Consider the following 64,175-nt stretch of genomic DNA (forward strand, 5'->3'; position numbering starts at 1 on the left):
TTATGAGATGTTAAATAGAACTATTTTAGATATTTGTTACATGGTCATGCCCCAGAAATATGCTATAGAATTCAAAGCCATGAAAATCTTGATTTCTACTTAGATGGAGATTTATCATTATTTGTGAGATATGTCCAGTATGTTTTCACTTTCAAATCACAAATAAAGTTTTAACAATGGATATTTTCCTCATTGAGAGGTCTGTGGTCAAACTAAACATCTCTCAGAAACTGATTAGGTCCTGAGGTTTTCAAATTCAATATTCGGCAAATACAGAGCATTTGTTTGACCATAAGAAATAATTAAGAACTTCAGAGTTAATGCAACTCTCCTGAGCCTGCTCCTCTTTTCTGATGACATGATAATTGGACATAACCTCTTCTGGTCTTGGGCCTCACCTTATTTATATAAGACTGTGGCAGAATAAATCACATACAATCTATCTTTTGAGGATCTAGGTGACATTGCTTTAGGTTTTTACATCAGCAAGTCCTTTGTTTGCTAGTAGTCAAGTACTGTGAGGAAAAATTTCTTATGTTATTTAATGCTTTATTTATTCTTCCTCACTCCCAGCTATCCTGAATCCAGAAAAATAGACACATGGTCATTCTGTGAAGACAAAGGAACATTGAATAGCTAAGTATACAACAGATAGAGCTGTCCACTGTGTATTCATTCTTGCAATGAGTTGCTAAAGGGTAAATTAGAATATTTAGTTCAAAATCTTATAAAATAGAAATGGGATGGATTGTCTTAGCAGTTTCACAGTTTGTGTAGTAACCATCATACTTCATCGAAGATCTGACTCAAAATAACACAAGGCTCTGAATAATGGGAAAGGGGAATGTTCCACAAATATCCACATGAGCCAGGGATCTCCACTAACGAGATGTAGTTAATAATACCTCAAATCCACTTTTCCTGTATGAATACAATATCACTGTAATCCTAGGGGCTGCATTTGCTTTCTCAGAACTGAACTCTCTTTCTCCCAATGACAGGCCTAAAATAAAATTGGCAGAAGTCGTTGAGTTGTTTCTGTAACATTTTCATTGCTGGAAGAGACCTCCAGAGGTCACCTAGTTTGTCCCAATCTCCAGCCAGGACTCTCCCTAATACTGAATATAGCTGTTTAGCAATCTGCATTAAGAAAGCTTTTAAAGATCCCTGGGGCTGGTCAAAAAATAGCTAATATTGGCCTGATTCATAGAACAGCATTATAGGTATGTCAAAATAGCCACCTTCATCAGGGAACACACCCATCAGGGCTAAGTGCTAGTAGTAGCTTCAAAAGGAAAAGCTTTATTTTCTCAGAGAAAAGGGTGGTAGATTAAGGAAATGACCAAGTGTGGTGGTATTTTTGTGTTTAGGTGTACATTTGAATGCTTATCAAAAAAGAAACATTGTCTTGTCAAAGGCCACTGCAGGGGAAGCCCGGAGGTAGCTGTGAGCCAGCAGATTGCAACTTTTTAACAAGTCCTTTCAAATAGCTACAGAGCTCAGAGGGGAGGCTGTTGTCTCAAACAAGATCTGATTAGCATCAGTTAGTGAAAGGCAGATGGTGAAACATAAGAATAATATTGACAGACCAGCTTTTTAAATGGTATGTTTTCCCCCTAATCAGCCGAGTTTGTTAGAGCTGATAATTTTATTTCTTCAACTCCATTAACTGTGGCTACAGTGGACAGGAATTTAAGTGTAATTTCAATCTTCTAAGACAATCACATGAGGGTTTTACAGGGAAAGTATTCCTCCACAGTTATTACACTTCTGAATTATCAGGTTGAAGTACCATACTAGAATCTAGAAATTCAGCTAAGAGGAGAGCTGAGACTCTTAGCTGGACTATTTTGGGCCTTTAAGCCTTTCAGTTGAACTATACAGAGAATTTAAAGATATAGCTATAGCAATCTATAAAGTGAGGAAAATGACCTGCCCCCCACCCCGGACAGTTGTCCCAAGTATCCACATGATTTTATGTATTAGCACCACAGTTTTTCAAATAATATTTGTGTAGGGTTACATAAAAGCCTGTTCAACCATGGATGCCTTCAGGGTTGGGAACTGAGGGGCTGGGTGGAAACAAGGTTAGAGGTTTTCTATCATGTCCCCTCTTGCCAACTTTAAAATTTTGTGCCTGTACTTCTTCCAAAGAATTCATTTGAAAATACATCATTTTTTAAAAACAGAAAGGCACCTCTGTGCTCTTATAAGGCTAGACATGCAGCCTGGGTTACAGGAAGTGGAAAACTGTAACTACTGGCCTCTCCTAGCCTCCTTTGTAATTCTTGACTTTGGAAATAGGAAGTCAGCCATTGAGACTTTTTGATGTGCAGCTGCCTTCCTCGGAGAACACTAACCAACTAACAAAGTTTTCAAGTTGTCTTTCCTCTTCCTTTTGTGAGAACAGGAGACAGAAGGATTAGGAGATCTCTCTGCAGTGTCTCCTTGGCTATACAACATTATGCGTAGTCTGCATATTTACCATAAAACTAGGGCACTTAAAGATAAGGAAATACTTCCATAATTATTTGCATAGTGGGCAAAGTAGGTTTTTTTCTCCCTTAAATGGCTCAGATAATTGTCCCTAACTAGTTTGCATACACAGCCTTTGAGAAGTGCTGTTTTTTAAAGTTATCAACCTAACAAATTCCCATAGCAGAATCAAGAAATTCCATGTAGAAGAAACTGAATCAGCTTTAAAGAAAGGTAATCAAAATAGCTGTAAGGACAAGCAGAGGGTAGCACATTCTGTAATTTTTATTACAGAAAAAAACTTCAAACCCTTTACATGCTATGACATTAAATGTCATATATAAGTTCATTACAAGCAAACCTCTTAAAAATATACATACTGTATATATTTACATTCAAGTTTGAGTAACTGGTGTCAAGGTATATAGTTCAGGATCTTTACCCACCCTGTGGATTTGTTCAGCTACTAACTAAACAGCGATTGTATCTTCACTCAGGCACATGGAGAGGTAGAAACTGCTTTCTAAAGAAAAGAAAAAAAAAAGCAAAAGCTGTAGTGCAAACATGAAGATCATTGTTGAAGCAGCTTATACATCAAGGAGGCCCTAACTATAACTAGCTTTGGTCATCTCTAGAAACTGAATACATGTAGGCTTGTCTTTTAAACTTAAATCAAGTAAAACTTTGGGTAGATGCTCTTCTGAGCACATCAAGGGGTTGACAGAGCTCAGCAAGGAATGCTCTGGCACTCTGCACTGAGAGCTGCATATGAGTAAGTCAGGCAACATAGCAGCAGGTCTGGGCTGGCGGCTAGGCACCTTTTCCCTGATAAGACACAATTAACACACGAATGAGTGGCTTTTGAGACTTCAAATTAACATCTGTACACCCACAGCTCGGAACTCAGAAGCCACCAAGATACTTCCTCTCCCAAGTGAAATCTGTTATTTCCACCATGCCCACCTTCATCCCAGACTGAGCTAATAAGTCCAGATGGGGATGGGGTTGCCTATGAGTTCTACAGGCCACGGTTTCTAAACCTCATGACTAAACCTCATGAAGGTTCTTGGGCCTGAGAAGGGCTCCCCGGGTTCTTGCCAGACTTGGTGGGGCTCGTTCCTGAGAGGGGAAGTTGGAGGGAAGTCACGGGGGTGGCCGGGGGCAGAAGCCCTTCTCGTTCCCTCTTCTTCTGTTTCATCCTGCGGTTCTGAAACCAGATTTTAACTTGGGTGTCATTCAGCTGCAATGAGTTGGCTATCTCGATGCGTCGGGCCCGAGTTAAGTACTTATTGAAATGAAACTCCTTCTCCAGTTCTGTCAGTTGCTTGGTGCTGAAATTCGTGCGGATCGCGCTGGAGGAGCTGGCGGCTCCACACTCGGTGAATTTGCCTGCAACGTAAAGACAGGGCGTCAGCGGGGCGAGAGAACGCCGAGACGAGACTCGGGAGGGCTTTGAGTTAGATTACAAGCAAAGTCCCTGAACGGCCCTCCTGGGTCTCCGAACACAGTTGTGCCAGGAGAAAAGCTTCACGGAGCGCTCCTTCCCGCAATTTTCTCAACGCCTGGCACTCGGGGCTCGCTCAGTGGAATTCGCCTGCTTTAATGATGCCTCGAATCCCCAAGCCGCCATCCAGAGGGACAGATACAGTGCGCCCCCGGAGCAATTCCGCGGGGCAGGCTCCGTCCCCAACCCCAGGTGCGTGCGTCCGTCCAAGGCCCAAGTACTTACTTTTCTTCGGGGCGTTCCTCTTCACTTTCATCCATTCGAACGTGCTGAAGGCGGCGGGGAGGCCGGAGGCCGGGGCCGCGGACTTGGGGTGGACGCCGGGGGCGGGGGACGCGGTCTGGAAAGCCCCGGAGTGGCCGTCGGCCGGCTCTTTGAGACACGCCGGGAAGGGGCCGGGCTCGCCGAAGGCCGCGTAGTCCACCTGGCCGCTGAGGAGGAAGGAGCCGCCGCCCGAGAAGACGGCCGAGGTGGCGTAGTGGACGTGCGCCCCGCCGTCGTCGGCCGGCCGCCCGAGCGCGCACGGGAAATCAAATGCGGGCCCGGGCCCCGAGAGGCCGTAGTCCGCACGCCCAGCCGGGGCAGGTGCGCTGCCCGGTTCGTAGGCCCCCTCCAGGGGGCACGGCCCGTACGCCGGCGCGGCCGGGGACGGCGCGGGAGGCTGCGCCGGGGCGGCCGGGGGCGAGGGCGCCGCTCGGGCGGCGGCCAGGGGCAGGCAGCTCATGAAGGCGCCGTCGCCGCTGCCCAGGGGGAAGGCGGGCTGCAGGACCACGGGCCGGGCGTCGGCGCGGCAGAACTTGGGCGCGAAGCTCAGCACGTCGCCGCCGCACGACACGTAGTCCAGGTAGGAGCTCATGGTTCCGGCCCACCCCCCTGGAGCGCTCCGGCCCGGCCCAGGTGCGGGGCGCGCAGGACCGCCGCGGTCTGCGCCGCTCCGCCTTCCCTCTCTAGCCCAGCTGCCCTCGCCGAGCCATGGCGAGCCAGCCGGGGGTAAATAGTGGCCTAATATAGCGGCGGGGTGGCCACGTGGCGCCGGCCGGCCAATGGGCGCCAGCCCCGCACGGCCCGGGTCCCGACTGGCGCGCCGCTCCAGGCTCCTGCCCCGCCGCCAACTTTGCCAAACCCGCGGGTGGCCGCCGCCGCCCAGCGCCCCACCCCGGCCCGGGAGAGAGCCTCCTGGTCCTAGAGCTGCCTGGGGAAGGGCGGGGCGAGAGCGCGGGACGCCTGCTTCCTGGACAGGTATTGGACCAGGTGGGTAGAAAGGCAGGACTGGCCGCTCGGGTGAGGACGAGAGGATGGAGAGGGTGAGAGCTCGTTCTTCTGCATCGTGGGTGGCTAGTCCCTCGGGTGAGAACGGTGGGCGATGCGGTGTGGAAAGGGTTAAAAGGGCCTCGGGGACCAATCCTAGCCTCTTCCAGGGAAGGTAAAGTTATTCCTCTTCCCCTTTTCTCTGAGCGCTATGCTCTTTCAACGTTCTTGGCATGTCTCCTGATCTCTCTCCTAAACCGGGAGTAGATGTTTAATTTTCCCTTTTTTCCCCCTCTCCCCAACTCTTGGGACTAAAATTTGTGCTGTGACTGCTGTGTAGCTGGGGCGGAACAAATCTTCACTTTTAGGCTAGATTTTCACGTTACTTCGCAGCTTCCTCCGCTGTTTCCATTTGTGGCGGCATTATAAGGGCGAGTATAGGAGTGCCGGGTTTTGATTTGGATTGAAGATAAAGTGTATGCCTTGTGGGACGTTTAGCAGATCACCGCCTCTAACTAGGCTGTAAAGAATCTACCCTTGCAGTGGAACGTTCGTTGAGCTCCTCTCTGGGAGGCTGGCAAACGCACCGGTGCTGCGCACGCTTTCTCCGAGGCGCTTTGGCTCCAGGGCGCAAAGGCTTCCTAGGGACCGGTCAGATCTCAGAGGTTTGGACGGGCTTGTACCTCGAAGCAATTAAAGCTTCTGTTCCATCAGATAAGTGCTGCGTCGTCTCTTGCGAGTGAAATCTGAGGGGCTCACAATGTTAATGGGCTCACGTCTTTCCCTTGATAATACGGTTTTGTTTACTGAGTGTAGAGAGACGGGAAACAAAAGTTCAATTGGCACAGGAAATGAAAAGTAGAAGGGTTACAAAGACAAGCTTTACATTGACAAACTTTCCAACTTCTTGAACATTTTTTTTTTAATGTTTCCCTCTTGGGGGCTCTAGGAAAAATAACAAATTAAATAAATAAATGTTATTTACACACAGCAGTAATGAAAGAGGGTGGTTTCCTAAAGCTCTGTGTGAATAAAGAGTCTACTCTTGGCTTATTCAAGTGCCCTTGAGAACTTGATCTATTACAGCCTCTGAGTTATTGTGACCGAGGTTTTATTATTGTTTTACTGATCCACTTGTCATGAAAGAGTGATTGAGTCCTTGCCTAAAATTCCACTCTGAGGAAGTCTGGAAAATAGGAGCCTTTACAGTCCAGGGAGCCAGTTCCTTACAGGGATGTGAACTTGTGAATAAACAGAGCCACACCAAAAGTGTTACCAGTGTTGAGGCTGAAGTTGACCCAGAATGGGGGAAGGTTGGGCCAGGAGAGGAGGGGGTGGGTAGAGGGTAGACATCTAGGAATGAACACAAAGCTAGAAAGGTCTAGGATTCCTGCACTGCTGAAGTTCTTGGATTTAATTGGGAAATAAAATCCTGGGCTGGAAAATAGCCCTTCAAACTTGATACTACTATTTCAGTTATCTCCTGTAGCCAGCCACAAGACAAAGGTCCTAAATAGTTTTTTTTTCTAAATAGTTTTTAAAAAGAGAAGAAGGGTCTTCTTTAGCACCTTGGTTGGGAAATGATAGAGCTCTTCAGAGCTAGCTCAGGCTTCAAATATAGATGCATTTCTTCACTGTCCTCCTTCTGCGCCCTTAATGCATAAGTATCCGCAGGTAAGATACTGCTGAGTTCACAATGCCCCCTCATCCCCCCACTGGCTAGACTTTAATTTTTACCAGTTTTTACCAGCATAATGTCTTAGCTCTCACACTCCTGTCTCAAAACTATAAGACCCACTCTCAAACAGTACTCATCTGATCACAACTCCTAGGTCCAGAGGCCCCAAGGGGTCAAAAAGGAAGGATGGCCTTGTAAATGTCTCTGGAGAAAGACATCCAGCTGGCTGCAACCCAGATATAGGACAGAAGACAGCCTGATTGTCTGGCAAATCTGAACAAAACCTACCAATTTAAGGGCCTTTTCTCCAAGGTTTCAGGAAAAACAGGCAGCCTAGGTGCCTTGGTAACCTTCACTGCAACAAAGACCAGGTTTTTGATGCTGAGCATTTGGAGCAAAGGTTGGGTCCTTCATGTCACAGTTATGCATTGACTTTGGTGCGCCCATGAGCTGTGCACACTATTTCCCCAAAATGAAATTTTGGAGATTAAGCTTTTGCTGAGGGAAGAAGATGTCCTGAAAGGGACATCTAAAATAAATAACCAAAAAGTTAGATGTTAAAAATTGTGTTATTTTAACAACTGTGGGTGAGAGTGGCCGGGGTGTTCCCTGTTTGTTCAGACCCACTAACAGTTCCCTGATAATCGCAGGCAGAGAACTGCATTCTTCTCACCCTTCTCTGCTCCCTTTACCCTCCCGGCCTTTGGTATATTTTATGCCTTGGGGCTCAGAGTTGCCATCTCCACCCCTGGGCTGGTTCTTCACTTGCTCAGAATGACAGTCAAGACTCTGGTCACCTCAGATTCGGATTCAATAAACATTTGCCAAGGACCTCCTGCGTAAGAACTTTTTGTTAGGGGAGGGTTAGGCTAAGAAAAAAAGATATTCTCAAGCCAGTGGAACAAGGGATTCATTTCTGGCACGTGTTAGCTATGCTATAAATCTACTCTAGGAAAATCCAAATCTATAATTTTCTAAGGAGATATTTAAAGATATTATTGGGGCAATTGTATGTATAAAGATACGAATATAGGATATTTTGAGTAACTTGTAAGTTCGTCTCCTAGAAGTTCACAGAGTATGGAAGAAATGTCTTATTTCTTATTTATTGCCTGTTGGACTCATGGATTCTCCAGGGTCACTTGCCCTGCTGGGTCCTGTGCAGTGAGTTCTCAGCGGGAGGTGACAGCCTAGAGGCCTGATTGCCAGGTTGTGTTTGATGTAGGAATGCTTTGAAATCTCGCCCATCCTACTCACCACCACGGCAGTCACCCCCTAACCACCGCCCAGGACTACCTTTCTCTCCCATTCAAACAACAAGCTTCTTTTCTGCAGACAGATGTGACGGAGGGTGGCAGTCTGGCCTTCTGTGTGTTTACAGTTTTTCCTAAGAAGCCTCTTACAGTCCCTTTCCACAAGCCCCATTGTGTTATCCCTTGGAGATGCTTGACTACATGCAAACTCTTGGCTCCACAGCCCCAAAGGACAGAAAGCCTCTTGCTTATTGGAATAAAAAGGGGGTTCTTTTAAGCAACATGTGCCGTTCTCTGCAGCACTCTTCTGTCCCAAGATAGAGGTAGGGATGAACAGGATCCTGAAGACAGGAATTCAAAACCTGTCAGAAGTCTGCTAACATGACCCTCCCTGAGGAAAGCAGTTCAGTGTGCTGTGCCTTTCCCTAGAGCTTTGTGAAAGACTTGTGGGTCAACCCCGTGCCCGGCACATGGGAGGCATTCAAGAAACGTTTGTTGGGCAGACATAAAAATGGACAGAATAGTGTCTTCACTGTGACCAGTGTCGGCTAAAGGATATCCTTAGATTATTGGCTCCCAGCACCACTTCAGGCAGGTAGGAATCACCAGAGAAGCTTGTTTAAATGTGCAGTTTCCTCAGCCTCTCCCCACCCCCACTGAGCTTCTAATCCAATAGCTCTTACTCAGGAGTCTTTTTAATAAGCCTGTTGGGTGATTCTAAAGCAGTGTTCCCTGGAACCACACTTTGATCATTTCTGCTTTAGGAGCTGGGGTGGGGGGGCAGTGTGGGAAGAGAGGGGTGATTCTTGACCAGCAAGATGGGAGCTCATGGCTAAGTGGAGCAGGGAAAGTGTGCAGAAGCCTGTTGGGTGGTAGGCACAGTGAGGTCAATGTCAAGGTCAAAACTTAACTCTAGCTGGGCTGAAGTTCCTGAAAAATATCTTGAAAAGGTAGTCAGTAGGAGTGTCCCAAGTTTTGCTGACAAAATAGTGCTTTGAAGAGACCCAGCTCACTTCTTGCCAGTTCCCTAACTTGGTTTTGAGAATGACAGTGGGGAAGGAAGTGAAAGAGAGGGATTTGTCTTTTCCAGTCCCTTTAGAGAAAGCTGAGTGGTTCTGAGGCAATGGGAAGAAGGAAGGAGTAGGAATGGAGGTGTAGACTTCTGAGGCCCCACCTTGAGCTGTTCCTGCAAGAAAGGGCAGAACTGAGCCCAGGTCCGCACACCCTCCACCAACACTCATTTCCTTCCACCTCTCCCAAATTGTCTGGAATGAGCATTTGAGCCCTCAGGATCCAGAGGGGGTCAAACGTCCCTTGGCCTAAGGGGTAACTCCTACTCTGGCTAAAGATTGACCTTTCACAGCACAAGATGTCAATGCTAGAAGACCCCTTAGGCATAAGCGACATCAAACCCCTCATTTTAGTGGGGAAGTTACTTTATGTACTCAGAAGTTAAAAGGCAAAGCCATCCTGCAAAAGGTGAGGGAACCAACTTGGGTTTCCTGAATCTCTACTGTCTGCAAAGAGCAGGATGTCAGGCAGCCCCTCCTCTGCGCAGTGGTGGCCTCCATGCTGAGCAGCAGAACAGTGTTCAAGGAGACCACACAGCCAGTGGGGCTGACTGGGAGGCCTGCAGCCCTCACTTTGCCCTTTGTTTGTTAAACTTGTACCTCCAACTTCTGAGGCCCCACCTTGAGCTGTTCCTGTAAGAAAGGACAGAACTGAGCCTGGGTCCCCACACCCTCCACCAAGCAAAAGTAAAGGATCCCCTCATTTCCTGTTTAGTTTGATCAGCATCAGGGCCCTGGAGAAAAAACAAGAGGTGTTCCTAGATTGGAAGATTGGACAGGCAAGTACAAATAAGGACATGTGTGGACACACGCAGGTACACCCAGGTCAATTATACTGATTTTTTTTTCTCCTTTATAGTAGGTATTCAGCTTAAACTTACATGGTTCAAGATTCAAAGGGTACAAAAGGATATGCAGTGAAAGTCTTTCTCCCACCCCTGTCCCCAGCCAACTAGTTCCCTTCACATGGACACCAATTTTATGAGTTTCTTCACCAATTTTATGAGTATATCTTTCCAGAAATACTTTATACCTTTACAATCATAGATGTATATATTTAATTATAGATATATCTCCCCACATTTTTACACGAATGATAACGTATTACAAGACTCTTCTGCACCATGCTTTCCCCCCTATTATATCTTAAAAATCATTTCATACAGAACTTTCTACTTTATTTTTACAACTTTATGCTGGTCTACTGTATACATCTACCACAATTTATTTAGCCAGTCTCTTATTAATGGGCATTTATTTATTTTCATTTTGGTATTACAAACACATGTTCAAGTTTTTGCCTATTAGGAAAATTCCTAGACATGAAATTACTTAATCTAATGTATGTGCACTGGCAATTTTGATATATATTGCTAAGTTGCTCTCTTTAGAAGTGAATTAATTTATACTTCTACCAGCAACATATGAGAATTCATGTTTCCTCACACCCTTGACAAGTCAGTGGGATATTAAAGTTTTTTATTTTTGCCAACCTAAGTGAAAAATAATACCTTTTACTTACCCTTATAGCATCTCCAAAAATGTCATTCTTCCTTATCATACTTGATACTATTATAATTCAACTTTACAAATGCTAATACTGACACAGAAAAAAGATAAACAACTTACTGTAGTCACATCCAATGTAAATGGCCAAGGTCAGATGTTCAGCACTCTTTCCTATATTACACTGTGCCATGAGGAAGCCTAAGGAGGTTCAAAGAGAATGGGTGGCTTCAAGCATTCCCTGAAAGACACATGGTCTAAAAAAAGCACAGAAGCTTTCAGACATCTGCTAAGAGGCCTCCTCTGTAGACCACATTTCTGCATGGTCCCCTGGAGAGTATCTTCCGGAAGCTGAGGGACTCTGATTAGCAATCTGATCTGACCTAGTCCTAAGCATTAGCTTGGATTCAATATCTGGGAAGCAGTAGGGTGTTGTTTTTGATTTCCCTGAGACTTCTTTCTCACTGGCCACCCAGGATCTAAGTATTGATCAGCACGGTGTGGGTAAGAGGATGTTTTCCCTAGGTTTTAGCTTTATATAGGACCCTCGCTTGGAAGTGGTAAAGATAATACCTAAGTGCAGGAGTGCACACTGCTCTAATGATAAACTTATGCGGTAGATACCTTTATTGACTGTTTCATTGATGATGAAACTGAAGGCCAGAAAGATTAAGTGAATTTCTTTGGGTCACACAGTGTATCAGTTAGTAAAGCAGAAGCCAATGTGCAGAGACCTAAACAACTCATTTCCTCTGCAGTCTTCTCTTCCCCCTCCACTGTTCATTTTGGTTGATGACCTGACTACCCCCCTTAGGCGGTCAAAATCAAAACCTAGGGATTAACATCCACAACTCCTTTCACTGATCAGCTGATCACCAAGTCCTGTGACTTCTTCCTCCTAAATGCCTGTCCTCTTCCTTCTTATTAAATTACTTCCTCTCTAGGCTGGATTATGCCAGCAGTCTCTTCCTTTGTTCTTCTTACTTCCTATCTTGCCTTTCTCCCAACAGACACAGTACCCCCAAGAGTCAGCTTTCCAAATATAGATAATAGGTAACCATATGTCCCAGCTTAAAGCCTTCAGTGGCTCTCCCTTGCCTACACGTTACGTCCAGACGCCTTTCCATGGCCCTTACACGACCTCTCTGTCCAGCCAGATGCCCCACTGTGAACTCCTCTCCTTGTTCCAGGTCCACACCTTGCTCTTTCTTCCCTCCCTGCTTTTGTATCTGCTGCTCTCTCCACCTGGTATGTGCCTCCTTCCTGGGCCTAAAAAACTCCTATACTTCAGGGACCCAAAATCACCTCTTCTGAGAAGCCGTTTTTGACGCTATGATACTGTTAGTGGCTCCTTTATTCCAGGACATTTTGGCCACACTTCTGTTATAGCATCTGTCACACTGTTTTAGGATTTAATTCCTTTTCTCCCCCAGTGCATCGAAGGGCATACACCATTAGTGACTCAGTTTTGTATCCCAGAGCCCAGCACAGTACATGCAGGAGCTGTTCAGTAGGTATTGGTGAAGGGAGAGAGGACTCTGAACCAAGGACAAGAGGTCCAGTATTTTAATTGCTCGAGGAGTTCAGGACACTGTTCAAGCCTTAATGCTTCAGCTTATCTCTATCTGAGGAAAATGATAGTAGACCATTTCTCCAGAGCAAGTTATTTCCACCCAAGAGCATGGTGAGAGAGAAGAGGATTGAGGGGAGAGGGAGAAAGCTGGGACTTTCTGTCCAGGGGCTCTTTCCAATGGGCTGAGGCAACACGTCGACTTGAGAAACTTCTCATCGGATGTCACTCAGAACAAAGGTTAAAGACAGGGTAGCCCAGAACGCTCTTAGAATTTATTACAAAGAGGACAACAGGTACCACTCAAGAGAGGGTACAAGAACGCTTCCCCACCGCACTCTCCCGGGCCTTCCTGCTGTGAACAGCTCTAAGGCTGAAGCCTGCACCCCTCCCCCCCTTGTAGTGTATTCCTTTATGGTGTTTCTAAAATGAACCCAACAGAGCAAAAGTAAAAATACTCCAGTCCTTCCTTCACGACATAAAAGAGAGAAGAGGCATATCATTGTGGTTAGTGTTTTAAGTGTATTTTTATGGTTATTCTAAATGGCATTCAAGTTTAGTTCCAAGTTCAATAGAGGCCTCATCCTGCGTCCTCCCGTACAAATCGTCCTGCAGGTAAATGAGAGAACTAAACTAGTTCAGCGTCTCCCCTGAACTCTAACCCCTTGGGACATCTTTTATAACACTCTTTAAAAAAAAGTGTTTGCAAGAACCTTCCAAGCCATTGAGATTTTTCTTGTCCTGCCCACAGAGTTGGATTTGACCCTTTCTGGGGGGCAGCAGCGTTGAGGGCGAGCGGGAGGTGCGTGAGGGGGCGGCGTGGGGTGTGGGCGTCGAGGGGCCTGGGCGCCCCGCGCGGCCCGGGTGCGAGGAGGGGACCGGCCGGCGCTACCGTCGGGCCTCGAGCGCCAGAGCGCGAGGCGGCGGGTCGCGCCCTCCGTTAGCGCTCAGCCTGCGTGCCTGCGTCTCCTCCGCTTGCGGTTTCTGGTCGGATCCCAGCTGGCCCGGACTTGCTACGAAGGAGGAGGAACCGCTGTCGAGCGAAAAGTGCACACCGGTGATTGATGAACTCTTAATAGGACTCACCTCTCCCGCCCCCGCCCCAGACACACACGCAGAGCAGGCCTTCACCCCAGCTCCTCCCCCGGCCTCCCCGCGGGCTAGGGGGACGCGGTCGCCAGCCGGCCGGGGGGTGAACTCACCGTTTGTCTTTCGGAAAGTGTTCCAGGTGGATGAGGAACACCCGCCCGCCCGCCGCTCCGCGCCGCGCCTCCCGTGCCCGCCGCCGCCGCCGCCGCCGCCGCCAGGAGAGCGGATCGAGCGCGCGTCACAGGGCGCGGGCCGTGCCGGCCTTTGTGCCGCGCCACCGCCCCACCGCCCCGGGGAGGCGGCGGCTATTGTTCGCCGCGGGGGTGGGAGGTGCTCGGACTCGGGGTCCACGCCAGCCCCCTCCCCAGTGTGTCCACAGGTTCCAGGATGGGTTGGGGGCCTCCTTTGTGTGTTTGCTGCAGGCGGCGGCGATGATGCCGTTGCTGCCCCAGCGGGTTAGCAGACGCGGGTACGGGAGGTCAGTCCTGGCTCTGCCACCGCCTGGAGCTCAGCGCAACCGACCCAGTTTCCCGCTCGGCCCTTGGGCCCTTGGTGGGGGGGGTGGGATGTGGTATTTGTAGGGCAGCGTTCTGAACAATAGAGCCATCAAAAGGCCTTCTCCCTGCCTCCGCAGAAGTCAGGGACACTCTTCTCCCCTTCTTCAAAAAGGCCCTGGCCCAACAGGCCTTCTTGGCCCTGTTTTAGCCCCGCACCCCCAGCAAAACACACCGCATCTGTTCCAGGGTTCCCCATACATCCTGATTTAAATGAAGATCTCCTCCTTGGACTCTTACTAATGTTAAAATCCTATTCTCACGATTTCCCAGATGTTATTTTTCCATAAAAATGACCTAGGCTAGATATAGGAACCAGTTGAGATATTTTGCCACAAGATCTGGAACAAGACTTATGTAGTATCTCCCATGCTGATCTCCTGGGGACCCTTCACCTGCTTCTGCTGCTGCAAATGACTGGACATCCATTTACCTTGGTTTTTCTTCATGTGTGGAAACCTTTTGTTCACTATGCTTCAGGCTGGACCTGGCCTGAAAGCGGTTCTTTGTACTTTCCCAACTTGCCAAGGTGAGTATGAGACCTGAGGGAAGTATTTAGGCATAGGCTTTGGGCCAGGTATATAAATCCATTATGGCACCAATGTTGGGCCCCCCAAATAAGGGCATTTGTAGCTGGAGTAGAATACAAAGGAGCAATGACAACTAAGAGTTCATCCTCTGTGATGATCCTCTCCACCACCAGCATCACCACTGCAGTGAGTGCAAGAGGATTCATCTACCCCATCTTTTTTCTCTCCATCCAGGCCTTCTGCAAGAGAGATCTAAATGAGCCAGTCCTCAGAGGTGGTGAGGGTGTGTGGCTGGTGACTCAGTCTCAGCTCCTGTGCCCAAAGGGTCTAGGAATAGGTCTGCTCACCCAGGCCATAGCTAAACCCCTCTCTGGGAAGTTGCAGTGCCCTGAAGTAATCAGGCTGGAGGCCTGTGGGGCTGGAGCCTTGTGTCTCTTTTGATTTTTATTTAATATAAACTTCTGTTTATCCTATTCTTTTCTTCCAGTTTCTGCAAGAAGGACCAGAGTAATGCCAAGAGTTGCCAGATGAAGAGGACTTTCTGGATCTGTAACTGGGATTAACTCATTCTTGACTTAAGGAGGAAGTTTCAGCTAATTCTTAGGATAAAGTCAAAACAGGCCTGTGACTGTCCCTTGAATATCTATGGTGTAAACAAGCTTCTGGCTTCCCCAGGTCAAGCTGAGAAACACTTTTTATTAGAATGTTGGGTTTCTTCTTTGTTATTCAAACGTACACCCACACACATCCTCTTCACCCTCCCTAATGAAAAACCTCAACAGATGGGGAGCCTAGGCTCTCAAGCCTGCTGGCTGAGATGATCACTTCACTCAAGGGTCACTTGGCTGGTACAGAATGGGGGAGGGAGAAGGGATGAGTAGCTAGTAGTGTTAATCACTATTTTTTAGTACTCCTTACAGACAGAAATTCAAAAAAATCCTTTTAAGCAAGGTTAGCAGCCTCTGGGGCCTGGGAAACCAATCTGGCTGATGTGCCTGTGATAGGGACTAGGCATGGGTTGCTCCAAGGGGAAAGTACTTGCTCTGTATTCTCTCCCTCTCTCATTTGAAAGCCTATACAAAGAAATGGTACAAATGGATGGTTAACTTAATGATTCCACCAGAGGTGGATTTTTCTCTGTCAGGTCCCTGGATAAGGGTGAGGTCTGAAAGCCAGGAGGTAGGATGTGTAATCGCCCTTTCTTGCCACCTTTCCAGGGGCCAGGACTACTCTCTAAGTCTTTCCTCTGCAACTTCCTCATGCCCCTGGCCAGCTCACTTGGGTCCTCTCAACTGCACTCCAGGCTGGGCCCTGAGTTTCTCCTCTTGGTAGGGCCGGCTCTCCCTCTGCCTAAATCTTTTCCCACCCCCGCCTCCCATTTTGCAGCTGGCCATTGCAGCTATCTCACCTGCTTTCATTCACGTTTGATTGTTTCGACCGAACAACCAAGGGCTCCCAAATGACTGCCCTCCCCCCCCGCCCCCCGCTCCCATCCGTGGGCCTGGGCTTCAGGCCCTTGACCCCCCTTTCTTCAGGTCCCAGGAGAATCCCCCATAACCTCCCTGATTCCACCTCCCTCAAAGCGGCCTCTGTAGGAAAAAGGCAGAGCTGGTCACGGCCAGAGCCAAAGAGCCATTTCCTCCCCTCGGGCAAACGAGGTGAACCTCCTGGAGCCCAAAGCCCGCAGCGAGGCCGGCCCCTCCCCACCTGCGGGGGTCGGCCCCCGCGCCGCCTTTGTGCGGCCTCCCCGCCGCGGGGCCCGAGGGAAGCGGCGCGCACAATGGCGCCGCCGCTCCCGGAAGACGCGCTGCTCCGGGCACCCTCGACCCAGCGCCCCGTGGCGAGGGGCCAGCAGCCTCGAGGCCGTGGTGAGCTCCCCACGGCACGGCCCCCCGCGCGCCACTCCCGGGAAGCAGCCTCGGTCCGGGGTGGTGGTTTCCTTCCGCTGCCAACTTGCCCCTTGCCGCTGCAGGTCCTCCCGGGGAGAGGGAGAGAGAGAGGCCTGGGCCCGGGGCGCCCCTCCCCCACGCTCCTTTCTCTGCTGCTCCGAGAGCCGGGAGGGAGGAGGCGGGCGCCTTCGCAGATAGAGCAGCTATTGTGACCTTCCCTCGTAGAGCGGGAACCCAGCCGGCTGTGTACCGGCGGGGGAGGAGGCGACCGTGTGCAAACCTCGGGGTTTGCGGGGGTGGCACTGGGAAATAAAGGTTTGCAACCTCGGGCAGTTGGGCCCTTCAGAGGGTGTGTGGTTGTGCTTCGACTCCGGTGCTTCCTAACACTAATTGCAGGCTCAAAAGGAGCAGAATTTATGGCGGAGGCCAAGGCGGCTTGTTTATAATTTATGAAGTTTTAAATGGCTGTGTGCGGGCTCCAGCTCTCGCCCTGGCCGGCGGCCGCGCGGGAAGCGCCCTCCCCGGACTCGCCGCCGCCCCCACTAGCGCCGGGAGCCACCGAGTGTGGTCATGACGACGCTCACGCCAGGGGCAGGAACGGGGCCATCCCAGCTGCTCTCAGAAGCCTCGGGGAACCTTTCTCCAGAGGTGAGAGAGGACCGCAGGTTTGTCCCAAGAGAACTCCCACCCCACTAGCGAGAGGTGCTTCGGGGCGGCTGCGGCTGCTGGAGAAGGAGCCCCCAACCCCGTGCTTCTTTGGAGCCTGAATGAGAGAGGAGGCTGATGTCAGCCGGGCTAGACACCGTTTAAAATCTAATCCATGAAACCCTAAGCCGCAGATGACACTTTGGGGCCTTGCAGACACCCGCAGACTCAGCAGAAACTCCTGCGGTAACACACCGCGCTGGAAAACGCCTGCAGCCGTGATGCATTATGTATTTTTATTATTATTTATGGTAGGAAGAGGAGATGAGGGAAAACCGGGCTGAATCTAAACAGCCTGACAATTCATCTATTTAATATTTAGCCAGTTAAGAAAGGTTGTTGTAATCCCTGCAAGGCAGCAAGCTCTTCTTTGATTTCCCTAATAGCTTTAAAAAATAATTTCTTACAAGACAATTAGAAATTCTGCCTATGGATGCAAATTTCATAGAAAAACAATTTTAAGCCTTGAAAGTGGGTAAAATATCCCTTCGGTTGAAGTCATTTATTCGGTTGAAGTCACTTCTACAACATGTATACTTTAAACCTGCTCGGATAAAATGAAATTTAGCAAAAAGGATAATCCCCTCCCGCCCCCAATCTAACATGCCATTTTAAAAACAGCACAAAGGAACAAGGAAACAAAATATTATTTTGAGCCATCATTATTTAGCGAAACACAAACATCCAAATAGAAACGATTGTTGTTCCACCAGAAGATTAGAAGTTAAATTATTTCCACACAATAAGAATTTCACCTTGTGTCACCGGGGATGTAGTAGGAGCTGCATTATTTGTCAAACCAAATAGAGATGCGTGGGCCCACTCTGCTGAAATACAAAAGAATTGAACCTTATCTGAAGGCGTTTTCTGCGTGCCTCCTCCTAGAGAAGTGGGTGTAAGTAGTCCGCCCCAGCTAAAACCACGCTAATATTTACAAAATGGTTATAAATCCTCAAAGACATTTTGCCCATTTTGTACAAAGAAACAGGAGTAAACAAAGTGTTTATACTTGTTATGTTCCATTAATGAAACTTTTATTACTTTACATTGTGGGGAACGTTTGTTTTCTTTAGAAATGAACCACTGACTTATATATAAGGAAAATGTGACAGCACTTCCTAGAGAAAAAGCTTAGGTGCATGGCTTCAAAAGATCATTTCTTTTCTTGCATCTTAGCTTTTTCACAGCTCAATTCTTCTTATGACTTCTCTTGTGTCTTTTCTTTGATTGTCAGTTTTCTTTCAAAGTTTACTTTTTACTACTTAATGCAAAAAAGTGAGCTCTGGCCTCCCCACTGTAAGTGCAATCTAAAAAAGTGGATTTGTGTCTAGAAAGAGGGCAATAGAAACAGCAAAACAGGCAGCAGTGAAACACCCTACCCAGATCATCCCACTCAGAACATTTCTAGGTTTGCATCCTCAGATATCCGCCCCCCCAACCTAAAATCAATAGCTAGAATGTAATCAACTATCCCCGGAATCAATTTGTGTACTGGACTCCAAATAAGTGGGAAAAATATTTCAAAGGGTCAGGCTATTGGGGGGCCTTCCACTGGGATTGTGCACAAGATAAAGGCAGAGTGATCTACTTGCAAGTGTGCGTGATTAACACAGATGCACTTCCGACTGAGAAATTTTTTTATTCTAAATATTTGTTCAGATAGTACCAGACAATTTGAAATCAATAAACTGTGTCGAGTGGCGAGGGCTGTGGCTGTTGGGAAAAGAAAAACGGGTGTCGTGCCACGCCATGGGGCCGCCGGACTCTACCCGTGAAGGATAATTTGCGGTCTTAATCCTTTACATCAACTACAAACACCAGCCACGGTTACAACTGTTCAAAACTACTCTCTCAACTAATTCAGACCAAGGGGACTAAAGAGGTGAAATGTGGCCCCCAGGGCCTGGGAGCGCGTTCCTAAACTCGGCTGGAGAATTCTACAAATATACACATAAATACATTAAGACGAGGATAAATAATCAGCAAAACGAAATGACTCGCTTCAAATAATAAATACAGATCGTTGAGTCCGATGCAATCCTTATGGGACGGGAAGAAGCATATAAATTAGGGTCTCCGCAACTAAACTAGACGCGGGCCATGCCCGGACTCCCCGGGTTATGGCCCCTCTGCAGGGCGCGCCGCCGATGGATCTCAGACTTACCTTCAGGACACCACTGCCAGATTAGAGTCCCTCGGTCTGCAGTACGTGGCACTGTCAGGCTTACAGAGGAGAATCCTGGCGGCTGATTCATGGCGAGTCACCCAAAGCAGGGCGCACGTGGAGAAGAGGCCCAGGCGCCTGCGCCTCGGCCGCTGTTGGCCCGAGACCGGGAGGCAGCGACCGAGCCAGAGCGGGGGGGGGGGGGTCACCGAGCTGCCCCGCGGGCCCCGCCCGCCACCCCCGCCACCAAAGCAAAAGAGGTAATCGCGCCGCGAGTTCGGGCCGGTGGCGGCCGCTACAGATGCGTCAGTTTGGGGGCCTCGGGCAGGCGTCCCTGAGACGAGTGGTGGGCCGAGAGATCTGTGTAGGTGGGATGAGGGTCACACGGTCCGTGGTGGTGGTTGCCGGGAATCTGCGCGGCGCAACTGTAGTCCACGCTGGCTGAAGATGGGTGCGAGAGGTGGCCCAGGTTGAAGACGGGCCCGGACGCGGGCGCCATGGAGTCGACGAAGTTGCCGCCCACGTACACCGGGCTGCCCTGCAGGTTGGCGCTGGCAAAGCCGCCGCCGTTGCTCGCCATGGGGTGGGGCTCGAACTCGGGCGCCGCGTAGCGCTTCTGCTGCGGCAGGCAGCTGCTGAGCGGCGCCGTGTAGGCGGCCAGGCCGTACATGTTGGGCTGAGATTTGGCGAAGGCGGGCGGCGAGGGCGCGTCGTAGGCCAGGCCGGGCACGGGTGGCAGCTGGCCTGAGTAGGCCACGTGGCCCGCGGCACCGCCGAGCGGCGGGCTGCGCTCCGGGGACTGACCGGCCGGCGAGTGCAGGATGCCTTTGGCCTTCTGGTCCTTCTTGTACTTCATGCGCCGGTTCTGGAACCAGATCTTGATCTGCCGCTCGGTGAGGTTCAGCAGGTTGGCCATCTCCACGCGGCGTGGCCGGCACAAGTAGCGGTTGAAGTGGAATTCCTTCTCCAGCTCCACCAGCTGTGCACTTGTGTACGCCGTGCGCACCCGCTTGGACGCTGGGCCCGGCGGGCTCTTGTCCTCGCAGCTCTCTCCTGGGCAAGGAGGGAGAGAGAGGGGACGCTGAGCGGGAGAAGTGGGGACACCCTGGGCCGGAGAGGGGTGCTTCCCTGGCTCCTTCCTCTTCCTCCACCCCTCCTCCCACCTTAATCCCGCTGGAGCGGGGGAGGGGCGTTTGAGAGGTGAGCTTCCAAGAACTCACAGGCCCCAGGCCTACCTATCAGTGGCACCTGAAACTCCCATCTGCCTTCTGAAGAAGTGCAACTCATTCTGCCCCACCCCCTCCCCTTCAGCCTAGTCCATCATCCCGTCCCAAAGGCTGAGGAGTTTAATGAGAGACTAGTAGCAGCTGGTAAGTCCTCTCCCCCTGTCAAAGAAGGGCCAGACTTCTTTGAACACTCCTTCCAGCCTCTGCTGCTGGGAAGGGGGGTGGGAGGGGTGGCTGGAGGCAGCCCCAAACTGCCTGGCTCCTGGGCAAAGCACCCCAAGCGCAGAATGAGGGTGGAGATCTTGGCACCTCACTCCAGCTCAGCTGTACCATGGGCTCAGTACGCAAATGCAGGGAGGTGACAGACGATAAAAATACAACCCCAGAGTTTTAGGGGATCCAAGGCCAGGCTAGGCATATTTTGAGTATTGCAATGCTAGGAGTGGCAGCCTCAGCACTGGCTTCCACTACCCCTGCCACCTCTCAGCAGCTTGTCTACTCCCTCCCTGGGAAGACAAATGGATTTCTCCTGGGAGGGAGGGCCTGGGTGTGCAGCTGGGAAGGAGGGGTAGGTGAAGGAGCTTACAGACTTGAAGACACTCTAGGAGCAGCAGCCCCAGAGAGCAGGAGGCAAATCAGATATCTGATAACAAGCTAAGGACATCCCAGGCCTCAAGCTAGCCCTGGACCTGGGAGCTAGTTCATCTACCTGAAGATAAAGTGCATCACAGAACACAAGGCCAGAAAAGTTCAGGAACCAAGCAGGCCGAGCAGAGCAGAGAGAGACAGAAGGCCTCAGAGCTTCTGGTCCCGCCTGTCTTCTTTCACACACACTAAATGGACCTACGGAAAATCTGCTTAACTCCGAGGTCTCCCTTTCCAGGGAGAAACCCCCAAGGCTGCTCCTGCTTCAGAGTACATCCTCTTCCCCTAGGATATGTGCCTCTACATTAGGCATTTGCTGGGATGGGGGGAATTGAGCTGGGGTGGGCTAAGTAGAGTGCCATGGTTATTCTTTGCAGACCCTAGTTGGCTTCAGGTGTGCCATTTGGGGTTTTTGTTTGGTTTTTGTGGTATTTTGGTTTTAGGGTTTTTTTTTTTTTCTTTTTTCGTTTTGGGGTTTTTTGTTTTGGTTTGGTTTGGTTTGGTTGTTTTGGCCTTGCCTCTCAGCTTGAGAGATCTTAGTTCCCCAATCAGGGGTTGAACCTGTGCCTTGGGCAGTGAAAGTGCTGAGTCCTAACCACTGAACCAGGGAATTCCCCAGGTGTGCCATATTGTAGTTTTGTTATCTTGGGCAAGTGACTTGTCATCTCTAACAGTTTCCTTATCTGTAAAATGGGTGTTTTATCATATACCTACCTCAAAGGGTTCTTTGGAAAATTAAATTAGACAATGGTTGTAAAGCACTTAACATGGTTCTTGTCATAGCATTCCATAGACTTTAGTTCCTATTAATTTAAGGGAGTGGGATTCATGTGACATGGGCTATATAACCACCTGGGCTTGGAGATGATAGTATCTATCTTCAAGTTTTGAAGAACTATTGGCTGGAAGAAGGAGTTGAGTTATGATCAGCAGCCCAGGAAAGCAGATACTAGGGCAGTATAAGGAAAAGCTGTCTATAAATAACTATGAGACGTGTCCAGCAATGGTGCCGGCAGCTTGGAATGGACATCAGCACCCTGTAACTTTAAGGATGTGACTATAATCAGAGACACTAAAAAGAAAGAACAGGGAGTTTCCTGGTGGTCTAGTGGTTAGGATTCAGCACTTTCACTGCCATGGCCCAGGTTCAATCCCTGCAATCCCTGGTCAGGGAACTGAGATCCCTCAAGTTGCACAGCGCAGCCAAAAAAATTTTTTTTTTTCTGCACAAGGAGTTTAGACATATGGCCTCCAAAGTTGTACTTCCAGCCCTGAGCCTCTTAATTCCTAGGTGAGCTAGTTTCTTGGGGTCAGTCTGGGGGACTTAGCCCAGGGATGAGCCCCCTCAGAGAGCTACCTGCAGTGGCACAGCTGCTCTTCTGCTTGGAGTTCTGTCGGGACTCTTTCATCCAGGGAAAGATCTGCTTGCTGATGGTGGCTGAGGAGCCAGAAGCATTGGGCCCACCCTTGGCCTTCTTGGCAGGTACTCCACCTCCAGGGTTGGTGGGTGAGGAAGGGGGCAGGGCTGGTGGTGGAGGAGGGGGTTGTGGTGGCTGCTGCTCTGAGTTCAGACCAGGAGGCTGGCTGCCACCCCCCCCACCCTGGCTGTTCCCAGTACCAGGCCTCATGCAGCTTCCATTGAGTTCAGCCCCCTTGTGGGCTGGGGCTCGCAGAGGTGCAGAGCTCTGGATGGAGCAGGCAGAGCCCCGGTAATCAGTGTCCAGGGAGTTGGCAGCAGCAGGGGGAGGATAAGGCTGATGGGGGGCACTGTAGCCATAAGTGTCAGCAGCTTTGCTGTAGCCATAGCCTCCGAAGAGTCCTGGGTTTTCATAGTAAGCCGCCTTCTGCATCTTGTACTCAGGAAGCTCCAGGGCCTGCTGACCCTGCTCAAATAACATTGACCACCACTGTCTCCTTCACCGCCACCTCCAATGTCTGCCAAATCCAAGAGAGCTGGGGCAGCCCCAGGCTCCAGACAACCTGCAAAGAAGAAAAGTGAGAAGCCCCAGAGGGATTGTCATTGGCAAGACCAGTCAATATAGAAGGACTAGCCCAGGCTCTCTACTTCCCACCCACTTCATAGTAGGAGGATCTGGGATTTTATGAAGTTCAGCTTATTTGAACCTTTGGAAAAGTCAGAAGGAATTTCTCATAAACACAAGAAAAGACCTTCCTTCATCCAAGGGAAGGGGCTTTTTTTTTTTCTTTTTTCCTCAGATACAATTTTCTTTCTCCAAGACTGTCAATTTAGCCTTTGAAACTGCACAGAAAAGCAGTTATGGCCTGATACATTTTAATGACCAATTCTCCCACTAGACTCTGAGCTTTTTGCAAGTAGGGACTGTGTCTTATCCACTTACATATCCCTAACACCCAGCCCAGCACGCCACATGTAGTAAGTGCAGTAAATACTTATTGAATGAGTAAATGAATGAATGGATCAATCAGTCAATCACTAGGTCATCCCAGGGTTTTTATGGGCAAAAGAAAGCCCTATAACACTCAGAACAGCTCGAGCTCTCAAAAAAAAAATTATCTCCCCCACCTGGTTTCAAAATCACAGCATCTCTCACAGAGACCCAGGTAGTCCACTCTCCTGTGACTGGGTGCGAATCGGCCGGTTAGCTCATGGGTCAGCACTGTGAAATCTACTAGGAGATAAAAGCCAAGAAGAGGACTTAAAGACTCCCAGACTTATTCTGAGGCTAGGAAAGTTTCTTCTCTTTCATCTACATTTTTCTAGATGCTTTACTTTGTCCTCCACTACTTTTAAATGGATACCACTGGAAGTGAGTGAAGAGATTTAGAATTTGAAATGCATGGAGCATGGGCAAATGGAAACTGCTTTATTTTGTAACTGTATCATTTTAATCCTGCATCCATTGTATAAATACTACTATTGACCTCTGCTCTGCATCATCCATTCCACCCCACTTCCCATCCAACCTACAACCAATGGGAGAACCTCTTGTGGCATGATGAATGGACCCAGAATTAGAAGAAGAAAAAGAAAAAAACTAAGAAAAATTCTACCCCTTTTGTGTCCTCTGACTCTTGATAGGGGGTTTACATTCTCACCTACCCCTCTCTTCTCCTGAAAGCCCCCAATGAGTTAACGTATAACTAATACTATTCAACCACTTACATCTGCTCCATAAAGAAAACTCATAGGTCAGCTCCCAGGTCTGAATTCTTGATCTCATCTTTCAGGCAACTTTCTTTCCCCAAAACTCCCTGGTTTCCATCATGGTCATCATGACAGACCACAATATCTAGACAACTTCTGTGGCCTAATGGATTTTAGCACTAGTATGAAAACCACTCCTCCATTTACTTGTTTCCCCTACACTTTCACCAAACAACCTAACTCAGTTTTTAAAATTCATATTAGCCTTTATTTGATAGTATAGTTGCCCATTTTGTTTTAAAATATAAGTGAATATACCATTAACGTTGATAAGAGAAAGGCCCTTCTCAATGGAATAACAGAATACTAGGATGTAATGTTTTAGGAATAGTTTCTATTACTGTTCTTAAACGTATGCAGTTAGGATATCTACCAAACAAAGCTGGTCAATCTTTCTTTCATTCATTTTCTGTCTTATTCTCTATTAAAGTTACTGAATATTAAATGGACAGCTACATCCTCATCCTGTGACTAATAGTTGTATGTGTTTGCCCCCAGACCAAAGGACAACACGTACTCTGAGTTTGGTTAAATATCTGGACTTTTCTGGGATCCTGCTTCCAGTCTTAAACCTTGGGCCCTCTGGATGTCAAAATGGTCACATTTGACACCACTCAGACCACCAGAACTCACTGCTGCTTCTGTCATTCCATTTTCAGCAGTGGAAGCAAAATATTCCCCCCTCTTGCCTCCCAGGGTGACCAAGTTTATCTTGATAGGTAGACCAGTCACATTAAAATAGCTTCTTTAGGAACTGATCAAGTCTTTGAAACAGATGGCTTTACATACATAGTTGTTCCTATGGCATATTCCTAGACAAAGCTCTGTGCATGGACCTCAAAAGTGCAAAAACTAGGCAGCTCCATGAGTAAGCACAGAATCTGTTCTCCTGCTTCTGTTTTCATTGTCTTGAGGAATTTCAAGGGTCACTCAATGATGATCCACTACCCAAATGTCCATTTCCCCAGAAGCAAGGGCAGTAGCTCTCTCCTCACTGAGAAGGACTTTGTAGCCTCTCCCCCACCCCAAAATGTAGAGCCCCAAAGAAGTCACTTTTCCTGAAACAGAACCTGAGAATATTGCTACAAAACTGGTTTAAAAAAAGAGAGAGAAGCTTATTTCTTTCCAGAAATCGCTACTCCTTGTGAACTCTGCTTGAACCTAAGAAGCAGGAACGGGTCATAAATCACTTGGACAATGGTCAACTGTTCAGTGGCTCATCTTTTCGATTCCCCCCCCCCCCCCGCCCCTTTAAGGCTTTCTTTTCTCGCCCTTTGGTACCTCTGCTCATTTGGGCCCCGGGACCCAAATGCCTCGGGGTAAAAAGACTAGCCCGCGTGGGGGGAGGGGTGGTCTTCGAAGTCCTCAGCTGCCCTTTCCTCTCCTCCTCCCTTCCACCCCCACCCCATCTTGCCCCTACCCTACCCCCTGCCCCCGGCCCGAAACACCGGCTGAGGCAGCCTCCCCACAACCCCGCCGGCGCCATCCCCGACTCCTCCTGGGGAAGGGACGCCAAACGGGGTCTGGCCGGCTCTTTCTCGTGGTCCCGGGAAGCTGCCCAGCTCAGCTCCGAGGCCCAACCGCAGGCCGGGAATGCAGGGCCTAACGGTCCCCAGCCGGAAGGAAGGCGGCCTCGGCGCGACCACCGCCCGCTCCCCGGGCCGCGATGGCCAGCCGCACCCGCCGCGCCTCCGAATCAGCCCAGCCCTGATACTTGCTCACTGCACTTAATTCTGCCCGGGATCAATACCTAAATATGATAACGAATAAATAAAAGGCGCTCACAGCAGCCGGGGGACGGAGTTATTAAGCAGCTGGAGCTCTCACGGTGCATATCAATGCACCTGTCATTGTGGTTTGTAGCAAAATTTATGACTGCGAGCACGGCTGCAGTAAACGCTTCAGTAAGGAATGAAAAGAAAAACACTTCCCAAGGCCCGGCACTTTTCAGAAGTGGAAAACAGGCTCCGCGTAGGAGGAAGCGCAGCAAAAGAATCCCCTGCTCCGCACTTTCCCCGGCCCCGCTCCCGGCGAGCAGGGGGATTATATAAAGTGGCCGGTGCCCGCCTCTCGGAGCTGCGCTGCTCGGCGGCCGGACGCGAGACGCGACGCGCGCAGCCTGGCCGGGGGCCGAAGACCTGCCGCCCGCCGCGGCCTCGGGAGGCCAGGAGGCTCGCCGGACGCGCGGGGGCCGGCCCCGGGCTCGTTGGCCTGCCGCCCGCCGTGGCGGCGGAAAGCCGAGGGGATTGCGGAGGGAGGCGGCTGCAGGCGTCGGGCTGTGACTAGCGCCGCGATCGTCGTAAATCACGGACGGGTAGAGTTAGTCCGTGCAACTTGAGAGAGAAGGGGGGAGGCGAAGGAGCGCAGGTTGCTTCTGTTCCTCTCAATTTTTTTCTAAGGTTCGAGCTGGCCTCGGCTCCTCTCTGTGTTTTTCCTAAATCAGGGCCTTGGAAGCCCACAGATCTCCTTCTTGCGGGCACCAACCTTGCTGAGCATCCCTATTAATTCACTGGAACCTAGCAACGATTCTTCCCTCCCTGTTGGCTTTACTACTTCGGGATTTCGAAACTACTACTTTTCGGGGTTTGCTCAGAGGGGATGTATTTACCGCAGAGCCAGGGCAGCTTTCTGCCCACGTTCTCCCGATCTCTCACCCTGAGCTTTTCTGCCCTATGGGAAGCCCTGGACGCGCCTTCTAAATCACTCTTATTTAGCCCAGATAACTCAATACATAATATACCCTGCATTTAAGGCACTGGGCTCACCCCATTAAAGCGCCATAAATTTGAAGGCCGATGATCGGTTATCATGTAAGCGGCGGCAGTTCACACTGAGGTGATCCACTTCAAAGCCGCCCTTTGTTTTATGTCTTGATGTATGAATCCTGAGCCGGCTACCCTGAGTTGCAGGACAAATGGAAATGTAGTGGAAATTATTTTTAAAAATCACGCCACTCACCTGTGTGTGTGTGTGTATGTGTGTGTGTTTTCTCAAATTTTGTCTCTAACTCATTATAGGCTCTTCCGGTCCCTTTTGATATTCTGTTGAAGTGATCTGGAACAAAATGGAAAACTCTCAGTGGCAACCAGTTCTCTCTTACAAACATATGCAGAGAGGCATTACTCCCTTTAAGGGTGTCATAATCAATGCCACTATTTTATATGGTGTCCACAGCCACTCCAGGCACCTTCTCACTGGCAGAAGGGAGACTCGGTTGGCTCCTGGGAGCGGGTGGCTTTTAACACCAAAATCCTTGACTAAACGGGAGAAGGGGGAGGTAGGATGGCAGGGAAGGGCCAGACCCTCCACAGGGGGTTAGCCAAGTGGGTCAGAGGCACAGGGAAGACATCCCTCCTCCTCCTACTCCAACCAAGCCCTAAATGACCTGGGTTCCTCAATCCCCCAGGCCGTGCCCACCTGCTTAGGAGCAAAAGGGAGGGACCGTGCAGGATTGGGACGGGAGGGAGGGAGGCTACAGCACAGGGCACCAGAAAAGGAGGGTGGATATGTAGATGGGCCTGGGTGGGTCCTAGTCAAGTCTCCCACAGGCACCCACAGTGAAGAGGGAGCTAGGTGTTATTTCTTGGTTTGTACATTATATCTCGGATGATTTCCCTGAGTTTATTTTATTCCAGTAAGTACCCACCACGTTTCTGGCCTAGGCTGCCCACAACTGGGTCGGTTCCAGCTGCAAACCACCTAAGAAGCAAACATCCCTTCCACCCCACCCCAAAACAGACCAAGCTGCTCACCACTGCCTGCACTCAGCTGGTGCCCACCCTGGTCAGGTGAAAGGAGAGACACAATCCCCCCCTCCTGCATCTGCCCTGTGCAATTTGTCGACTCAGTAGTTTGCAAACACTAAACTGTGCCCGGGAAAGCCCCACACAAAGCGTTCAGGGCCCTTCTAAAGACCAGAGCGGGCAGCCATAAGCCTTTGAAGTGACCTTTGGCTCACGCGGCAATAACTCACCCCTTAATGAACACCCAACGGAAGCACCTCGGAGAAATCCCAGCCCGGTAGGGCTCCTAACATTGCGCCCGGGCTTCAGCTCCCCAGCCAGCCCCAGACCCAGGGGGCCCATTCCACTGAGCCTGCCCGGAGGGCTGTGCGGTGGAAACACTATGTACCCGGGCCCTCGAACCGGATCAGCAGGTCCGGAAGCCACTTTATATGATATATTCACGAGGGCAGATGTCAACTTTCACTGCTTGATTACTATGTATGTATGTATGTGTGTATTTGGGGAAAAAAAAGAGTTCTTTAAAATTAGGAGCTTCTCAGAAGAAGAAGGGCTAAATTGAGAGGCCACCCAATGCCGCGATTCCCCATGCCTGTAGCTAGATTTTGTCTTCCCAGCCGCGGAGGAACAGGGTAAGTTTGCTCCCGGGCATTCTGGGGTGCTTGGTGTGCTCTGGGCACAGGAGGCTTCGGAAGGGGAAAGTAAAGAGGACCCCAAGGTGGCCAAAGTTGGGCTACCCAGAGCCTCCATCATCTTCTCCCATGCTCTTTCCCCAGTCCACCCACCACCCAGCAACGGTCCAACCAACTTCAGCATTCTGCTTGCCCAGAATCCCAAGCTTTATCCGGCTGGCTCTGGGCCACCAGCTCAAGTAACCTTTCCAGAGCCAGGAACTGGGGGAGCAGGAGGGAGCCCCATCTGAGAGCTGTCAATGAAGAGCTGGTCCCCAGCAGACCTGGCTCTATACCCCCCCCCCCCAGTACTCCGGGGAAAGTCTTTTGGATAGGGAGACTTGATGCGGATTATTGAAATTTTCGGGGAAGTTATAAGTGAGTGCTCCATGGGGCCAAATGAAATGCTGCTCGCAGTAATTGGATTCAGCTGACTAAGTTGGCAGGCGCACAGCTCCAAGGCAGTGAGAGAAGAAAAATGTCCAGCGACTCTAAGTTCTGATGGAGCCAAGCGCCGGCGATTGACAAAACAACTTTACTGCTCTCCTTTGATGGCAACGCCCCTGTTAGTCGGTCCCTCTCTGGCTGGGGCCCGTATCAACCCAGGCTAAGGGGGTGCTCCTTGCTTTCTGGGTCCCTTCCCACAGAGGCCCACTCTGGCCTTGCCCTACAGTGTTCCCAGGAGCATGAAGCCGCTCACTCCGACTCATGGAGCTGCTTTCTCAGGCTTTGGCCCCGGGGAAAGACCTAGGATGAACTGTCCTGTCCTCCCACATTCAGGAGCCACAGGAAACAATAAACAAAAGGATGGATGGGATGCAGGAATCAAAATATGATTTAGCTTTCATTTTGGGTTCTTTGAGGAGAAAGACCCAGAAGCCCTAAACCTTTTCTCTGACACTATCGCAGTCAAAAAGCAGATTCGTGAGGGGGAATGTGGAGGAGCCTCCCAAACTCTTTTGGGTAGTTTGGGGATTCTACTGAATTTAGGGGAGAAGCTTGAATAACACTTTAACCTCGCAAGAAAAAAAATATTAAGCCAACAGCAAGAGATAAAGGCATGCGTATGTGGAGCTAGCTCCCAGAACAATGCAGGGAGCTGGCCGGCCACAGAGTTTATTTTAAATACATATAAATCAACCTGCCTGCGCCCAGCCAGGCAGCTCAAGATACGGAATTAATATGATGCTCCATCTTACTTTGGAAGTGACAGTGTAAAAAAAAGTTTCTTTTTATTCATTTCATTTTCAACCCATTCTCATAACTGTACATTTACCCCCAAAATACTTCCTCCAGCCCCCAGCCACCTCACTGACCCTCTCCTCAAACTGCCTCCTTCCCCCACAATGCCACCGGCCACCCTCCAGTCTGGCAAGGTAGTGTATCCTCCTAACCTTTGGGTAGGCGGGGAGCATCCTCACAAAGCTCACCTTACGATTAATCACCGTCCTCAATGTATATGTAGAAGTGTATCTAAGTCTACGCGGGCTGCCTCACAATTGGCAATAATCAAGATCACAGATTACACAAAATAAATCATATTTAGTATCCCACTCAGGGCAGCAAGCAGCCCCGTGCCCAAAGATTTCCATTTTGTCATGCAATTGCTTACCTGGATCCCAATTTATCATAAACCTGGTGTCCTCGGCCTTAGAGTGGGCGCCAGTGGGGGGCAGAGCTAGCCTTCCCCCTTTGTCTGCAGACAACACTGTCCCAACCCTGGTCTTGCGCGCTCGAAGACGCGGCCATATACCCGAGCACACGGAATTCCCGGTAGAACGGAACCAGGCTGAGGTTCAACTACCAATAAACGCAGGAGGAACGAGTTCGTAGTCCCCGAGCTGGCTTTGCCTGCGCTGCACGCCCGCGGGTCCACCCGCCCGCCTGTCCGCTCCCAGGCCCAGAGCGGCGGCCACCCGCGCCCCCACCCACTCCTGGGTTCCTGCCCAGCCCTCCCAGGCCCCCCAGAGCTCGGGGTTTGTTTTGCTTTCGGGATGTGGCCCTTTCTGGATTTGAAGAGAGCCCCGGAAACCCCCTCATAGTCGGGAAATACAGACGCTGCCTCCAAATGCGAGCATATTTGTTCACGTGACCCCGAGGGAAGATTGTACTGATTGAGGCTGAAACTTTCACGCCATCCAGCCCCGGAGCGCAGCCAGGCCTCGGGGCTGGGAGGAGGGGCAGGAGGCGTGGGATCTTTCGGCCCCTTCCCTTGGGCAGACAAGGATGGGTATGAGGCGGAAGGAAAGCTCCCATCCCGCGGCTCAGGAGTGACCTAGCTCCGGCCTGGCCACCGCAGTGGGATGGGAGCGCTGAGTCTCTCCCCCCACGACCTCTGACCCTGGCCCAGCCTTCCACCAGGCTGGTCCGGAGATGCGAAAATTTTAGAGGCTGCCTCTCTTACAGGCATCTCCGGAGGCAGCTGTGGAGTATCAGAGGCCCAGGGTTCCCCTCGCTCCCTGGCCGCGCCCGGTACTCCGCATCCTCAAGCGCCCAGGCGAGGCACAGCCTAGGCAGACGCACCGCTCTTCCCCTCCCCGGGGAAGCAAATACGTTGTGGCACAGCGCAGGCTCCGGCCCTAAGGTGAGAGCCTCCAGCTCCCAGACCGAGGCTGGTCACCCCCGGGGAACACCCCTCTTCACCACCACCACAGTTTGGGGCCTTGGCTCATTCCCTGAACGCAGCCGATGAGCCGGCACTTCCAGTGCCAGAAAAGGCGCATGAGCACGGGCCGAGACCGGGAGCGTTCTTCCCTCTCAGTCTGGCGAACTCCACCCGGGTCCTGCGCGGCCTGGAGCCCCCGAGGCGCGGAGCCGCTGTCTGCCGCGACCTGTGCGCCTCCGGATCCCGCAGGCCCAGCGACTGCCAGGCCGCGGCTTCCCGCTTCCTGCGGCGCCTCCAAGCACGCGAGGGGGGCTGCGGAATCAGTCCTGGTGGGGCTTATCTGGGAGAAGAGGGAGCTTCTATTCTACAAATATCAAATCAGGATAGGTTTCCAGCACTCTCCGAGTGGTCGGGTGGAATTTACGATAACAATTCTGCATGTGGTAAGAAGAGTTAAAAGCTCCCGGCCAGGGCGAGCAGCCAGCCTCCAGCTCCCGGCTTGCTGAGCCCCCGCGGCACTACCCCAGCTCCGTCCGAACCCCGGAATCCCGCACCATGTGGGGGTGTCCACTCCATCCCCGAAGTCCCGCTTTCACAGCCAGTTCTGCTGCTCAGCGGCATCGGGCACTGAGCAGATGCCCTGTCGCCGCTTGCAAGGTTTCGGACGGGCGAAGGCGAACGTGCCAGGCAGCCGCAGAAGAGCCAGGGAGAAGGGGGTAAGATCCTCCGCATTCCCACTCCAGAAGCAGGGGAAGGTCCCGGAGAACAGGTCACAGGCTCGACCCCCCAGACCTGTCAGCGAGCCCCTCCTTTGTTCACCTGGCTGGGCCTGGCTGGAGGCCCACTCAGGGCGCCTCTTGGAGCCGGACCGTGGGTGCCCCCAGTCCACCTTCACCCGGAGGACCCCGCCCCCTAGCCTCCCGCCAGGGGCCGAGCAGCCGGCCCGCAGCAAGTGTTAATCTCCAGCCAAAGAGGGGGGCCGTTTTGCGGGAATTTGTCTCCAGGAAAGGATCTAAGCCTTCTTCAATCGGAGCATATGTTCATAGAGCAATAAACCGGAAAGATTTACAGTCCTCGCCCGGCCCCCAACAGCCTCGCACCCTTTCAGGAATTACTTACGATGATTTATCACACCAACCCGGGCAATTGTCACACTGATAAAATAGCCCGGGTCGGTGCCCGCCAAGCCCGGGCCTTGGGAGGCTGTTGGCTGCTGGGCTGGCAGCAGGGCTGAGGAGGTTTTTGTGGGTTCCTCTCTGGGCCTACCAAGGGATGTAGAGGTGAGTTGGGTGGGTGGGGTTGGGGGGTGGGAGGGCAGCCAATTCTCATTGAGAAAAAACGCAAGCAGCTCAGAGAAAGCGCCCAGAATCTGCGCCAGAGTCACTTGCAAAGCACATAAACATTTGTCATCTTTGAATAATTGAATTAATGTGTTATTGTTTGAATGTATAATTCATAACGGAGGAAACTTTGTCTCTGTCCTGACGGGGAAATATACACACACCAAAAAAGAAATCAAAACACACACAATCCCCAAACAACCACCACACGCAGCCAGCCCCCAGCTCGACGATGTCATCCTCAAAGCCAACTAGAGGGAAGGAGGCAAAAAAAAAAAAAAGCCCTCCTCCCCGGCATCAGGGCCGGAGTTGCGAGCTGGAGGAGAATGCCCGCTGCTGCCCCCTTGATCTCCGGCAAGCTGGGGGTGGGGTGGGGTGGGAGCGGGGTGGGAGCGGAGTGGTTCGTTGGACCTGGAAGCTCCTTGGAGAAAGGAGAAAAAAGGCTGAAACAGGAGCCAGCAGGAGAGACAGCTCCTGCTTCTCTCCCTGGCCTCTCCCCCCGCCCTTTCCCTTCCCCCGAGGCTTCCCCTCACCCCAGGGTCTCCCACCTCTCGGGCGGCAGGGACTTCTTCTCCCTGCCTTTATTTCAGATCTTCTCCCCAAATTAAAGCCACAAAAATCGAGGGGAAGAGGGGCAAACTCCTTGCTGGGGTGACAGAAGCAGCAGAGCTTGGGTGGGGAGGGAGGGGAGTGGGAGAAGCAACTCGGAAATCATTATCTGTTGGTTAAAACCTGCCTGGGGTAAAATTTCAACTCGATTTTATAGCCTTCTATTATGACGCAAAGAAAAATTTACGACCCTCGCTTGAAAAGAGGGCCGGGGCCTTTTCTCACCGGTTTAAGAATAGGCGGCAGATGCCGTGACAGCGACCATTGTTCCCGGTAGACACAGGCGACCGGGCAACCTCGGCCCGCGTGCGCCAGGCGCGTCCCCCAGCCGGGCGGGTTTTACCACTCCTGTCGCCTCTGAGCAGCCCGCGCGCACCCTCGCCCCTCGCCCCCCGCACACCCTCACACACACCCTCTCTCTCTCTCTCTCTCTCACACACACACACACACACACACACACACACTCGGCCGCTCTCAGTAATTTTTCATAAGTGCAAAGCGTTGCTGCACCAAAGGTCACCATCCAAGCCACTAACAACTTCTCGCCGGCGCGCGGTTCCAAATCAGGAAGCAAAGGCAACTATCTGTCAGCGTCCCTGACAGCTAAGTTCATTAAGGATTTAAATCCGAAGAAATAAAAGTCGCCAAAATATTTACCTGCCAGCCGCGCTCCCGCGCCCGCCGCCGGGGGCCGAGGGTGGAGGGCTGGGGGCGCCGCGCGGCCCCCCTCGGCGGGTGATATTCTTGGGATCCCTGCACTTTCCAAGTCGGAGAGAGCCCTTTGCGTGGCAGATTAATGACGACTCCGTGTTTCTTAAGGGACGTGCTGAATTAATTATTTCGCCAATCACGTGGTCGGGACTTGTAGAAATCTATTCTTATCATCTTCCTCGCACTTTGAAAATTCTCCGGGTTATGAAAGGCCCTCCCCCGGCTGCCGGCGAGCCCCGGCCGCCCAGCCCGGCGCGGGGGGCAGGGAGGGCTCCCCAACATGGCGGGCGCGCGGGAGGCGCCGTCTGCCGAGGGTCCCGATTTACTGCGCTGCACTCCGGCGGGCTCGGCTGTGCGCTCGCTTCCTCCTCGTCCCTGCCCGCGACTCAATACACACAACCGTATTGATGTATTGGTGGGCACAGGAGGAGCCATTAACCAGAAGACGGGCAGAGGACAATCATAAAACGTGTCTGAATATTTAAACTTCTGTCCGCGCACTTATAAATACACATGTCCACGCGTCTCAGGCGAGCCCTTCCATATATTAAGGACACATGTCTGATTTTATGCATTCTGCTTCTTGCCTGTCGCGATTAAGCCCCCCCCCATCTATTTTGGGATTCCTGTCTTGGCCCCCTCTTGAAGGCGAGGCCGAGATGTGAAAAGCCCTCGTGAAAAAAAATAGCGCACGCCAACCTTTTATAGTGGGGAGTGTTTATTGTCGTCTGGAGGGCGGAGGGGGCGCTCCCGGGAGGAGGGGCAGGTGCTGGAGGCCCCAGTGGGGCTGAACAGCACCTGAGAAGTTAGAAGGAGCCCAAGATTGGAGAGCAGAGGGGTCAGATCCGAGCAGCCACCGGCCAGCCCCAGGTTGGCCCAGAACCCAGCACCAGACACTCTCTCAGAGTTGGGGGGCCAGGAGATCTCTCACCCACCATGTCACAAAGAGACACTGAGGGGGTCTGAGGCTGACCCGGGCCATGCAGAGAGACAAACTGGAGCCTCCTTTTAGCCAGGGAAGTTACTTATTTTCCTTTTTAAAAAAAAAAAAAATGTCCAACCGCCTACAGCCTGAATCCAGCCTTAGGCTTCCAAAGGCTCACAAAATATGATGGCCACATTGGGAGTGTGTAGGTATCCAGGAGGGGGAAAATGGTAGAACTGCTAAGCCTTATACAGTTTAACCTTCACATATCGGGCACATTACAGAAAATAAGAAAATAAATTGTTTATATTGGATGTTAGCTTTTACAAGACCTAATGAAAAATGCTTCTGTGGAGGCATCAAACAGGAGGGAGATTTCGCTACACTTTTATTATTTCAAATATAGATCAATGAATTACATCAAAACTACAGGCAACAATTAGTATAAATAATACTTTAATCAGTGGCAGCAGAACATTGGTCAATTCTATTAAAAAAGCATCTTGTGTGAACAGACACCATGGGGCTGACTGACAATGTCATCTCCCAACAAAAGGCTGCAATGGACAAAGTGAGATGGGAGTCTGAGGAGCAATGTCCTCAGTGAACACTTCACTCACCCCCCCCCCACCCCCAGTCACAATCCCAACATACCATTTAAAAAACTCAAAACAAACACTTCTGGCTCATATTTGGGGGAACAAACTGGAAACAAATAAAAGCAAATGGGCACTGAGCCTTTCTATGTCTAGGTTACTCCAGAGCACGTTCCCAGATGGAAACTCATTTCCTTTCCTGCCCTAGGTGGCTGGGGGGCCCTGCGTCTTCCCTGCCCCACTCCTGTGGGCCCAAATGGATGCTGGGGTCCGACTGGGACCTCAGGGTTGAGGGCTGCCCTCTGGGCCATCTAGGCTCCATTAACATTTCAAAAGACAATCCCTAGAAGCAGAGAAGGAGAACTGAGACTTATAAACAAAGAAGTTGTTTCTCTGATTAAGTTACTTTCCAAAGTAGTGGGGCTATTTTTAAGAAGGAGCTTGGGTTTTCTTCATCAAAATATGCCTCTTGGCTTTCCTCTGGAGCAGGGGTGAAGACAGTTAAGTAGTCTGGCATTTGGTCTGAAGCTGAGGTGAGTAATCTGAACTTCTGGGAAGGGGGGAAATCTATATAACCTTTATAATACATATGTAGTTGAATGTTGTGAAAATATGTATTCCCCCCCTCCCAAGGAGAAGTTTCAATGTATTCACAGATTCGGGTTTTAGGAAAGAATCTGAGCAACTTTCCAACTTGCCTAAGGATAGCGGCTCTTTTCAAATGCTACATCCCAAAGACTGCTCTCCATGTTAGAGGGGGGAAAAAAAGAAGAGAAGGGTAGTTAGAGTCCAAAAGGTTAAGGGTTTAGAGGTCAGTCCTCCCAGCTGAAATACAGCTAATCGAATAGAAAATTTGTCCTCTGGATGAACCTGATTCTGTAATTTAGCCGAACTTCAGTAAAATACCTTTTCAGCTTCTCAACGTGAGGGCATCAGAAAAAAGACGTCTTGACTATGTATGAACTCTGTGCTTTTTGTCATAGAAACAATGATGTGAATAATGCAGGAATATCCATCTTTAATATCCCGACGGGGCGATATTCAAGTATTGCCATGTGCAAGTCTGAGAGCCAGGCTCACCCCAAGGAGGAACAAAGAGCTGTCCCTGGGGTCTAACACAAAAGACCAAGGCTTGGAAGATACTTTAGAGAAGTGGAATTTCAGCCTAGGGACTCCAGTGAATACCTGCCCTCAGCTCTCAGGAGACACAGACCAAAGAATATGCCTGTAGAGGAAGTCTTTTTTCCTCCTATACTTAAATATATTTAAAAAATTACCTCTGAAACTTTCTAAAGTGTCCTGAAACACTGAAAAAATAGCCCCAATTCTGAATCTCCCTTTCAAGCTCATCCCTTCTCCCTCCCCACTTCTGTCACTTTTCGATAGCTACAACCAGGGGTTTCTTTTTGGAGCCTGAGGCTTTGGGGTTTAAACTTCTGAAGTCTTGTTTCATTTGAGTATATGAACTCTGGCCATTACCTTTGACTCTTTCCCCTTATCCTTAAGGGTCAACATTTTAGAAAAATGAGCTTTGAACCCTTCCCAGGCAAGGCATAAGAAAAATAACTACAGGACATCTCTCCTGTTGAGAGCAATTGTTTTTTAAGCCACTATTCTCAAAGCAAGAGAGAGGAGGGGGCCTGAAAACTTTTATACTTTTACAAATTCTTCTTGTAATTAATGGGTTGTGAAAAAGTTCCTTAGATTTGTTTAAAATTTTTTAAATTTAGGGGAAAAGCCCTAAGACCAACTTTTGCGGACTTCTAGATTCAATTCGTTTTTCTTTCATTTTTTAAAGCAAGACTTCCTCACCTTGCCACTTTCTCCCCAGTGCACATCCCCTCTCCTATATAGGCCATACACCAATTCCTATAAAATACTGCTATATGGGGTATTTGGGGACATTTGGAATCCAGTTGGGACAGAAAATTCAGTCATTATCTAATGACCCAGAACATAGAGGTTTTGTTTTCTTTCCCCAGAAGGAAAATGTTGGACCATTTGTTTCTTTTTTCCCTTTCCTTTAATCACCCAGAACTGGTTGTAAGCACAGTGCTGAAAAAAGCACATGTGGAAATATATTTTCAAGAACTCAACTCTGAGTGGATCCTTTGCTTCCCTCTAGAAGGGTTAAGGGCCCCCTACACACATTTCCGGGGAGTGGGGAGGGGGTGGAGTTCAAAATGCCGGTTACAGCCAGAAGTTAAGTCCACGCATCTCTGACTCTGCTCCCTGAAACAGACCCTTTCACCATGTTAAGTGTTTTGGCAATAAGATGTCAGTTATTTCTGTACCCCAATTCCCCAACAAATAAATATTTAAGCAAATATAATCTAAACATAAAACAACCCGTTTCCACCTCCTTCTTAGACTCATTTCTTTGGGCAAGGGGCCACTGGGAGCAAAAAAAAATTTTTTTTTCCCACACTGGAAATTATACAGACAACCCAGAAAGTTCAACAATCCTGGCCCAGCTCTCCTGCTTCCACTGAAAGCACCTAGCAGGGGTGGCCAACCTTCTGCCTCAACTCCCCCACATTATTCAACCACAAAGATCCCTGGAGGGGTGGGGTGGGGAGGATGTTCAAATTCACACTGGGATAAAGCATCCAACTTTCACTTGCAAATTCAAAATCCAACAGCGGAGATTTTCAGTTTAATGACTTGCCAAGGTTTTCTGTTCTCAGTAGCTCCTGCCATTTGATAATATACTTAGAGAGAGAATCCCGGCCCCCCTCCCACACCCATCCCAGCTCCAGGGAGGGGGCTGCCCTCGGGCAGGATGCTAACCTAGTCCGAGGGCGGCCTGTGTGTCCCAGGTCCACCCCACAGTACCTTAGAGCTCAGGGAGGTGACAGCAGGCCCGGCCTGCCCCCGAAGCTTCGGCTCAGCCGGGAGCTCAGGGAGGGATGGGCCCAGGGTCCCCACTTCTATAAGGTCGTCAGGTCCGTGTGGTGGTCCTTGGCCAGCGGCTGCAAATGCTGGCCGGGGGCAGCTGAGGAGGAGCAGGAGGAGGAGGACGACGAAGACGACGACGAGGACCTGCCTTTGGTGTTGGGCAGCTTGTGGTCCTTTTTCCACTTCATCCTTCGGTTCTGGAACCAGATCTTGATCTGGCGCTCGGAAAGACACAGGGTGTGAGCGATTTCAATCCGACGGCGCCGCGTCAGATACCTGTTAAAATGAAATTCCTTTTCCAGTTCTAGGACTTGCTGCCGGGTGTAGGCCGTCCGGGACCTCTTGGGCTCCCCGCCGGTGTAGTTGGGGTTCACTGCGAGACAAAACAGACCGCACAGTCAGGTCGGCGCCCGGCCTCGGGTCAGGCCCCTGGCCGCAGCCGCTCACTTCCTGGCGCCCCCGAGGCCCGGGCCCTCCCCGCGCGCTCCTGGCCGGCTCCCTGCCTGCCGCGCGCCCTCCCTCCCCGGCGCACACGCTCACTCCCACCCACCTGCTCCCCCGGGCTCGCAGGCGGGGAGCCCCAAACGTGCCCCCGTGCCCCCGGCCCACCGCCAGCTCCAGAATTCCCAGGCATTTTGGAAATGCCCTCTCCTCCACCGCGTTCCCTCCGCTCTGAAAATGGAGTCCTCCCCCACCCCACCCCCATCCCCACCCCCTTTTGCGCCCACAGCCAAGCAGCCAGCCACATGGTCCCGGCCTGCTCCCTCGGCTATAAAAATTTATGGAGAGAGTAATTGCGACGCCCATGGAAGCCCCACACGCCCCCACCCACTCGCACACCCCCTCGCGGGGCCCAGGCCGCCGGGCCGGGGTGGAGACTGAGAGGTCCTGGGCCCGTGCCTTACCGGAATTCACGTGCACCTTCTTCATCCACGGATAGACCACAGCCGGCTGCTTGAGGGCCGTCCCGGGGGGCGGCTGCTTGGGGCCGGCCGGCTGGCTGCAGGCCCGGGCGCCGGGCAGGGGCGTGGGCGGGGGCGCGGAGGGCGCGGGGCACGGCTCTCCCGGGGCACCGTAGTGGCCGCTGGGGCCTCCGGGTTCTTGCCCGTGACCCCGCGTGGGCAGCGCCGAGCCGGGCCCGGGGCCGCCGCCTCCGAAGGTCTGCTCCGCGAAGTCTGTCCGTGGGTAGAGCCCCGGGGGCTGGAAGTCGGCCCCCTGCGCGCCGCCGTTGTAGTAGTCAGCGCCCTGCTCGCCTAGGTAGCCGCCCTGCAAATATTCCTCGCACGGAGGAAACTTGGGGTCCACATACTTGGAGTTCACCATATACGAACTCATGGCCATTAATTTCAGAAGGTAGAAAATACTAATTTTTCTCGTGTTGTCTTTTTTTCTCCTTCCATAGGGCCCTCCTACTTGCTGTCAACTGAATAAAGTTGGCGGCCATGTGACCACGCCAGCCAATAGCGAGGGAGTGAGTTTATCACCGGGTTGGTGAGCATCTCATAATTTTCACAAATTTAACTAAATAACATACGTGTAATCAAGTGACTTGCTGTGGCACATTCGAGGGCCCCCACCAGATGTTAATGGAGTTCTCATCCCAGCACCCTCGTTCCCGACAGGTAATCCCAGCTTTTGTCTGCCTCTGACTTTGCTAACCTCCAGTGCCCTCTCCACTCACCCTGCCTGAAATCAGCCCCCCAAAATGGGCACAGTTCAAAGGGGAATGAATCCTCATATCTGTCAGGGTGCATGGCATCAAAAAGTGGGTGGAGGAGGTATCTTCTGAGTTGGGCAGAGAACCCCAGGCAGGCAGGACTCCCGCCCGCCCAGCTCGCGAGAGCGGGGACTCTGCCATACAAAGGCCGAATCCCGGCTTTGTCTTCATCAGGGTCACCCAAAAGTTACTACAATCTGGCTGGCCTGAATCAAATTAGGCAATGAGTAACTGCCAAGCTTTCTTTGAGGCCGGGGTGTTTCTAGCCAAATCTGGGCCTTGCTGGTATGGCAAGAAGCCCCCGTGATGCTCCAGCCAGGGCAGCTGAAGGGTGGCCCAGGAAGGTGGTGAGGGCACCCCCACCTCACCCAAATGGACCCTAAAGGACCCTAAACTCCTTCTTCCCAGCTCACCTTCTTCCCACATGGCAGTAACAGCTAATGAGCTCCCTCATTGGGCACCCTCCAACTTTATGCCCCTGGAGAGCAAAGATGGGGCTGGGGCTACCTGGACTCCCACCTCGCTCCCCAGTGCCCCCAAACCTAACGCTTTGGCCCTGCATTCATGCAACCAATTAGGGGTTTACAAAGAGGCCCCTGTTTAAAGGTGAGGTGCTTCTCCAGCAAAAGGCTGCTCTGTGTCACCAGGCTCAGACGATCCTCCCAGAGTCCAAGGTAATAAAACAGAAAGAGGCGACTGACCCGCCGGCTGCCTCTAGCCCCCACTTCCGACTCTGGCTATTGCGGAGAAATGTGAAGTTTTTGCATCGACCATATATTCCCCTAGAATCGAATCTGTGACTATGTGGATACCACACAAATTCGGTTCTACAGGGTATATATAGACAACGTTACTACCTCCGGGTTCCACCCAGAGTGAGTACCCAGACCGCTGCCAGCCCCAGCCTCTTCCTCGGAGCCTCCACCTCGGAGCCTCCACCAGCCCGACGCAGCCACCCTCACTTTCAGAGATGGTTCAGGTAGTCTGAAGCACTTGGCGGCAATGTGCAGCAACGAGTTCCCCATCCTTGTACCAGGGCCTGGGTTACCAAGCAGCCAAGGAGTCAGGACAGTCTTCTTAAGAAAGAAAGAAAAGAACAGAAGAAAAATAATCCATCCCAGAAATGGCGGCTTTATTACCCCCCTCTATGGATCCACATAACCCCCACTCCCTTATCAAGTGGTATTTTTCAGAAAGAGCAGATACCCTCAGTGGCAGAAGAAAAAGAGGCAGGAGGGAATATCCTCTGCCCATTCTTTTGCCCACTGTCAGGGCAAGCCAGGTTGGCTGACAAAGCTAGTTTTCCAAGAAGTCGCACATGTACCTTCCAGGGCCCTGAGCCCGGCTGGCCTTTCCATCCGGCTGCTGCTGCAGACCCCGAGGCAGGCGCTGCTTGCAGGCACCAAGCTGCCCTGGGCTGGGGCCGGCGCACTAATGGTGAAGGGCAGGGCGAAGGGTCATTCGAAATCATTTACAAACATATCACAAAGTTTCATTATTTTTGCTTTGCCGACAGCCGCACACAAGAGTACAAAAGTTCACGAATTGTGCCCGCCCCAGAGCCTCAGCGAAGTCTGGGGCTCACCCCTGGGTTCAGGGCACCAAGAGCACTCAGGGCCCAGATGGATTTCAGGGGCAGAGGGATGCCCAAGCTCGGGTGGGGCATGTGGATCCCTGACTGTAGGCTAGAGGTGCTTAAAAATATTTTTTATTGTTTTGATTTTACCTTCATGATTCAAAATTATTTTTCAAGCCTCAATCTGGGCCTGGTGGGGTGGAGCAGGGAGAATCCCACCCACCCCCGCCCCCGCCTGGCAAAACTGGCTGGCTTCTTCTACTCTGCACTTTGCGCACTCCCCCCACCGCCATCCTTTGGTTCCAGTGATTTGGCTATTTTGTAGGGATTTCCTGGGTGCCAATTCTAACAAGAGCTTTGAGGCTTCCCCACACCCAACTCCCTTGTGCCACAGGGGTTCCCCCAACTTCCTCTAATGCCAAGCGCTCCCACACACTCACCTTCCTGGGGACCTCGGGCCTAGGCTTTATCCAGACAAATTGGGGGAGCCTGCTGGGATGGGTGGGGCCCCGGGTGAGGGTACACATTTTCATATTTGTTAGACGCTGTGACCTGCATTTCACCTTATTGCTCGACTTGTTCAGACAGGTCAAAGCCAAATGAGTTATTGATGAACAAAAGCGTTAAATATTCACCTCCCGCTCAACTGCCCATACAAATGCTTTTGATGTCTCCGGCTTTTTGTGCTGTGTTCAGCTACAGGGTGCCGATCGTGGGTTTGCAAGCAAGGAGCGTCCACAGAGATAAGCACCCAGGTCCAGGGCAGCCTCAGGAAGAGGGCAAGACCAGGAGTTCCTGGGGACACGGGATTGTCCGGCCTGGAGCCCCAAGCCCGTTTCACTTGAGACAGCCTGATTCATCGAGGTGAACTATGTACTGGGCAGAATCTCCACTCCTGGGGGTGGGGGGGGGGGGCGCAGCCCCCAGGGAGTTGATTAGGCTGTCCAGCCTGGAGGGCAGAAACCTGGCCCAGAGCCAAGCCCTATCTTCTCCAACCCGAGAGAGAGGACATCTCACCAGAGAGGGAGGATGCCTGGTTCCTAACATCTTCGCACATTCCATCTCCCATTCAAATAAAATCATCTCCGTTTTGCATGAAGGAGGGGCCACTGGTCTTTCCTTGCTTTTCTCCCCACTACCATCGTCCTGATGAGACAGCCTTCCTGGAGACTTCACAGGCCTCCTCAGAAGCGTACCTGTCTGCCGCGGCATAGGCAGTTCGGAAAGATCCAAACTTCTGAGCCCAAGACCCCAAGAATCTCTGCCCCCACCGCACCCCTCAACCGTCCCCCATGTTTGCCTGCAACGCTAGCGGCTCTGGCGCAGAAATTCTCGAACTGCAGTTACAGAGAAGCAGAGGTGAACTAGAAGGGCCGTATCCCTCCCTCCTCGCTCAGCCCGAGTCCCCCAACCCAGGGCCCAAACCGCTGGGGCTGGGGCTGGGGCCTGGGAAGGGGGGGAGGAGGGCCTTCCACGCAAAGCTCAGAATTCGCAGCCCTTCCCGGAAGCGGGCCAACCCAACACACCCACAGCCATAGAGTGCTGCGTTTCTTTCTTTCTTTTTTTTTATAGAAAACTGGAGACGGTTGGGCCAGTCTGGACCGAGCTGAGCTGGGCTGGGCGGCAAAGGGGGATCGCGTTGCCTGGGTGTTCAGCAGGTTGATTCGAGCAGAAGGCGATGCTCGCCGCGACTTGTTAATAGGGCGGGCTGCTAATTAGCTGCAAGCTCTTCACAGACACGTTCGCCGCGGCGGAGCTGCACCTGTGCGAGCTGGGGGGGCCTGGCGAGGCCGGGAAGGTCCGGGGAGGCCCAAGGAGACAAGGGCGAGAGCCCGCGGCGCGTCCCCTCACTTAGGTGACTGTAAACTAGGCCCCAGAAAATGTTTCCAGGAGTCCAGCTTAGATCCTCCACCTCCAAGTCGAGCTCCCTCGCATAGCCAGGCCTGGGGAGGCAGGGCCGCGCTTCACCGCCCACTCCCCTGGGCGGCCCTTCGCGCCCACCACCCCACCCATCAAGACCGCCCCTTCGCGATTCGGAAGAAACGGGAAGGTACTTACGGCGGCGGTTTCTCACGGTCCGAACCTGTTGCAATGAAAACGGGGGTCACTTAAATTCCACAGGAAAATAGCGATGGATGATACACAGAAAAAGGACAAGGCCCAGACACCCCACCCATACCCAGACCTCCCTCCTGCTTCGGGTGCCCGCCCCCAGGAACGGTGCCAAGTTCTCCGCGGAGCGGGAGACTGCAGTGCTCAAGGGCAGACCCACGAGGTAGGAGAGTATGGTCCCCATCACCTCCCCCACTCCATGCACCCCTTGGGCAGAACCTTACTTTTTGCTTGGCCCGACTCAGGCTGTCTGTAACAGGGCTTCCCCAGTGGGAAAACGGGAAGCGAGGAGAAAACGGGCCTTTGTGTGTTTTCTTCCGCACCGTCAGCGGGGTGGGCGCAGGTCCACTGGGGAGGGGGCAGCCACTGCATCTGTCCCCTACCCCAGCTCCCCGTCTGTCTCGCGCTGGGAGCAATTCAGCCCCCTTTTCCAAGTTTCAGATTGGTTTCAAGTTCCCCAGCCCCAACCAGCACCCCCCCCCCAAAACTGTCTTCTCCTTCCCAAAGAAGGACCAGGCAAAGCTGGGACTTGCCTTCCCAATTCTGCTCTAATTCAAAACAAAGAGTAATTTCCAAGGGAAATAAGGACCCAAATGATAACCAAGGAAGAGGAAAATCGATGGGTTTAAAGGTAAATGGCAATGCTTCAGAGTGTTATCCATGACATCATTTCATCAGCATTTTTGCTAGAGAACCAACAAAGCAATCTTACAAAGCAGTGGTCCTCACAGAGGCTGGTGTCCAGCTTTAAGTTTTTAGTCTCCTCTAGTTTTATTCTGGGATGGCATTCTTCTCTGAGAAATCTCAGAGGCAGAGCCATCGCCATCCTTATCCTTTCTCACCGTCCACCTAGACTACCTATTTTATTCCACTTCTGAAGCAGATGCTCCATTATGAGAAGAAGAGAGACAGGAAGTCTCTCTTGTGCGGTGGGAGCCCTCAGTTCCTAACTTTTTGTGTCTAGAAGGGAGAGGATAAAACCGAGATTCCCATTCTATTTCTTGACTTAGGCTTAAGCGGAAATTAAAATTAATTTCCATGTGACTTCTCCCCACACCAGGCGGAAAAGATGGGGCAGAGAAGTCCCCCACCCCTGGAGTTGTCCTGGAAAAAGTAATAAGTGACTTACTGGTTTTCTCTCCTAGTGGGCAGGGGAGCTGGGAGCAGACCTGTCTCCTTCTGAGCTCGGCGCTAGCTGGAGCCTCTCACTTTCCTATTGCTGCTCCAGGAACCAAGCATCTGCACTTGTATGCTCTTAACCTAATTTATGGTGGGAATTATATTTTGGCTTGTCAACTCTCAAGCCATAAAACAAAGTTTATTGGAATCACGTGCTCGTAAATAGCCACTCAGGTCCCATCTCTGCAGAACCATAAATAACCTTCGGCTTTAAACTTTTATTCACTAAATAAAGGTTCACTGCAACTGTTCCCTCACATTTAAATAGTTCCAACTATCTAGGATGCAAGGAGGGGAGTCATATTCATATCAATACCCTGGGCTTTTCAAATAGCATCTTTTCAGGGATGTCTGTTGAGATTGGGAGATAGTGCTATTTGGAAAAGGCTGGTTGGTGGGCATGTCTTATGATTCTTTGGCTGCATCCGCTGTGAGTAACATCATCTCCTTTATTTCAATCATTTTCTAGCTTTAGATGTGGCAAATGAGGAAAGCCAAAGGCCACTTCTTACTTGCTTATACTAGAAGTTATTTGAGATTTTGTTATAGCTTCAATAAGAAACTGGTGGTTGGGGAGAGGCTGGGTGGGCTTGAGGGTGGGGGTGGCAGTTGGAGTTAACACTTGGCTCTGTATTGTTGTGAATGGGCTCAGTGAAAGCGTAGCCACATGCCTAAAGGTTTCTATAATTTGCTTAGATCTGGAAGGGAAGCCTTTGCAAGTGACCAAATTGCTTAAAACAGCAAAACTTGGGGTTTGGTAAAGTGAGAAAGTGGAAAATAGCCCCATCGGCATCTTTGGCAACTGAAGCTCTAAAGAAGGTTATAAAACAATAAAACAGCCCTGGTGTGAAGGGGACAGGGTGTGAGGACGCAAATGAGGCTCTCAAGGAACCCAAGCCCAGGAAGTCAGATGTCCCCAGTCCCACAGTGCCCCAGCCACAGGGCTTGGGGGGGTATGTGTCCAAATCTGGGTGGGATTCTATCTTTCTTCCCCCCTTCCCCCTCCACCCCCACACTGCCACTCCCACCAGAGGGAGAGAATAAGAGAGGAGGAGGCAGCATGCTCTCCTGCTGAGAAAGCCAAGAAAAGGAGCTTGGGCCTGAGCACTGCTCTATCTGAGGAGAGTGTGACACTCTATGCTTGGGGCAGGTGGGGGTGGGAAAGATGCCCCCAGGGCCCACCAAGGGGAACAAATGAAAGGAGAATTGATCCCGAGTATCCTTCCATAGCCTTCCAGAGTTGCATCAAACAGTGTGAAAACGTATGATTTCTGACTATTCTGATGAAAAGAATGGATGTTCTATGTACCTTTGTAGAGCACGTATACATATATGATTCCTAAATCAAATTCAGTTGTAAAAGTTCTCATCAGCAAGTCCCATCAAGCCCATGAAACAGACTCCTTTCTACAAAAATCTCTTTGCATCCTAATTTCCACCCATTCTCCGTGCATTTCTAAACCCATTTCCTAATTTCACTTTCATTGGCTAGAAAGACAGGGGCTATTAGCCGGGACTGTATGGCATCTATCCTCCCCCCCCCCGCCCCCGCGCCCATTAGCCCTGTAGGAGCATCTTTTTCTTTTACAATTCGTAGCATCTGTTTTTAAAATATGAGTAAAGATCAGTCCTTTAAAAAAAATGTTTTCTGACTATCAGCACTAGGTGAGCAGCTTCAAAACAAGCCCCTGTTAATCCACCATAAAAAGTTTGAGAAGTTGGGAAAAGCCTTCTTTATTTTTCCTTAAGTTAATGAAACAGAATTATTCAAATGACATATGACATTCTAGGCAACTGTGATGAGCTTTTTAGGGGTGTGTGTGTAAAGAGACTACCAGGCTGAGGAGATGGTGTTTGAAACAATGTCTGGCACCTAAGCAGGGTTCAGTAGATATTTTTTGAATGAATGGTGATGAAGGATGGTGACTAAGACTTGCCTGCAGCCTTCACTGTGGCTTACATAAAAAGAATAAAATTATACAGCCTACTCTACTCTGTATATTTAGATAATAACAGGAAAGTAACTAGCTATGCGTAGGGGAAAGGAGGAAAGAAAGGAAGACACTGAGGCAAGCAACTTCATTACTTTCTGGTTTCAGAACAGCCAGGCAACATGATTAAGGAGAGATTGTCCACCTTCCTCCAATCTTTCCTTGGTCCCTGCTCCTAATGTTCGGGCTTCTGTAGATGAGTGACAGAGTGGAGATGGGGAGGAACAAACTCTGTCTAGTAAGAAGGCTGAACACCAGGGAGAAGAGTAGACTACCTTGGGCCAATTTGTTGGGATTTTTCCAAGGACTTTCAATGGTGGTGGTGACAGTCATGAAGAAGAGGTGGGGGAGAAGAGGTGGAGGCCTTCTTAAAAACCTGTGAGGAATTGCTTTCTGAATGGGCACTTGTATGGGCACTTGTGAGACTCTGGGCACTGTCCTTCATTTAGCTGGAAAAAGCCAGTCCTGGGAATTCCTGCTCAGAGAGCTCCTCTGAGCAAGGGTCCCCTGCAGGGCTCCTCCAACCCAGATGCCAGAGCACTCCCAGGAAGGAGACAAGCTGCACTCCAAATATACTGAGATCCACTCTATGCCTGCCCTAAGGGCCCTTGCTTATGTGGCCCAGGAAGGAATATTCTGACCCTGACTTTCAAGAGGCCTCTTGCCTAGAAGTGGTATTGAACTCTTCCCTTAAACTGTCTGCACAACCAGGATAGGTGGGGATGGGACTTTGGATGATCTCCCTAGGCCAGGGGCAGATAAAGAAAGGAGACTGCCAGGCCTGGCACTTAGGGACACAGGCTGGGCGTAGAGCCAGAGAAGGGCTGAACAGGGAGTCCCAAGCAGGAGAGAAATATAATTCCATATTCCTGGCACTATATCACTGAAAGAGAAACACTTTTCCGACTACTCCCACCCCTACCCCCCTACAATGGAGTCTGCTCATTGGAGCTCTGCCTTGGTGTCCTCTGGGAAGGAGAGGTGACCCCAGAGGGAACAACTCCAATAGTGAGATATGGCATCCAAAAGAACAGGCTTTGGGGCAGGATCTCTGATCGTGAGGTCAGAGGTTGGAAAAGGCTCCAGTGATCCCAAGAAAAGCAGGGTCTGGGGTGGTCATCTAAGTCCTTTGAGAACCAAGAATAGAAATTAGATGGCATAGGAGATGGCGGTGACTGGGCAGCTACAGCACTGCCCGATTTCATGGGCCAAATTCTGCTTGTCATGGTTGATAGCAGAAGAGACGAGGTGTATTTGGACAGAAAGCTGACCCAGGTGGACTCCTGGGTTAAGCCAAGAGAAGCAGCTTGGCCAAGGGCTGCAGAGGCCCTCTTAGGAAAGGTCTTTAGTCAGAAGTCATGGAGGCCAGGACTAAGGGGTAGAACCTGGTTGCAAGGGGGGCTGTGCATATGTGTGGGTTATAGCCTGAAATAATACATATATAATTATTTTTAAAAGATATAAAGAATCTAAAAAATTCGAAGGGCTGATGGAGATTTGGGGGGGCATAGGCCTCTTTAGGACATACCTTGACATCACTGTGGCCCAAGTTGGGAGCTGTGGCTCAGCCATGGTCCTGGAGCCCAGATCTTGGAACACAAGCAGATTAAGAGGACCTCTGGCACTCCTTGCCTCCTTTGCTGTTGCCCACCGGCCTTTTGCTTTTCCACCCTGTCCCAGCTTTCAAGAGACTGAAAAGAGGGCACTTGCCCTGGGGCTATAAAAGAGGGTACTTGGCTTAGTGGGTGTGACTGAAGGGTGTGGTGAAGATGATTCCAGAAGGTGGACAGTAGGGCCTGCCCTCTGGTAAGGTCTGAGCCTTCTGTAGGAGTCACAGATGTACCCGTGCGGGTGTGAGGCCTCCCCTACCTGACATCTGCCCACTGATGAACGAGGGGTACTTTCCTCCTAGGTAGAGCCCTGAAGTCTACCTGCAGGCAGGTGCTAGACACTGAAACCCAAGAAAGCAGGGCCTATGAGGCCCACTACAGCAACAGGAAAAGTCCATGTTCTCCTATGACCAAACCTAGGCCTGTCTTCTCTGTACAATTCAAGGAGTGGATGAGTGAACCAGGTCTCTTTCAGCTCTAAAAGTCTAGGCCTGATTACTGAACAGAAAAGGATACCAATGATAAGGAACACCTATTGAATGTTTATTATTCAATATGTGATTGAAACAGGTATTGAATGTGTGGCTTGTGCCAAAAAACTGTTTTAAGTGCTTAATCGATGAGTTAATGTGTATTAGAAGAGTGCTAGGCACATGGAGTTGCTACGTAAGTAAAAATTCTCACAACAACCCTTGAAGGTACTCTTAGTATCCCTACTTTCCAAATGAAGAAACAAGCCCAGAGAGTTTGCCTTACTTGCTTAAGGTCACACAGCAGGTAAGTGGTAAAGATTTGAAAGAAGGCAGTCTGTACCCAGAACCTACTCACCTCTCTGAAAAAATCTCCACGTTAGCAAGGGGTCAATGTCCCCTTCCCTATATGGGAGCAACTAGTCAGCCTATGGTGTAGTGACATTAGAAAACCTAATTAAGGAGGGAGCCCCCAAAACTGGGTGGGGGGGGGGTTGCTGAATGGTAGAGAGAACCTGATCCCTGAAGACCAAAGAACCATAGAACAAGCAGGAGAGACCCTTGACCAGTATGCAAACATAGCGTGCATCCTAACTGCTAATGTGGAGAGTGTTTACAACTGCAGGTTCTGGACATTCTGATTCAGTAAATCTGGCATGAAACACAGGAACCCGCAATACAAACAAGAGGTGTGAATGCAGGCCTTCATTAAGAATCATTGCCCTAACGTAGGGGAAACGGGGAGGCAAAAGAGACTGTGTTGCAGAAGACAATGAGGAACAGTGCGGCTGGATCAGAGCCAGCTGTTGAAGTTGGGTGTCACCGCTGATGCAACAGCCCACCAAAGGCCTGAAATGAGTGCAATGGGGAAAGAAGAGTGATGGGTGGTGTGGAAAAGGGGAGAGAGGAACATCTGCGGAGTTCTCAAGCCGCACCGTCAATGGGATTCACCCTGCATCTCAGAGCCTCGAGGGAGGCCCGAGGGAGTCCCAGGACCCAGGCTTTGTTCTAGGTGAGCCAGGGCGAGGCCTGTCAGCTTGAGCGAGGAGGCGCTAAACGCTCGGCTTTTCAAGGCTGCTGGTTCTAGGTACCAGGAATTGCGGGAAAGGAAAGTGGCAAGAACAGCAGCCCTAATGGTTGGGATTGGGCACGGCTTGCCCCGCCACCGGACCCTAACTCTTTTCCTGCTCTTGGGAGCCCAGTGCGCGGAAATCGCGCCCCCTCCGGGAAGGCTGAGGAAGTGAGGTGGCCAGCCACCCCGGAACCTGCCTTCAGGCTCCAGGGCCTCTGGGCTGCCTCTGCAGCCGGTCTCGGGAAGCCGCCCCCGGCAGTAGGCGCAGCATCGCCAACTCCCCTCCGCGGCGGAAAACACTCTGCAAGCTGAAGCTGAGGGCGGGGAGTGGGAGGGACGGGGTCACGTGCCCTTCCCTCCCCCACCCGCCCGCTGGCGCCCGGGGCATCTCCCGCGCCTCCGTAGCCCAGAGGACGCTTGTCCTACAGCGCCTCCTCCTGGACAAGGCGCCAGACAGCAGAGCAGGGGGAATGCGCCAGCCCCGGAAACCCGAGGCCCGGGCTCCTCCGCGCGGGCGGAGGTTTTCCCGTGCCAGAGGCTGTGAGCTGCTCCCCCTGTCCCCTGGGGCAGCCAGAAGGAGTCAAGAGGGCCCTGAGGCCGCCTCTCCCACCCCTTCCGCAGCACTGACAACAGGCTTGCGCCCCAGGAACGTGCATCCTCCAATAATTAGGCGAGCCCAGGAGGAAAAGCCCTCCACTTTGGCCGTTTATTTATTATTTGTTTGACCGCTCTCTGCTGAGCCACTGGTCCCCACAGAGCCCTCGAACGTGCTGCGCTGGCGTAAGAAGATCCGGGAATGTTCTGGCTGAAGGACTGGCCTTAAGTTTGGCGGTTTGAACAGGCGCCAAGAGGAAAGGCCTTTTCCCAAAGCAGAAGCACCAGGCAGAAAAAAATCTATACACTTCCCCAAGGATTTTATATGTTTACATATGTGTGTATATATATATAATATAATCTATTAAGGTGTTAAAAAAGGGGTGTGTGTGTGTGTGTTTAACACCTTGAAAGAAGATTTGATTTCCTTTTGGCCACTAGCCTGCATTTGCAGACTGTTTCTAAAGTACAGATTTAAATTGGGGTGGGGCGGTGAGTCAAGATGATTGAAAATAACATAGTCAAGGGCAAGATGTTTGACTATATTTAGATTGAAGGCCGGAATAAAGGAAAGATGAGTAGCGAATCCCGAGGGAGGGAGGAGTGGAGCGATCGGGTTATATCTTCCTGCTCTGAGTCCACTCGCCCCCTCCCCCCATGCGTGCTTCGCTGGTTGGAGCCCCAGGCTGGGCTATTTCCTTGCACATGCGCCGGACGCTGGGTGAACGGGCGAGGCAGGCGCCTCGGGGCACTGCGCTGTGTGGGAGGTAGGTGTACGCAGCGCACCGCTTCAGCGCATACCTGCAGAAGCACTGGGACGCCCCATCTTAGAGAGGCAGGAAACATACTTTTTCAGGAAAACCTGTGTTAAAAGCCTCGAGCGTCCTTTCTGATCTGCAAGCCCTGTTCCGCCAAACCGAACAAAATCGCCATGTTGCCGGTGGACCCTCTCAAGGTTGTCGTTTGGCTCAGCAGTTTCACATCTAGTGCACGCCTTCTCCCAAGTCGTTAATCAAGGCGGGTAAAAACCACCCTACGTTCAAAGACCACAAGTTCTCCCTCCGTGTGCATAACTATTGGTCTGCGGGACCAGTTCCTAGAAAGAGGGTATCTATTCACACCAATTCCGGAAAAGTGGCCCTAAATTGGACTTAAATCGGAATTCCGAGTTCTTGGTGGCTTCTCCGCAGCTTCCGGTGCCCCCGCGTGCCCTGCCCGGCGGCCGCACTGCGGCAAGGCCGTAAATACCTCTAACAGCTGCCTGCCAGCCCAGAGTGAAATACTGTCTTTGTTCCGATTTCCCCGGCGTCTCGAGCTCGGAAAACAGAATTTTGACGAAATATACTTCTTTGGAGGAGCATCTGACAGGAAAATACGTTTGGTTTTCAGCCCTGGTGCTTGGCCACTTTATAACAACGAGCTTCGTTCTTTTTTCTCGTCCTCCGGAGAGCGCAAGCCCAGCTCACTGCCTGACCTTAGGCACTAAGGCCTGGACGTGCCACCGGCTCCCTGATCAATAAACGGATAGAGGTTCGGCCCAATGACGCTAGGAGTTACACTTGCCCGCTTGTGAGCTCTTAGGGTCCAAGTGTTTTTTTTATTTCGTTTAATTTTTTTAAAAATTGGGTTAACCGGGTCACTGGGGGGCATTTCCGGCAGTGGCGAAAGCGTTAACTAGTCTCCTCGTGGACTAAGTGGCCTGGGTTCAAAAGTGATTTGCAGATTACTTATTCCCTTAGATGCAATTGACCATTTAAGCTCTTAATGCTACTATGGGACTTACAGAGAGCCCCCTAGTCCTCCATACCTGCCCATGACATCACCCTCTGCTGCGTAATACGACCTGCAGCCCGCCCAGGTTCCTAGTCACTTGGGCCGGTTCAGGCATCGAACCCAGGGAAGGCGACTGAAGCTCTGAACACAAGGGCTTGGCCATCATGGCCACTACTCATCCCCACCCCCACCAAGCTTTCAGGCAACCTAGGGGCTCCTTAGGCTCTGGAGTTGCCAGGGGAGGGCCTTGTGAGCCCCTGACCAGGAGCCTGCTTTTTAGTAGGTAATGCTCTGTACTAATATGAAAGAAAGCAGTACCGTAATAGAGAAATATTTACAAAATACAGACATTCCAGATTTAAAAATCACTCAGAGTTTCTTATTTGTCAGTGATCACAGTTAGTGATCCATGACAATTCTGCAGACGTCAATTAGCCACAAATCGTGGCCCTCCATTTTGAAATGAGCATGATTCCGTCGTTAATTACTAAAAATGCCTTTCTACAAAGATGTCATTTATTGTTCAGAAATGCTTTCACAGACAACACGGTTACACTGAAATATTTGGGCAACATTAAATTAGGGTTTTCCGCTGGATGCTTGAAAAAATGATACTCCGCCATGCGCAGGGCACCCCCATGCGCAATGCGGCAGATTGTCCAAAGGTTTTAACATTTCACAACGTGTCCACGAGGGAGTAGGCAATAGGATTTGAGAACTGCATACTCAAATGCCGTTCAAAATCCGTGGGAGAAAAAAGCATTTTTTTCTGCAAATAATTTTCTTTCGACTCAGATATTTCAGTTCAGTAATTTTGAAGTAGAGTCGGAGATGCTGCTGTATAATATTCATTTGTAGGCAACCCCCCCCCCCCCACGACAGTACATTTAGAGAGCAAAATATCCGAAATATCTACGCGTTTCCTGCTCTGGCAAATAAGAAACACACGCGATATTTGAACTTAGACCTGCTTCGAATTTCTGAAATGTCTCTTGGTTTTTCCCCAAGACCTGCACCAGATTTTCTGATACTACTAACCTCTCAAAACATGCATCCATTTTGTGGCAGAGAATAAACCAAATTCACCTGACAGATTATTAGATTGTGTGAAGAGCCTTTCTCGAGTTGTTACAAAAATAATCTAAGAACTAGAGAAACAGTTAATATTTAAAATTCCATCTCATACACAAGGCCCAATAAACAATAAACCCTAGAAATGAGCGTCACTCATCAAAGCCTAGATTAACAAACCAAGCACATCCTGGATACACAGAATCCACCCCACCCCCACCCCCAAGCTCCAACCCTCAAAAAACACCTGTTAGCCTCCCAGGTACCTCTGACCACAGACATACCGCAAGACACTGCTCTATACTACAGAGTGCCTTTAGTGACCCCCCAGCAAAGCTGACACATCCAGGAACCATCTGCACACTTCCCAGGGCGGGGATCCAGGGGCTTTCTATCTATGCCGCTATCCACCTCTCACAGTCTCGAGAGGAAGTAGAGCTTCCCTTCGACTTCTGAGCTCAGCCGGACCCCACCCGGGGCCCCAGGGGACGCCCACTGAGAGATGGAGCGATTTGGAAGCAGGGAGCGCAGACAGCCACTCCCAGGTCCCGGTTGAGGGTAGGGGGTCAGGCCCGGCTCACTGAGCTGCCAAACGGGCGGACGCCTCGAGCTTCTCGGTGGCAGCGCTGGGGGCGCGGGCCGGGGACGGCTCTTACCGGAGGCGCCGAGCTGGAGGCGGCGGTCGGCCGGGGTGGCTGCTGTAATCCACTAGGCGCTGCCCGGCTGCGCGCGCTCTGCGCGGCAGGGACCCGCTCATGTTAGAGAAGGAGCCGCGTCGGAAGCGCGCGGCTCGGTCACCCGCAGCAGGCCGGCTGCTCCCGGCGGGCGGTGTCGGCGCCGGCGGGGGCCTCGGCGCCCCGGGCTCCTTCCGGGCTCTCCCGCCCGCCGGGCTCCCCACCGGCTCTGGAGGCGGCAGCGGCGCGGCCGCGGCGAGGCGGCGGTGGGGCCAAGTTGGGCGCCGGGCGGGAGCCGAGACCGCCGCGGACCCCGCAATCCCGCAGCCGGCGACTGGAGCGCACCTCTGCGGAGACAAAGGTTAGAAAAAGAGGGGGTGAGGCTCTAGGAAGGCAGAATGCGGGGGGAAATTCGCCTGGGAAATCAGGAAAAAGGCCGTGAAGGCGAGCGGAGCCTGCACATGACCAGCCGCAGCCAATGACGACCGCAAATAGGTCATAAAAAGGTCTATTACCAAGTTGTAAATTTTCTTCAAACAAAAAGGAATTTACTGCAATTCCTTGCGGATTTTGCACATACAGCTTGCAAGCGCCATGTTTTTTCCTCTCTCTCTTTCTCCTCTTCCCTCTTCTCTGTTTTTCTCCTCTCCTTCCTCCCCCTCCTCCTCCTCGTCTTCCTTCCTCCCTCCCTCCTCGCCTCTTTTTCTTCCTCTATGTCCCTCTCCACTGCTCTGCCTTTCTTGCCTTGGCGGTTCTTTTCTCTAGGAATTCTTTTCCTTTTTTTTATTTTGGTGGTTTGGTTTGAAACCTCTGCTCATTGGGCGCTGTGTTATAGGGAGAATGAGTGCGATGTACTTCCCCCGCGCTCGCCTAGGGAGGAGATCCTGACAGCCGCCCCTCCAACTCTCCCCTCACTTGGCTTCTCCTTCCCTCCCCTCACCAAAAGGCCGCTCTAGAAGAGCAGCCACTTTCGGTTTTTGCCCTTCTCATCGCCAGGCAAGCCGGCCGCTCTGACCTTGTGCAGAAAACCTGGGCTCTGCAGGCCAAGAAAATGTGCTCTCCCCTCACCAACATAAATTGGGGTCCCTCCCATTCCTTGGGGTTTCTGCGGTAGGAGAGTTGCCAACCAGCTCAAAGGCTGGAAATGGTTTTTGGTACTTGTCAGCAGCTCCAAAATAACAAGTTTGAACTCCCAGTGCCTATCCTTTATCTAGGCAGAAACATCCTCCTGGACAGTCCTGAGTTAGAGGAGAGGCAACCTTTTTTGGATCCCCTTTGAAACCCCTTAAGTCTCCCCTAAGTGCAATTCTCATTTCTATGGAATTAATTCTAGCCCCCCTTTCCCTTGCTCCCCAAATGTTTGTCCATTGAAAAGCCTGCTCAATGCAACATTGAAGAGGAAAGCGGCTCCATTTGTTCAGGAAGAAAAGCAACTCCCCAGTTTCAGGCTTGGAAAAAATAGTCCTTTTTCTTCAAATGCAAAAGTCACATTCCCTTTGCACTTCTCGTGGAAGCTGCTCCAGTGAACCCCAGCTCAAAGTAAATGTCCTTGGCTGGCTCTCCTCTTCATTAATGCATGGGCATGGCCAACCAGGCTTCAGAACCCGCCTGTAAGAGGTAACCTCTCCCCCACCCCCATCCTTTCAAGGGCACTGTCTTTGGACTTTTAGTAATACGTTTATCAATATCTGCACTGGACGTTTCTGTGTAAGTTCTGTATTGACATCCTCACACCCAGTAAGTACCTAAGTAGACATGGACTTAAGCAGGAAGCACCAGCACCCTCTGGAGCAGGCCATTTGTATCCCTTGAAAAAGTTCTGATGACCTTGGATGTTTTTGATTAAAGTGCTTCTGTTGCCATGTGTCAGCAAAAGCCATATTCTTTCTAGACAAAGTCAGTGGGCTCCAACTTTGCTGGAGGTAACCATAGCAGCAGCCAGGGTCCATTAAAATGTTCTCTCTCTTCCCCTGTTCACCACCAGATGCGCGAGGATTCAACAAGCACTGGGAAGCAGAGGACAAGCTTGGCGGTGAAATAACAACATCTTCTGCACTGAAGAATAATTAATATTTTTAATTATACAAGAAAATCAAGCATGTTGTTGGACCCTCCCAAGCTAGAACACTTTACACTGGTCTGTACATGTGGAACTGAACAGAGATTGTTCAGTTCTGAAATATGCTGAGAAATAACCTCAATTGTCAGTTTTCCTCCACCAAAATAAAGGCAGAGCTTTATGACCCTCCTTTTCAGTTGGGGGAAGGAGGGCTGGGAAAAGACTCTGTACTTTTGAAAAGGCAGCCATATTTGCACTTCTGCTCCTGTACAGAGGTAAGCTGTGTGCTGGGCTTTGTGGAACCTCACAAAATGGCAGCCCTGAACTGACTTTTCTCTAGGAACCATTGAGACCCACACTCTCTTTTGTGTTTCTGGTCCATGCAAACAGAGAAACTAAATCACTTCGGACTCTTGGTTTTTTCACCCAGCGTTAACATTGCAGGGTCCTGTTTTTTTCTGTCAACGGTTTTACAGACCTCTCTAAGCAGTCCAGGGCACCAGAGTGTCGCCTGTTTGCAAAGGATTCTCTGAAGGTTTATGCAAATTTCTGCAGCAAAAAATGCTGGTTCCCTTATTGCTGTAACCCTCAGATGTTTACAGATTTGAGTCAATTAGAAGGGCATCTCCTGCACTCCTCAAGTGCGAGTTGTCTGCATGAAACACTGTGATGGGGGTTTCTAGCCACTATAAGAAAGAAGGTGGTGAGTGTATGTGATTTGTAATTCCACAAGCTCTTTATTTGGAGACAAATCTATGCTTTTCCCAGCTACAAAAGGAAGCATATAATACCTACATTTATTACCACTTTCTACACATGAGTAATCTATATATATGTACAAATACACCAAATATATACCAAAAATATCAAATTTGTAAATGTACAAATACTCTCAAATGTACTAATTATTGCCACAGTCTTTTTCTGCACATGAGCTACGAATTTATCATGGGTTAGGGGGCCGATGGGGCCATAAAGTACACCACTTTCAGAGTAGCACAAAATGGAGAAAAAGAACATTTTTACCTCTCTTCCCTCTCTGATTTCCACATCCATCCATGCAGCAGGTCCCCCACCGTAGAGAGTTTTGCCCAAATCAGTGGCTCTAGAAATGATTTTCAGGGAACATTCTTGTGTAGGAGACAGCGAATTTTGCTAATAGAGGAGTCCCTTAAATGGAGCGCAGCTGGAATTTAGCCAGCACCAGTCTCTAGCCAGCTTACTCCCACCCTCTCCCCAGCCAGGCTTTTCCCTAGCCTGGCTTTCCGGCACTTGGCATACTTGCTCTAAACCAGTCAACAGCAGAGTCTCAGGCAACACACAGAACAAAATGTTTCCAAATCCAGCATGCACGTTTGCAGCTGTCTCCTCTGGTGCAAATGTTTCTTAAGCACCAGGCCACCCTTGACTTAAAATTGTCTTTCCTGGCTCAGGTCAGCGAATGCCACAGCCATGGCCTCTTCCCTGGATAGAAAGCCAGGTGGTGCTTCGCCTCTGGCCCAACCAGTGCCAAAATTTCCCTAGTCCTTAAAGCAGCAGGCAAACAGCCCACCGACGCCTGAGGGAGTGATACAGGCCTAAAGCTACAGGATTCCATTTTCTTACCTGTGCAATAAAAGCCACTCTGGAAATTAAAATGTGCCTCTTTAAAAATATATACAGGCATTTAGAAAAAGAATTCTTCAATGTCTACCTGATAAAGGTGCTTTCCTTTTGGGGGCTAGAAATGTTAGTTTACCTGAATTTCTCCTCTTCCCTCCCGCCCCTCCTCTTCCCTCATAAAATGGCAGCTGCAGGAGCAGCCTCAAATGGAAAATGGATATCTTGTTAACAGATCTGAACCCCCAGCATCAGCACCTGCTAAGTGGAATAAGCTGTGGTGTAACCTGGACCCTGGTTTGTTCACCACTGGGCCTACAATTCAGTCCTTTGCGAAGTTCAAAGCTGTCTTATCAAGGTTATTTAGAGCAAGATGAAGCTAGAATAGCCTAGCCAGCTCTCTGGAATGAAAGAGAGGCCCCCCCCTCCTTGCATTGATTTATTTATTTTTACAGCAAGGGTGCATGTAACCCCCACCACCCCCCTTTTTAAAAATCAAACAGATGCTTTAGCAGGATGTTGCCTTCACCTGAGCCCAGGCGATTGTTCCTGACTCAGGAAAAGGCTTATTGGTGGCGCTCAAAGACACGAGCTCCAGAAAAAGATTCATTTCTTTTATTAAGGGGCTAGCTATGTTCTGCAGCGGTTGTTTACACTCGGATTTTTCTGCGTTTGCTCTCAAGGCTTGTTTCAAATAAATGAGGCCAACCTGGAGAACAGCAGAGGACGTACCAACCGACATCTGAGACGCGCACAGCAAGTTGGCTCACAATGGGCGTGCAAACAGAGCGAAGGGGAATACAAATAAATATGGCACCTCCTCAAAAAAACGGAATCACAGCGGCGGCCACAGCACAGAGACCTAGCAATTTCAGGCGATACCAAGCACAGTTCAAAATGAAAGCAAGTTCAGAAACGAGAGTCGCATTCCACAAGGCGACTTGCCACAGTAAAAACGATATGAGTGAAAATGCTATAATTGGCTTTTCAAGTATTCATTCACTCTGGATGATTAAATTGCCATAATTTGTATAAACTATAGAGAAATTATTAAATGTCAGCTTTGACATTGTCCTGAAACTTCTGCCACTGGCCCAACATTTTCCCCAAGTTTAAGGAAGCTGCAGAGCCAGCACTACACATTACTCTTCAGCTAATATGTGCTTTTCAAATATTTGGCCCAGACTTTTTCCCAGAGATATTACATTTACAAAATACTCAAAGAAACCTTTTAGGAGTAAACAAAAGGCACCCGAACCATTCATTATAAAAGTAGAAAGAAAAAATATAAATAATACATTTAAATCAAATAATATAAAGTAAATATTCTGCGGGCATAATTTTTTTTTAAACATTAATAGACTTCTTTTAATTTACTCACCATAAAGAAAAGATTTAAAATGTTCAAGTGCACTTGTTCGATTAATAAAGCATTTCATATTCAATTATTTAGTGCTAATCATTAGGAAGTTTACGTTGTTGAGGCAAAATCACCAGCTCAGACATTAAAATCTACCATTATAAAAATATAGCTACAAGGTCAGTATCAAATTACTCTTCCATAGGACAGCTCAAGGGCTGCTTCTATGCGACACTAGAACTTGTTTTTTAAAACACCCAAATCCCTCTCAAAGCATAGAAACCTCAAGAGCAGTGACATGAAGGTAGCTTGAAATACAGGTAAAGTACTTTCCAACAAAGAAAATAGGTGGTGTCCACCAGCATCTGCTGATCATTAGTTTTAATAGTCTGCGGTAACATTTTAAAGGTAGAAGTTAATTTGTCGGGCCTTCGGCTTGGTCTTCCTCCAGCTCTTGGGCTTCCTTTTTGGTTTCCCCATCCTTGGCCTCCTGTCGGGAAGCCGGGAATTTGTCCTTGTTGTTCTCCTTTTTCCATTTCATTCTCCTGTTCTGGAACCAGATTTTTACCTGTCTCTCAGTGAGGGCTAAGGCGTGGGAAACCTCGATTCTTCTCTTCCTGGTCAGATAAGGGTTAAAAAGGAATTCCTTTTCCAGCTCTAGGGTTTGGAATCGACTGTAGGTTTGTCTTCCTCTTCGTCTACCAGGAGCTGCTGATTAAAACAAACAGAAAAAAAAAAAGAGGAAAATAAACGTTTTAAAAATGTAATGGGGCATCTGCAAGTTGCTGAAGGTTTCTGGACCCGGACTAAGGGGAGAAATACACACCACTCTCCTTAGGTCTGATCTATATATATATAGGATGAGCGGTCAAGAGGAGCAGAGATAATGTCTTTGCAATTATTCCGTCCCTATCATCCTTACATGGTTTCTACTTTAAGAAAAAAAAAGTCTGTCTTACTTTATGAATAAGAGTCACTGTGCTACACAAAAAGGAAAAGGAAAGGGAGAGGAAAGGAGTTTTAAAGCTAGAACGTGAGATGAAAGCAGATTTCTCCCCCTCTCCCCGCTTACAAAAAAAAAAAAAAATGCGTCCCAACCTTGTGGTCTCATCCAGGGAAACATTTGAGAAGGAGACGAGCTCTGATTTAAGTGGTCTGGGTCCTCGCCAATATTACCACTGGACGATTTACAGTCAGGATATTGTACCAGCTCGGCCTCTTGCTGGGTCGTAAAAATCGGCTGTCTCTGTAAGTTATCGTATCCGTAAAACTTCGCGGGCTCCCCGTGACAGGCAATCCCGCCGCAGGGGGGAGGCGGCGGCGGAGGAGGGGGGGCGGCCTGGTAGCCTGCGGCCGGGCTGCCCCCGCCGGAGTGGAAGTAGTCCTGGCCGGGACCCCGGCCGCCCCCACCACCGCAACCCGGCCCCGCGGGCGGTGGCGATGGGTGCGGGTGCGCGTGCGCCTGCGGGGGCGCGTGCGGGAAGCCGGCGGCGCTGTTGCCATAGAGCTGCAAGGCGGCGGCGGCGGCGGCGTGGCGGCCGCCGACCTCGGGCGCGAAGTGACAGTCGTAGTAAGTGGGATTGATGGCCTCGCACGCCGCGGCCGCCGGTGCGGCCGCCGCCTTGTACTTGGAGTACAGCGGGTTCACGAAGTACGAGCTCATCGGGGCGGCGGCGACGGCGGCGGCCGGGGGCCGAGGTAGGGCGGCCCCGGGCGGGCGGGCGGCGCGGAGCAGGCAGGGAGCGCGCCTCAGCGCGGCCGCACTGCCGCGGGGGCCTCTGGGGCGGTTGCTCGCGCCGCTGGGGCCGCCAGGCTACGTTGCAGCTGCCGCCCGCCCGCCCGCCCGCCCGCCCGCGCGTCGCCTCTGAGGCCCGGCAGCCGCGGGCACTCGGCTACTGGGCGCTCATGCTCCGCTCTCGTGCCCGCCGCCTCGACCTCGCGCCTCCTCCCTCGCGGGTCGCGAGGCCTCACCCAGCCCCCGCGTTCCACCGCCCTCCCGGCCTCTCCCGGCGCGCGCCGGCTAGGCCTCAATAAAATCGCCGACGCCCTGGGTGACCTGCCCTGCTGCCTCCACTGTTTCCTCTCAGGCACCAGGCGGCCCTGAGCGCACCGGGACAAGAAAAAAAGTACGCCCGGCCCACGGGGACACTCTTTGGCTTCGGTTTACAAACCCCCGCTCTGGAGGAAAAAGGAAAAAGAACACCCTCTGCCCGCCGCCACCTCTCACCTCGCCCCCCCCGCAGCCCCCTCCCACCGCTCTCGCCGCCGCTGCCGAGGCTGCCGCCCCGGTGCGCCCCGGCGAGGCATTTTCGCACCACGCCACTGCGCGGAGAGGCGAGCGAGATGGACGCGAGATAACCGCGCGGAGGGATCCGCGCGGAGGCGACACTGCTGCACCCGACGGAACGCCTCACGCTGGCCGGGAGATGCCTCCGCCGGCCTTAAAGGGGGCCCATAAAGCCGCACTGCCAAGGGCTCCAAGTGCCCCCGGGGCCGAGGGAATGCGGGCCACGGCCGGGGGGGGCGGGGGCGCGGGCGCGGCAGAACCTCACACTTGGGGTGGGGGTGGGGCACTCCCAGGAGGCTGTGGAGCAAATGACTCCCTTCCCGGGCCCCTGGAGCAGCCCCTCAGAGGTTGGCTGTGGCTTTTGCGCCACTGGACACGCGGGCGCATCCCAGGGAACGAGTGCAAGCCGTGTAGACGATCCGGACCGAACTTTGAGTCAGGTCCTCTCCAAGTGATTTGATTAAAGGCCACAAGTGTGACCCCAATACCTTGCATTATCAAAGCGAATCTAAGCCCTTCTTTTCCAGCCGAGCGGGCCTTGTGGAAATGAGATGTACGTTTACCCTTGACGCACTGCACGCCTGGCTGAGGCTCCCAGGTTAATTGATATTTAATGGAAATCATGCCCATGAATATAGTTTCCATCATTTCACCCTTGATAGACGTCAGTACCAGGAGCAGGGGGGAGGCTGAAGAATGTGGGGGGGGGGGGGACATTAGCATTGCTAAGGGAGTAAATAGAAAAGCGGACAGAAATGTTCCAAGGCAGGAAGGAGGCGCACGCTGGGGTGGGTGGTTATTTCCTCGGGCAGGACGCGCGGCTCCCGGCTCTCAGCCCCTGCGCGGAGCGGACTAGGGCCAGCAGTGGCCGCGGGCGGGGCACGGGGGGCCGACGCCCCCGAGTTCCACCAAGGAGCCTCCGGGCCGGCGTTCGGATCGTACCGGTTCCAAGCAGCTGCAGGCGGCGCCTGTCTTCTAAGGATTCTAGTTCATCCAACAAGCCTGTGAAGTTACTGCTGAGAGCGGGCGCCGGGCTCAGCTTAAAAAGTTACTGATTTTTCCAAAAGAAAAGAAAGAGAAAGCTCATTCTAGCGTATGAGCGATGAGAAAGAGGAACGTCCCCTGTCTTGTGGGCAAATCGAGTGTGGATCAGCAAAATATTCCTGATTTCAGAAACTCGCTCTGAAGCCACTTGGCGTTACACTACCATTCGCCTTCTCTCCCCCACATCCCCCCCCGCCACGTTATAATGTCCAATAAATGTAATAGGTCTCTGTTGAGTGCCTTTTCTTTTGCCTACTCTGCCTTTTTCGTGGGCTCTTTGGGTGACCCTTTTCCTTGGGATAATCCATTGTTATTGAGAGCGCCAGGCCCACCGGCCTTGGGAACCAACCTCAGAAACACTCCCCGAACCCACCGAGGACGCTCCCGCAAAAGCTAAAACACACCTCGCCGGCTTTTCACCCTAACTGCGAGTGTCTAATACCCCCAGACAGCTCCCAAAGGCGCAGCAGACGAGTGATTTCCACTACCCCTCGCTCCTTGTGGATTGGCCCAGCGTGTGAGTGAGATCCTGAGGTCAGTCCGGGTGGACTGAATATCATATTTTGCAAATGGAGAAAATAAGGTCGAGATGGAAAGGCATAACAAGATAATGTTTAAGACTCAATTGTTTCTCCAGGGAATAGCTGGAAATGGTTAAGGTAAACGGATAGCTAATGAATCTCCAGATGATAAAGGCATGCTTTGTTTAATTTTTAAATTAGTAGGGAGTGCAAGGAGGCTTTTGTTGTGGGGGTGGTGACAGGTAAAATGTTTTTTGTTGTTGTCTGCCAGTTATCGCCAGGTAAAACTTCCTTTATCCTAAGGCGAACGAACTGATTCTGACAGTTAACGATTTGTACTCCAATCTTACAAATACCCAAATTAAAGGAGTATTATTTTCAATAAAGCCTTGGAACTAACTTTGTACATGTGCCTTTTTATTTCACTGTTTGGCGTTTATGCTTATGCCTGCTTAAACCCTCGATAGTGGGTTTTGGAATGGAAGGGGGGAAAAGAAGAACGAGCCCAGATCTCAATAATACAAGGCAACTTCTAGAACTCTGTGAGTCTTGGGGTGGAGAGGGAGCGAAAAAGAAACTACAAAATTCATTTCTACACATTCTGGCCTAATTAAGAAAACATTATAACACAACATTTCCTCTTGGGGACAGAACAGTTGTTCGTTTGTTTTCCTTCAAGCATTCTCTTTATAATCTGAATGAGAACAGAGTACGATTAACTTCGTAAATAAAGATGTATGCTTTTACACGTTTCTGTTTTGATACAATGCGTTAACTTACCATAACGTTTTATAGTTTCAGCTGTGCCACACCAAATTTTCTGAAATCCTGACTAAGCCAAAATTTTATACATAACAAACTCTTCTGGAGAATTTAACAGTGCACGTTGCTTCTTTTTGCTTAAATTTATCCTAATTTGGAATTTAAAATGATTGTAAGTATCTTTAATCAAAACCTTCTTCCGCTGCAACGCCAGCTTTACGATCACAAAGTGGAGCAACGGCGCTCTCTAGTGGCCAAACGCCACCTCTAGCCGACTGAGCTTAACTTCTCTTTATTCGACTCAAACCAATTC

General features: G+C 50.8%; 4 protein-coding genes and 1 long non-coding RNA gene across 7 annotated transcripts; 1 reads left to right on the top strand and 4 right to left on the bottom strand.

Moving 5' to 3' along the window:
* Positions 1 to 2,890: 2,890 nt before the first annotated feature.
* HOXD1 (homeobox D1) lies at positions 2,891 to 4,835 on the bottom strand. Its single transcript, XM_057745986.1, has 2 exons — positions 4,205 to 4,835; positions 2,891 to 3,864 (listed from the first exon to the last, which is right to left on the bottom strand). Exons 1-2 carry the CDS (start codon positions 4,833 to 4,835, stop codon positions 3,530 to 3,532), a joined length of 966 nt encoding a protein of 321 aa, XP_057601969.1. The 3' UTR covers positions 2,891 to 3,529.
* A 14,677-nt stretch (positions 4,836 to 19,512) lies between these two features.
* Positions 19,513 to 23,004, bottom strand: HOXD3 (homeobox D3). Its single transcript, XM_057746120.1, has 2 exons — positions 22,464 to 23,004; positions 19,513 to 20,288 (listed from the first exon to the last, which is right to left on the bottom strand). Exons 1-2 carry the CDS (start codon positions 23,002 to 23,004, stop codon positions 19,531 to 19,533), a joined length of 1,299 nt encoding a protein of 432 aa, XP_057602103.1. The 3' UTR covers positions 19,513 to 19,530.
* Positions 23,005 to 23,010: 6 nt separating this feature from the next.
* On the bottom strand, positions 23,011 to 40,867 carry HOXD4 (homeobox D4). Of its 2 annotated transcripts, XR_009055144.1 has the most exons (4): positions 39,297 to 40,867; positions 38,329 to 38,764; positions 23,652 to 23,754; positions 23,011 to 23,086 (listed from the first exon to the last, which is right to left on the bottom strand). XR_009055144.1 is itself a non-coding variant. In XM_057746121.1 (2 exons), the coding sequence occupies exons 1-2, from the start codon at positions 39,730 to 39,732 to the stop codon at positions 38,424 to 38,426; spliced, it is 777 nt and encodes a 258-aa protein (XP_057602104.1). In that variant the 5' UTR covers positions 39,733 to 40,867; the 3' UTR covers positions 38,138 to 38,423. The 2 variants fall into 2 exon arrangements, 1 of the variants encoding a protein (XP_057602104.1); XM_057746121.1 differs by lacking the exons at positions 23,011 to 23,086; positions 23,652 to 23,754 and having other exon boundaries at positions 38,138 to 38,764.
* Positions 40,868 to 54,068: 13,201 nt separating this feature from the next.
* LOC130859425 (uncharacterized) lies at positions 54,069 to 58,640 on the top strand. The gene is made up of 3 exons (XR_009055197.1): positions 54,069 to 54,591; positions 56,215 to 56,564; positions 58,572 to 58,640. It is a non-coding gene; the product is annotated as an uncharacterized LOC130859425 (long non-coding RNA).
* On the bottom strand, positions 58,489 to 61,092 carry HOXD8 (homeobox D8). 2 transcript variants are annotated; one of them, XM_057746821.1, is made up of 2 exons: positions 60,347 to 61,092; positions 58,489 to 59,956 (listed from the first exon to the last, which is right to left on the bottom strand). In XM_057746821.1, exons 1-2 carry the CDS (start codon positions 60,909 to 60,911, stop codon positions 59,664 to 59,666), a joined length of 858 nt encoding a protein of 285 aa, XP_057602804.1. In that variant the 5' UTR covers positions 60,912 to 61,092; the 3' UTR covers positions 58,489 to 59,663. The 2 variants fall into 2 exon arrangements, with proteins under 2 accessions (XP_057602804.1, XP_057602803.1); XM_057746820.1 differs by having other exon boundaries at positions 58,489 to 59,959.
* Positions 61,093 to 64,175: the final 3,083 nt, after the last annotated feature.

The sequence above is a fragment of the Hippopotamus amphibius genome, chromosome 8, assembly GCF_030028045.1.
Source record: "Hippopotamus amphibius kiboko isolate mHipAmp2 chromosome 8, mHipAmp2.hap2, whole genome shotgun sequence".
Classification (NCBI taxonomy): Eukaryota; Metazoa; Chordata; class Mammalia; order Artiodactyla; family Hippopotamidae; genus Hippopotamus; species Hippopotamus amphibius.

Bases quoted from the DNA above. Each gene is read 5' to 3' on its own strand.
- HOXD1 (XM_057745986.1), bottom strand. From the start codon at position 4,835: ATGAGCTCCTACCTGGACTACGTGTCGTGCGGCGGCGACGTGCTGAGC. The intron at 3,865-4,204 runs GTAAGTACTTGG...TTTACGTTGCAG, and splicing joins GAGGAACGCCCCGAAGAAAA to GCAAATTCACCGAGTGTGGA.
- HOXD3 (XM_057746120.1), bottom strand. From the start codon at position 23,004: ATGTTATTTGAGCAGGGTCAGCAGGCCCTGGAGCTTCCTGAGTACAAG. The intron at 20,289-22,463 runs GTAGCTCTCTGA...CTCCTTGCCCAG, and splicing joins GAGCAGCTGTGCCACTGCAG to GAGAGAGCTGCGAGGACAAG.
- HOXD4 (XM_057746121.1), bottom strand. From the start codon at position 39,732: ATGGCCATGAGTTCGTATATGGTGAACTCCAAGTATGTGGACCCCAAG. The intron at 38,765-39,296 runs GTAAGGCACGGG...TTTGTCTCGCAG, and splicing joins GAAGGTGCACGTGAATTCCG to TGAACCCCAACTACACCGGC.
- HOXD8 (XM_057746820.1), bottom strand. From the start codon at position 60,911: ATGAGCTCGTACTTCGTGAACCCGCTGTACTCCAAGTACAAGGCGGCG. The intron at 59,960-60,346 runs GTTGGGACGCAT...TGTTTTAATCAG, and splicing joins TCCCTGGATGAGACCACAAG to CAGCTCCTGGTAGACGAAGA.